Raw genomic sequence first — 72,089 nt, forward strand, 5'->3', positions numbered from 1 at the left:
CGGATAGAATATCCTGTTTCGTCGGGTGGGAAAATAAAAGAAACGAATAATGTTTAATTTTTAAAACTTTCACATAGGTAGCCAAAAAAAGTATTACTGAAAATTATAGATCTGTACGCACCACAGGGATACCACAGGGGTCCAATTTAAGACCTTTATTTTTTTGTACAAATTTCACGCATGTTTCCAAAATTTCCCCAAAGCTTATAATCGTAACAGACAATGCTGATCACGCATGCCACTAATCGCCCAGCCACTAGCGCAAGAAAGGGCAAAAATTTTCATCACACTCGAATTTTTTCAAGGTCAAATTTTTACGAAATTTGAGAGCAAGGCCTTAGGGTCGTTAAACAAAATACAATTCATATTAATAACACTTTAAAGACGGTTAAAATTCAAAGAAAATTCCAGAGTGCCAAGTTTCTAATACCTAAGCGGACTTCGCTACAAGACCCTTGCGGAGCCAGCGCAGACTGTGTTCAGACGTCTACCCAAGTACCATGCAGTTTAACAATATGCTCCATTTCTTTTTATACTTTTGTCTTATATGTAGATGTTTCATTATTCAATTAATTGTAAATTAAGAAAAAAAATTAAGTAAGTTCTTCCTTGTTATACTTTGACATAACGATATTATCTTAAATTATTTCCTCTCTACATATTCTGCAGTTTACTTTATATTTCGAGTTTTCACCACCAAGAACGACGGTGACAGCATTTTTAACATCAAGGCGATGTTTCGCATTGTATTAACTATGTCCTGTTCAGATTTTGTTCGAGCAACTCTCTTGGTTTCGACAATGCAATACTGTTTTCAACCACGAAAATTGAATAATTTTATTACAAAATTTTGTTCATATGACTTGAAAACTGAAGAGTTCAGTTCAGTTGAGAAGGAACCAGCATTCACTATCTATAGCTGTAGTCTAAACCTCGAAGAACCTGTACGACAAAATAAAAATAAATTGGTCAACATGTACCCCAATAACAATTTGAAAACGTCATAAATATAAAAATTTATTACGTCACAAGTACTACGTAAGATAAGAAACATATCTTCTACTCCCAGAAACTTGTTCCAATTATTGATAAAACTCTCATTGTGCCCGTACAAGTCTAGAGAAGCTATTTTGGGGCAAAAAAAAAATAGTTTTCAAGAGATAACGAGAAAGTAGGTCGTCGTGCTTTTATTTTTTTATAGGAAAATTAACTATTTAAATAACCGATATTAACAGTTTATTCACTTAACTCTACGAATGTACCAAGAAATAGTTCTCCAGAAGTAGGTGGGCTCTAACAGAGACCGGTAATTATTTCTATAATCTGGTGCTATGTATGCTAATCATTGTAATTGGGATGCTATAGAAATCGAAGACGTCCAGAATGTTATTAATTTGTCGGGTTTTGATACCTACTCCTATTGGTATTTAAATCTGTGTGCTAGAAAAGAAACCGTATCGACAGACGACCAGAAAAAGTAATATATTGACTAACATTTAATAATTATTGATGGCTATATTGGGTTATTTATTCAAATGTTATTGTTAAATAAAAAATTAATTTAGTGTGATGCCGATTTTATGTTTCTTTGGTCGAATTTGAATATTTATGAGTATCGTGATCAACGGGTTTGTTTTTGGGAGACGAAAATTTTCGTTATACAGTTTTAAGTTAGGTGACAAAACATTAAATACGATTTATTTTTGTTAAAAATCGACACAGCCAAATTTTAAGCTCGTACACTTAAAACAAATATGATTACCACAAATTGCAAGTAAAATTCAATACAAATACATTGAAATTATATAATTGAGAGCAATAGTTTCCTTATAGGCATATCAATCGGGTTTGTGTCTTCATCTGCACCCACCCATCCTACCAAACGTTTAAATTAACTCTGTTCCCGTTAGATAGCCTTTTGAGGTGTTCGATAAAGAACTTTGTCTTAACGCAGGCGTTTCAACCGAAGTACAAGATGCATGCATGTAAGATAATTCCCTACAAGTGCATACATAATAAATAACTAAATTTCGTAACACAAATGGAAGACAAATACCCTAATTTAACGTCTGTAGCGGGAATATTGGATGGCGACTACTTTCACAATTAAATTTAATTTGTTCGTAAAGAGGATTCTTTCTGATACAAGTACAAGGTAGAAGATAAAATTCCCACACTTCGAACTACCGTCGTGGGCGTGCATTGCTGAGTTAACTCTATTCTCTCATGAAATAGTATAACTACTCGATGCTCTGCAATAATTGCTAGCTATAAATGTGAAGGATAGATATTAAAACATTAAGCGGTAAAGCCGCTAGTCAACAAACAAATGTAACTAATAAAATCCGCACTGGTATCAAAATGGAATGAAGTTATAAGAAAATCGCAACGAACGTAATTAGAAAAGAGAATATTGTTTTTGGTTACATGAAAAAGTGTATGCTTCTTTTCCGTAAGATGTAAAATAGAACAGTTTTTCCTTTTATTAAATTAAATAGTAATATATTGCAATCATAATAAATCCATACATGTTTTCAATTAAGGATTATTCAAAACTGATTTTTTAATGCCTTAAGCTTTGCTTTTAATACAACATGACAATATTATATTGAATGTCACTTAAATTTAATTCTGTAAAAAAACAAATGTTAGGTTTGACCTCATACTTGACTTTTGAAACGCCTGTATCTTCATTGGTCCTCACTCAAGTGAAATTTTCATAGTTACGATGTAAAAAATTTTGCAGCTGGGTCAACCGTATTCGTAATATGTTAATAACATGGTCCGTTACAAGTGCAAAAAATTGCAAACGTTTCGTGAGATGGACGTGTTGTCTGTCTAACCAAGTACAATTTCGCCTGTCTTTGTTTCAAATTGTTGTCGGGACACTGAAGAAGATTGACGTGAAGCACCATTTTTGGAACATTCTCAACGTAAGGTATTGTAAATGGGAAACAAAATATCGAAATTGCAGAACAAAAGCTCTTTGGTATTACTGGTATTGAATTCCATAGCTAATTTTTGCTGGAATACATTCAGTACTACTCACATAGTAAAAGTGTAGATCTAGATCTGAGCGATGTCCGGAAGATTTTTAAAATTGCAACAATGTTTAAAAAATTTAAAAAAATACCTATTTTATCTGAGTTTTTCACTTATATCTTGGAACCTATGCACGCCCTGGCCTAAAAAGGAACGAAATGTAAATCACAAAGCAGCAAGTCATCTATATAAAATAATTAAGTTCCACTAACCCAGTTGAGCACATAAATAATGTAACTGACTGATAAAATCGCCCTTGTGTGTTTACCATTAGCATAATTATAATAATTGCAACACTGGGAGTTAGTATTCATGATTCTAGCAAATGCATTCTTTACAACTGCAAGTTTAGCAACACGAACTTCAACTGTAAGAAAGGGAATTTATGTCCGAAGCAGAGGAGGCTGTTAAATGGCTTAATTATTTCTGTTTTGGTTAATAAAGTCCGTTTAACAATTAAATAAATACGGATTAAAATTGCTATGCGTCGTGTCCAGCGAAGAAAATGCATGGAGAATATTTAATTGGCCATAATTTTTTTGCATGCTGATGGTCTATGCATAAAAACAGTTACTTAGTTAAATGTTTGTAAAGTTGGTACCGAGCGATTCAATTTGGTCGGATTTCAATCTGTCATAGATAGAGCAAATCTGATAGAGAGTCCAGAGCTCATTTTTCGAGAAAATAACAATGGCGCAAACCGCATCTCTATCTGCTACTGTTTTCGAGCTACAGGTGTCCTTTTTTTGTTTCCCTTTCAAGATATCTTAAGACGGTTTGAAAATTCTACATACACTTTTTTAATATAGATTCGGTGGCATAAAAAAATGTGACAATATATTTAGTTTTTGCGATATGACCACAACTTTTATTTTTTATATGGAACACCATGTATTTTATTTCAAAAACGGAAAGAGGGCTAAAATACAATCCAATAATATATACCTTACTTTTTATTTTTTGTGTAAATTTGCGGGAAATATAAAATTTTCAAAATACCAACGATATTTAAGTTTCCTTACTGAGAAGGCTTTGAAAACAAACAAGTTTGACATTTAACATTATTAGAAGCGTGTTAACTCAAATCTGAAATGGTTCTTTATTCAAATGAAGACAAATACATTTTAATAAAATGTTTTAATCTATTCATGGCCTGCTTATGAACTCAATAAATCTTCTAGTATTTTTTACATCTTGTAATAAAATATGGGAAAAAATAAACTCGCATTAAGTAGATTGTATTATCTCTTGGTTAATTATTTAATACTAATTTTGGGTCACCTGTATATTATATCTTCGGCCTGTATAATAGTTGAAAATATTTTATTCATTTGAATCCAGAATTATTATCTTAACATTCGATCTTTATTCGAGTCTTGATTAAGTATTTACAAAGGGACTGAATATAATTTAAATTCATCCATTTACGAAGTAAATCCCCAATAGTCCTGGTAATACCGACGATGCTTATTGTGTGGCCAGCAAAATCCTCGATTAAAACTTGATGTCGTACGATCAAACTGCTCGCGTCGCGCATATCGCAGTGTATAGAATTACAATTATTCGAGACTCAAACCGGTTGGCGAATTATAATATAAATTCGCCGCTCTCCCGGCAAGAATGGACGCTATGCGATTCAGCTTTCCTCCAGCTCCAAAGAGCTTACTAAAATATGGTTACGATTTAGGTCTCTCTTAGTCCCAAGTGCGTGAAATTTTATTTGAGGATAGCAATACGAGAGAATTACACAAAATATCGACAAATATTAAATTAAAAATATTTCAGGACGAAACAAAATGCTTCAAATCTTAAAAACCGCTTCATAATAAAACAAAAAGCATCAAAACTTCTACAAAAGATGAAGAAATAGTTAATCTGTGGTACAAAGGGATTCTAATAGCTGGTCGGCCCCCGCACAGCCTACCCCGAGAGCAACAAGGGCAGGTCGAGGATTCCTAGCTAAGGCATCGTCCCGTAAAAATTTCAGGGAGCTGCCGCTTAAGATTAAAAAGGTTTCGCGTTTTTATGAAGTCAAATCGATTTCGTGTCAGTGACGCAACAAACGTTTAATTTTTCGTGATGTACGGGGCAAGCGGACTTGCAATAAACTCCACAAACAATTATAAACAACATGTGGGAAGTAATGAAATTGAAATATAGTCGAAATATCGTGGGACACTAGCCTGCGTAGAAATTTCATTACTAAAGTGCATCTATAAATAAATTATGTATTACGATAACGCCCATGTTGGTGGTTCAGAGGTTAACGCAATAACATCTGATCCTTTTAGTTTCATCTCCATAAGGAATGTTTGTGTGTTCGCATGTATGTACGTGTTGGTAAGATGGATGTTCTCCCAACTCGTATTTTATACATGCTCTTTATCACATTATGAGTCTCGGTATGAATCCTACTTTATGACAATTATGATGAGCGGCAAAAATAGCAACACTTCTATCTTTATGATTTTTTTGATGTTGTACGTAATAAAAATATTTAGGTTTATTAAATTAAGAAAGTCAACTTTTTAATGCACTCACAGAGAATGTGTTCCATTTGTCAAATGTATATGTATTATTTTAAGTCCTTTTTCCAGGATAAATAGAACCTGTCGACATAGGACTTTTAATTTTTATAGTAGTATTTGCCAACACTTGTTAATTTAGTTGAATATTTAAAAACAAGCTTATTCTTACGCAAGGAATAATTTGTATTAATTTACTAAATCGTAGGTGGTAAAAATAATGCATATATCTTTTTTTCTTTAAATGGATGACGGATATAACGTATATTTACGGCCATATTTTGTTTGTTTTTCAAGTATAGCTGGTATTCGTAAATAAATAAATATGATGGCAGTAAAATTTTTTGCAATATCTTAAAAGTCTTTTAAGATATTTCATATCTTCCAACGAATATGCTTTGAAATGTTATAATTTGCCACAATTTATGTAAAATAAGTACCTATGCTAGTTTCGTTATAGCTTGAAAAAAAATATATAAATAGCAACAAGATAATGTACTTCCTTTTCCAAATACTTGTCTGAGATCTTACTGAAATCAGAAATTAAAAATAAATTTCTATAAGTATAGTTTATAGGAGCAACCTTATACGTAAACAAACTTCTTAGAAAATCACAATTAAATAGGATTACAGTTTTTTTCTCTAATAATGCAGACATTTATATTTATTAAAGACTTAAAACATGAATAAAAATTAAATAATCTGAAATGAAATACTGACTATGACCCCCTTTAGGCATGATGGGGATTTACAAGTCTAAGTTTAAAATATAAATAAGATATCTCGAAAGACCTGCAAGATATTACAAAAATATATATCTACCTTTGCCTTTTAATTGCATACACAGGTTGAATCAGAAAGAATGGGTCAATACTAAGCTGGAGATACTAGACACCCAAAATATTATGTTTGATAGCATGAAATTTGGTAGTGTTAGTAGTCATATTCGTAATTCTCACATCAAAAAACCCAATAACCAATTTTCAGAGTCATACTATTAAAACTTTCTTAATTACTGAGAAATTTCAAAATAAAATTTAAACCTTGAACACCCCGTATTTATGTATTTAATATTTTGGTGTCTAGTATCTCCAGCTTATTGTTGACCCATTCTTTCTGACTCGCCCTGTATATCACTACTATTTTTAGAGAAACGTTTACATGTACAAGAATAATAAGGTAAACCCTCATATTTTGATGTATTTACCCATCTTGAAATTATAGAGACAATTTAGGATCACCTGTGTTAAAATAGTTGTTTGCTCATTTTTATGTTTTTTTTAAACAAATTTAACCATGTTATCTTATACATATCCTATCTTATATATATCTTATATATCTCCATGTTTCTTATATTTAGAACACAGTCTGTAATATCTTTCATCATCATCATTTCAGTGTCCAGAATTAGTTTAGAAATCAATGACTTGTGTGGCAGAAGCAGAAACAGTTGTGTTACAATTTGGAATTTTAATTACTTATAAATAATTATCCTATAAATGTATAAATTTATTTCATTAATGACCACTGGTTAAAATTTCGTCAAATACGTGGCTATTTCAAATTACTTCAGTTTTGGTTTTACTAGAAACTTCGTTTGTAATTTCTAAATAATTGTTTCGTTGACGTTATTCTAAAAGATACATTTAAACTATTTGATTTATGAAACTATTTTGAACATAGAAGTGGAGTTTAACATATTACCTCTTGTAACTTGTACTAATTCATGCAATGTTTCCTTTGAACTATACTAAAGAAAAAACACAAAATGGAACATTACTTTGAGCTATATTTATTTCTGTTGTCGCTTTCTCTGCATTTTTAGGTGAACTACTTGTGGAAAAGGTTGGGGGGTGGGGAATAAAATTCGTGGGGTCGCAATTATATTTTTATTTTGTTTTATTACAACACGAACTGTACGCAGGCATTCATCAAACACACGCGCACGCACAACTGGCCCTAGTCCCCTATTTTCAGACAGGATAGCTATCAGAACGCACACAATATTAACAAAACATATAAAATAAAATACATTTACAATTCGAATAAAAAATGCCCAACTTATAGTTGCCCAGGAACTGGGTCTCTTTAAAGATATAATTACAGAAACGCATAACAATATTCGCTAACTACAACGCCGGAAAAGAAGAACCGGCTATTTATAAATAAATTAAAAACAGATCTCAACATTGCACTGCTTGATAGAAAAGTAGTTCATATGTACATTAACTAACAAATCGTTTAGGAAAGCTTATCTTAGATACATACTGGCCTACATCATTCTCGTAAAAAAACGGAGCATTTATCACTAGACAATTTTTACAGTTTAATATAATTTAAATACTATGTACACGGGCGTATTTACAAGAAATTTTAACTAAAACAATCATATTGTCTCGCAGAAAGCTCATTAAAAACTATCTCTTTTTACAATACTAAAAATTTGATGAACAGAGTACCTTTCCGTATTCAGAGAAACAAGTCCTTTTGTTCGAAACAGATCACAAATTTGGGCGATGGTAAATTTGTCATAATATAACAAGAAAAGTTGCATTGGGGTTCATAGAACTCATCTATACTGGTCCAAAGACCTGTAAGAAATTGCGGAGGATTGCCTATGGTTAAATGAAAAACTACATTCTGTATTTTGATGTTGTTTATTACAGGCTGTCTGTGTTGGCAAATGAACTTTTGTTAAGTGACAGATCACAATGGTAGACAGAAATATCACAGACGTAGCAACAACAATAGCTTTCTTTAAATACAAGCACACTTTTGGAGGTGGTGAAGTTCGGTGATTGGACGTGGAACGTGCAACAAAAATTGTTTCGGTTCGTAGTGGTTTGATATTTTCGGGACACCTTGTATCTGACAATCACGAAACGTTGATGGAGGCCCTAAGTCATCCTCGGCCACATCCAGCGGCATTGCTTTTGGACAGAGGTGCAGCTGTCCAACTTCGATCTAGATCAACGTCTCCTAAGACAATACCCAACAATTAACTTTCGCTGCGATCGATCGATCGACAATAAAAATTCCGCGTTGCCGTCGCGCATTCATAGCAAACACCTCGGAATCGTCCCGGACGGCATGATCGGCACGTCTGATGTTATGTGCAAGCTCATTACCCTGCGTGAGACGCGCACAGCCGCCTTTGTGATGTGTAATGCATCTCTGCGAGTCACGACGCACCAGGTACCCCGGAGAACACAGTGGTGGTCAGGCCGCTGCCAGTCACACCTTCGTCGTGAGGTCCAGCGGAGTGGGCCGCAGGATCTTTATCCTTTTCAGCTCCTTCTCGGACTCGCAGTCGCTCTCCTCGTCCGCCTCGCTCCCGTTGCCCCTCTCGGTGACGACGCTTCCGGATCGGTCGCTGTGCGCCGGGGAAGACCCCCTCTCGCTAGCGGTTTTCATGGAAAGGTCGATGGGATCCTCTTGGATGGGAGACACGGCGGGGACCGGCGTCTCTACTTCCTCGGGAGTTGGGGATCGCTGTGACTGCAAAACGGCATCTAGGAACACTCTTTTGTTGAAGGCTTCCACGCCGGGGTTGTGGTTTCTCATCAATCTGTTGTTGTTGTTGGCGGGTTGGAGCAACCCGGGGTATAAGGGAGGGTAACCTGGAGGGAACAACAGACCTGGGGGTGGGAGGAAGGTCGGGGGTAATAGTCCTGGAAACAACGGTAACCTCCTTGCATCACTGACTTCAACAGACGAATCGGAATTGTGGGATTCAGGGGAGCTGACCGAAGGGGAAGCTGAGTTTTTGTATTCATCAAGGCCTAGCAGCATGAGCTCCTCCTTGGTCTTGGGTAAGTGCAGGAGAGGCGGAGGAAAGCCGTTGACTCCGAGCAAACCCATCCCCAGCGGTTGGTGGTGGAGTGGTGGCGTCTTCTGTGGGGGTTTTATGCCCTGTTGCATGTTCAAACCGGCTTGTTGTTGTTGCTGCTGCTGCTCCTGGAGGAGACAGTGGATTTTGAACCAGTTGGAGCGGCGACCATAGCGTGATCCGCTCTTGGACATTCCCACTAGGAGGCACTTGCGGAGGCGGCACGCTTTACAGGCTGTCCGGTTCTTCTTGTTGATGATGCACTCGCCGTTGTTCTTGCACTCGGAGATGGAGCTCAGGTTGTTGTATGATCTTCCAAAGAATGACTGGAAAGAAAGAACGGAATTAGAAAAATGTCACTCGTTTATCGTTATGTATTTATTGTTATGGTTATGTTTGTAATAACGTTTATGATGTAGAGTGTGCCACGTACATCTCCCAATGCAGATATTTCGAAACTTGAAAGAGTTTCCTGTAAGAGTAAAACAAACCAATGTTTAAATGGCATGAACTTTTGAAAGTAGTCTAAGTGAAAAGCATTTGGTCAATTTTTGCAATACACTCCCAATATTCTGCGTATTGTAACCAGCAAAATCATATCTTTCTGTGCAAAAAAAAGGTTTTATATTATATACCTATTTATTATACTAATACGAACATATTATTTGGTCAAGATATGGCTTATTAGACTTTCAGTTCTCTACTTCAAATAGGTACAAGATTGTAAAGTCATTATGGACACGTAAGTGTGTTATTAACTTTGAGTTCATCTTGAAGTTTTGATGTATCTTTCATAAATAAATCGTGCCACTATCGACCTCTTTAAGGTGAATCACAGCACGTACACATTTAAGATCCATTTTCAGCATGTAGAACTGTAAGACATAAAGCAACAATTAGATTCGACATCATTTTAATAATACGGAAAACGAAACCGTATCTCCCACCCGATTTATCCGTTGATTGACTTACAAATAAAAGGTTCCTTAACGTTTACAAACAACAGCTTATTGGGCTAGGCAACAGATAATTAGATATATTAGCTGGCATAATTGCATGTTAGGTTTTATCTGATGGAGGTGTAGCTGTTAAGAGACCGGCGTTTTCCTGTGCCATCGACGCGAACGAGCGGTTTCCTGACGGGGCTTGCGTAACGCCGCAATAAAAGTGAAATTGCGCATAGGGGCATTGTTTAGGGCGGCCGCGCTGGGCCTCGCCGGCCCGCTGCCCATCTAGTTCAGTGGGTCGGAAGCCCAGTGACGTAAGTCGTGCTCGGGTTAGCTCGCCCGCGACGCACTTTAGCACTTTCCCGCCACGCCGCTCCACCGGCCAACTGTGTAATCGGCGACTAATTGTATGCAATTATATTCAAATCGGGGGGCTGCCGTTATGCAAATCGGACACACGACGGAGACACGGACTGTACACTCAAAGAACAGGCTAGGTTTGCGAATCTAATAATAATAATAATAACAGACTTAGAAAATATTAACATATTAACCATAGACCTACAAGAACTTTGCATCAAACAGATGAAATCCTTAAGATTCTATTTCTATTATAAAGGACACCCGGGCTATAGCACAAATAGATAAAATAGGCCAGAAAATATAGAGTTGGACGCGACTTTTTGTTTCGGCAAGCTGAATTTATCACTATAGATGCTAAATATCATGTACAATAACATATTAGTTTCCACAGTCATAAAAATGGGGGGAAGATTGTTTATAGACTGGTTAATTGTATAATTTTTACGTAAATTAAAGTTTTTCGCTTATAACTTTTTTCCGTTCATTTCCACGAGAAAACAGTAACGTACTTTTTTTCGTCTTCAAAAGACCTACAAAACTAGCCTAGAGCTTTAAGTTAAAAAAAAATCGTCAAGATTCGTTGAAAAACAACGGAGTTACAGACTATCAAATATATTATTTTCAAGCGAATTTCGCTTATTTAACGGCAGGAAATAAAATATTTTTATCTGGGAAAGTACTCGGGTTGCCGGTTATGACAGTATTATTTTTTGCCGCTGCCAACCTAATTTGTTTAACAATAGGCCGTCAACTTTGAGAGTCTGTAACTCCGTTGTTTTTCAACGAATCTTGACGATTTTTTTTATAACTTAAATAAGCTCATAAGCTTTCCGAATATGTAATAATATATAACTATATCATTTTGCGATTAATGCTAAAAAATAAAAAAAATCCAGGCGAGTGGTGCAGAAATTTGGTTTTTAAATTAGTTTTGACAACAATGCACAGCCCAATTTTCAATTGCGCATGCTCTGCGATTAAAACGCGCTGTAGTTTGAAGTTATACTAGCTTGTCCAGTAAAGAAAATTACGAAAAAAAGGATACAAAATTTAAGTTTTCACGGTATTTGCAATAAACTATTGATATATGTATCTAAAGGTCAAACTGTATATACAGGGTGATCCATTAACGGTGCGGAGCGGCTGTATATAGAAAACTAGACGTGCTATGATCATGGGGTAAAATATCTATTAACAATTACGACCAAATGAAATTGATTTAAGATATTTTCAAGTGTGTAACTTCACGGCTAGGGGGCGCAACTAGTATAGTATTACAGAATATTGTCGTTTTTTTGAACTATTTTTTGTTATTACCATAGCAACGCCAGTATGAAGGACGTCATCTTGAAATTTTTAATTTGTCATAACTTCTAGATACCTCAATTGATTTCAATAAACGGTTGCTCATTTTGAAGAACTATTAATAAAATTCATTTTTATGACATGGGAATAAAGATTTATTTAACCTCCGATTTGTGTATTTGTTTTGCTTTAGTAAACAGGGACAATTACAAAACTTTTCTGATTAGCGTCGTCTATCGTTGCTCAGGAAAATAATACGTTTATTTCCATATCATAAAAGTAAATTTTATTAATAGTTCTTTTAAAATGAGCCGTCGTTTCTTGAAGTCGGTACAGGCATTTAGAAGTTATGACAATTTAAATATTTCAAAATGGCGTCCTTTAGACTGGCGTTGCTATGGTAATAACAAAAAAAAGTTCACACAAAGCTTATGAAGGGTTTAACAGTGTATCAAAAAAATGTATTTTCAACTTTTGCAAGTGTCTTTTTGATTAATTTTTAATACTTTTGTTATATACAGAGAGACACCAAAATGCTTTGCCCAGTAATAATATTCGAGAACATCCGAATTAGATAAAATAAACTTTTTACAAACATATGCTAGGAAGCGCTATTTTTTCGAGATATAGGGTGTTAAAAAATTAGTGAAACAGCGCTATTACTGCAAAAATAAGACATTTTTTTAGCACTGGTATGACTTTTTCACATGGTGACTTATATTTTAGGAAAATTAGCCTATCTGTTACAACGACATTGAGGAATTCGTTCAGGAAACCGATTAAGACATTTTTTAAATAAAAATCGCAAGTGGTCTGTTTTCTCAGCGTACCCAACGAACGACAGGGCCGCGTTATGCAACTAATCACAAGACAGAGACAATGGCTTGCATTACACCCACAACATTGTGACATTCGCGGTTTTTCTAACGAAATTCACAACCGAGACTTAACCGTGACAATGAAACCGTTGGAAAGCGAGTTGACAGTCCGCTGGCGACTTCGCCTGAGCCTTAACCTCGTCGTTACGGCAGAGAGTTGCCTCAGCGGCTTACCCCTGATTTACATTAGTAATAGAATTAGCATTAAAACCTCGTTTGCTAAATATTTTCGAATCAAATTACCCGTGACTCGGCATTCGGCTCTAATGAGCCTTCTAAAATGCAGGGGGCATCGCGAGGATGAATAAGAAATAATAAGTTGCGTCTCGGCTGTAACAGATTCTAAATAGTTTGATGATTTGGTTTCGAAATTATCGGTTACAGCGCGATGGGATTAGACGGAAAAAAAAGTGGCTAATCTGCAGTTAATAGCGATTAGGAAATGTTCCTTTGTGGCAAAAAAATAACTAGTAATGAAAAAGTAATCCCGCATAACGATGTTTACACACAATTAAACGTATTCAATGGCTATTTTCTACTGTTACCGCGGTACAATTTGTAAATATTTGCAAAGCGTTCGTCAAAAATGACATAAGGAAAGAAATCCTGATGGTGCGAAAACAAACTATTGATATTGATAACGCTGATAATAATTTTTTTTTTTTCGAAAACTGTCATCAAAAGTCGACTTTCTCGTTAAGTTTTCAGTCGACAAAGTGCGTCTTTTTTGTCATCTAGCTGCAAAATACTTTTATGTTCTAGAACGCCAGTCTTTTTGGATCTATGACATAAAACAAAATAATTTAAACAATATACATTTTAAGTAACATGTATAACATTTCAATACAAAACAGTAACTATTACAAACAGAACGATTACAATTTATTTTGCACTACATGTAAATTGGAAGTGCCGATTTTGCGGTGAGTTAAATTTATGCCAGATCCTGAAAGTTATAGTCCAATTTAAATGAGCCTTTAAATCGCAAATTGGTCAACTTGCCTAAATTTTTGGTATAAGTTAGAGGTTTTTCAAGATAACCCAGAAGAAGTAAGAGCTAGAAAAAAATATTTCTTATAAAAGTAGTAGAGCGTAAAATTCTACATAAAAATGGTCTAATGACTTTTCCTTGTACTATTAAAATTAACAGAATTAGGGTAGCTAGAAGTTAAGGGATGATTTTAGAAATTTTAAAAAATCATAGTAAGCAGAAAAATGAATTAATTTTATAATTTTTTTTACGGTCTGCTCTAAAAAATGTAATCTTTCTTTCCAGAGAAATATATATTTTTTAATTTTTAATAAAAAAATATAACAATTTCAATTTTTTAATCGTTAATTTTTATGATTTAACACTAAAAGAATTTTTTTCTATGCCATTCGATAGATTTTTTAAAATAATGAAAAGTTGCTTTAGAAATTTTGTTTTACGACGAAGATAAAAAAGCACGTTAACTTTGTGAAATTGTTATAATTTTTTATTAAAAATTAAAAAATATATCTATTTCTCTGAAAAGATAGTTTGCATTTTTTCGTTTAATGGTGGTAATATCGGCCCCTGCATCGGCTAACAGAGTGGTGGAAGAACGTCTAAAACAGTGTCTTGTATAAGTTTCCGGATGAGGCAAATTGAGATAAGTTGTTATTTCTTTTGTCACATTCCTTATTTTGTTGAAGCCAACACATTTTTCCCTGACATACTTCACAAAAAATCTTCGACTTTGAATCGTTATCATTAGTAGATCATCTCTTCTCAAAGCTCCACAATCCCCAATTATTAAAATGACCTGAAGAGTTGTCCAAAATTAGTTAAATCCAACTGATGTGCTTTTCAAATATGGTATTAGTTTAAGAAATTTTCTAATATTTACATTTTTTTTAGCATTCAGTGTACTTTTAACATAGAATATACTGACCATACCGTCGAAGGTTTAATTTTATTAATTTTATGTTCGAAATATGCCAGTAATACCGCTTCGCACACTTTTTGAATTTTATTCGAACTACACCACCTTTTGAATTCGTTGTAGGCAATCTGGTACTGTCTCGACGATTTTTTGGGGATTAATTGTGAAACAGCACTTTGTGCCGCTTCCAATACTTCCCCTGGTAACTATTTTGAACAAAATGTTTCATTTACAATTCATTGTTAATTTAAAGTGGGTTTTGGTATGTGCAACAGGAAATTTTGAAAGTGATCTATTAAAAAATTTATGTTGTGAAATGTCAGACGAGTGGATTGTTTTTAAATACAAAAAAATATAGTTGCAAAAGTGCAATTTTCAACTAAATTCGTTGCATTCTAAAAATCAAGTTCAGCTTTAAATGTAGTTCACTTTAGTTACAGTTAAGTATTAATTATACACTTAATTTATCAGGTCGCTTGACCAGAGGCGTAACAAGGGGGTCCTTAGAATGTCCAGACTGTGTCAAATCCATTGAACTATGAAGATGTTTAAATTTATTTATTTTTTTCATTCAAAGGTGGTTACCGACAAAAATTTTTGACTTTCACTTCAACTAGAAACTATAAGCTTCAGTTTGTTTTTCTTTTTATTGTTCTACGGCCATTTTTCGCTAAGTTGGGGTCTTTTGAAAATCACCTTAGGATTTAGAACTTTTTTTTGCGACTAGCTTAGTCTTTTGTCTAGCTTTTAGTTGAAAGTTCATCTATTCATTGCGCCAAAATCCGGCTATCCGCGAAACAGTCGAGCGTCCGCCTACGCCACGGCCGCCTCAGATCACCGCGGCTCATCGCGACGGGCGAACTCCGCTCGCTCGTCCCAATCTTGCGTAAGAGCGGCAGTCTGATAGCGGACGGAGTCCCTGGCGGCGCCCCATTAACACGCACGTCCTGTCTCGGGCGGCGCGCGTGACGCCTGCGCCGGTTTACGTCATCCTTTTCGATTTCCGAACCGGCCTACCGTGAAAACTCGGTCGGATTACACGGTGGCTAGCTCGCCCATTGTCAACCGAGTGTGGAACGGTAGAGGGGCGGATACGGGTCGCGGTCCGAGAAATTGGTAATCGTCGTCGCTGTGTATGGTCTTCTTCGCTTGTCTTTGACAGTCGGCGTCCCTGTGGTATACGGGGTGTACACAAATACGCGTGAAAAAAGAGGATTTTCAATTAAAAAAATATTTTCGCTTCCTCCCTGCCTATTTATGGCAAGACAAACGTGAAGAAAAATGTAGTTTTTATTTTTTTTCCATAAACATGAGGAAAGATACAAAAATTAAAATTTTGATGGACTTAATTCAATTTCTGTAACTTCATTATATTTAAAGAAAACACTGAAAACCAATTTTTTTCAAGAAATAAGCGAGGAATCATTCCATTAATTTTTTTCGTTAGTTATGCACATACTTTATAAATTAGCAACTTACGTATTTCTCTGTGCATTTTCAAATAAGTCGCGTGGTTACTGGATTGAAAATAAAAATGGAAAAAATATCCCACACATTTTAATTTGCTTATGTCCGATAGTACTAGAAAAACTAGGAGCTTAATATTTTTCCGGAATATTTACGTTCCTGGAAAATATCTAAAAATATCCACAAATTTAGAGATTGGTTGCTGCAACCAATAAAACAGAAGGTTTTACTTTATAATAGAGATATTAAACTAATTCAGATAAGTTCAAAAAATTGTTTCCTAAAAAATTCTACCAAAGTTAAACAACATAATTTTTTAGGAAAAATGTTATTATTACCTTATTTATCTCTTGTATTTGTTGCTCTCTTATCAGGACAATACGATAATTCAACGCTAGTTGGGACATAAAATGGTTGTTCCCTGCAATATCAACGATTAGGGATTTTGTCTGTGGTGTTAGATATATTTTGCAAACCTAGATTTCTAATATCGAAGAATAGCGATTGACATCAATTTTACAAAAAAAAAAAGAATTTAAACTTATCTGAGTTGGCTTAATAACATAGAAAATCGAGACTGTGCTACTCTTCAGGTTAAAACCATAGGAAGTTTATGCTGCATAAACTTTTGCATAAAATGCAAACTTCGAAGCAGGATTTTGACTCTATATGTTGCATATGAAAATACATAAAATAAATACAATTCTTAGAATAACGGAATATATAGCTGACTATTGTAAAAGCATTATATCTTCAAATATTTCTGCAGAAAAACCAACATTGAACATACAAAATAACAAATAAAGAGAAAGGATATGTTGCTTTCAATTTTTAATAGTTGTTTCTCTACGAAAAATACATGATGTTTGGTAAGTCCATGCATTCTTTACAGGTGGTTATAGTATAAGTGATTTGTGATATATTTCCTTAATATACCATATTAAGAAAATGCTTAGTTTCTGATCTTCAGAATGTTAAAATTTTAATAAAAAAATGCAAATTTATAAATATTGCGGAAACCGCTCAGAATATTTTAATGAAATTTTACAAGCTTTGACAGTTAATAATAATATATGTTTTACGAAAAAATATTGTTTTCAGTTTCACCAGTGGCGTGCACACAGGCACGTCTTTGGATATTTTTAAAGTAAAGAATGGTGTCACTGATTTTTCTTAAAATAAAAATTATTTTTCAATTCCTTCTTCAATTTGGAAGAGAAAAGGTGTCTTGACTGTTTTTCTTCAAGTAAAAAAAAAATTAAAATCGATTTATTGTATGGCGAAATCCGGTTTCAATAATTTGAAAAATAGCAGAAATGATGCACTCAGAAAACAATATTTTTATCGTAAACATGTATTGTTGTTAACTGTCAAAACTTCAAATTTTATTCTGAGCGGTTTCCGCAATATTTATAAATTTGCATTTCTTTATTAAAACTTTAACACCCGGATCGGAAACTAAGCGTTTTCGGAATATGGCATATTAAGGAAATATATCACAAATCCTCCTGCAAGGAATGCACCGACTTACCAAACACCCTGTATACGCACAGTTTGATCACAAAGTATATAAAATTTAATGTTTTTCTAGTACATAACAGATAAAAATTTAAACGCTGACATAAAAACTTAAGTTTTTTTGTATTATTGTATAAACTTTCAAACAAGTAATAAATTAGATGATGTTACGGTAATAAATGTCAGAATAGACAGTGTTTTGATAATTTTATGTTTTTCAGTATTATAAACATTTAATAGCTTTAGAGAGAAGTTTGTTTTCCCATATAACTAAAACGCCATAATTGATTTTTCATAATAACCTGTTTCACATTTATCAATCTCTGACCCAATAAATTAATCAAGATGGCCGAGTTTTATTGCTGCAAGTAATACACAAACTGAGGTATATTTTTTAGCTCCAATAAATTGGCAAAAAAATTGGGACAAATAGGACAGGTTAATTTTAGATACAATTTGCAACCACTTGCTGCAGTTACATTAGTCTTGATTAATTTTTTTGGCTAATTAAAGGGCTAATTCAAAAAAAATTCTAATAAAGTCTATCAAACAACAACAAATATAGGTGCAAAAGATGTTTATCCTCACAGATAAAACTTCTAACTGTTGATACTGCGGGAAGCAACTGCTGTAGATTTTTATTCCAAAAAAAGATAACCTTAAATTTGAATAATAAATTGGTAAATTAATTGTAATGTATTATTGAAAATGTAGGGAAGTGTAGCAATTTCTTGCAAACAAAGACACAGTTTTTTTGAGATTGAAATCATAGACACTATCCTCAAGAAATCTTCTATATTTCATCAAAGATTGAAACAATTAAGATTCTGAACTGCATGAAATCATATTTATTGGAAAATAGAGTGTAGAACAAGAAAACGAAAAATTTCAAGGTTTCCGCTCCTCTACGCCCCATCCTCATTCGCGATTCCGTTCGCGTGGCGCGCGTTGCGTGTCGCTTTGCGTAACCGCGATAGAGGAAAAGCAATCGAAATTTTATACTTATCCTTAATGGATTACTATAGTTACTTTAACATGGTCGATACGTCTTTGCAATAAGTAAAACTAAAACAGGTTAATGAGTGTCATTTAACTATTACAATATCGCCGCGGAGGTTTTGTAAAAATTAATGTAGGTATATTATGTTTCAATAGGCGGCTATTGGACTGGATAATTTCAGAGAAATCTAATGTCTTTTTCTGGTAGGTTATTGATTAATTGAAGGAATTAGATCAGTTGCTCGACGCAAAAAGCTCGGATAAAGGTCAGGCTATCCGAGCGGATCTAGTAGTGTGAAACTGACAATAATTACAGAAGGATTTAAGAAAAGACGCAAGCCCAAACAGACAACTTTTGTTGGAACTTATAAATTTCAAGGTCCTGGCGAGTTTACAGTTACTATTTTTAATATTCATGTGTGCATATCTCACGTCGATTTTTACGCGACAAAAAACGAAAGTTGACAGACGTAGTCAATCGATTCGATACGCATATTTTTGAACAATACTAATTTAACAATGCGTTATTTATAGACGGGCAAATTTACAAGAACTGTTAACAATGTAGGTCTTATGTGTGGAAGAGTAAACAGGACAAAGCCTTGTGCAGGATGTCTGGACCAATATCTGTTCGAGTTAGTTAGAAGGTCTACAGTATCCGCTTGTTTCTTGATTAGATAGTACACAACTTACAAAAACGAAATAGTTGTTCATAAAAGAACGTTTCTTCACAAAAATGTTTAGACCAAAAGCCAAAAAAAACATTATTGGTAAAATGTACACTGAGGAAATATACAAAAGTACTTACGATATTTTTTTTTATTAATTCAGACTGATAATAATAAATAATAAGTTCAAACACTCAGTGAACTTCCGTATATCCTACTCTAGAATCGGTAATGAATTTGTGTATAGGGGAGACAAACTTTCAAAGTTTAATAAATGTTCGGTCACGACCGCTGGGCGCAGGGGTGGTTCGATCGGAGTGATTTTCGTGTCGTTGTGTAGGTTGGACACTACAGTCGACAGAGCTCTTGGATGTTGCCAATTAAAACTTCAGGCAAAGTTTAGATGGCGCTGAAGTCAAAAAACGTTTATTTTGCAGTATCTTTGGCAAGTATTTTATCCTGCGTCACTCTAATTTCTAAGTAAATTGTGTTCTATAAATAAATTTTCATAATTCTGTTGTTTTTGAAATATCACACCAAGTTAAATATTCTCGAAGCAAAGTTTTCAGGACTGAAAAATGAATTTCTAGTATTTCATGCAATAAAACTTCACAGTCTCTGAAGGAATACTCTCATTATAGACTGCTGTGGTGTAGTCGTTGTTGTTGTTGTTTACTTAAAGAACATTTTAAGATTTGGATAATGCAATTTATTAAACCAAAATCATAAATTTTCAATAGCAACAAATACTTGTACTTGAGTTGTATTTTTAGATTTTGTAATAACAAAGATAATAAGTTATGCCAGTCAAGAGTTACAACAATTTTATACACATTTTAAACGTTTGAGTATTTTTGTTTAAGTTTTAATGCCTGAAACTGTAAAATAATTAATTTTAAATCTTTCAGTGTAAATCCTATTAAACTGTCAAGTATAAATAAATAAATTATAAACTTTAATTTCTTTAACAATATGCTTTGTAAATCTGCTTGTTTGTCATCGAGAAGCTCTGTCAACTGATTTTTACAGAATAAAAAAATCTCTTCCCATTAACAAATTACCTGCCCGAGCAGTTTTATATGAATCACCCCGTATACAACTCTACAGGGTGTCCCATAAGCACTTGATCAAAAAGGTACTGCGACATTCTTTGGCTCAGAAGAAGGCGATTTGACCTAACTTTCATTAAGAAAAAATGTCTGGTTCTTCTGCTATTGACTGTCAAAGTTCTTGAAAAAAATATGTTTTTTGTAATACCTGGAGAATGTTACGATGGATTTTAATGAAACTTGCTGTGGACTTGTTCCTAAGTAAAACTAGTAGAGATTGTAGTGAGTATTTGTTGTACTTGAGTAGTAGTGATAATGATTGTTTAAAATTGAAAAAAATTTTTTTGCGTCTTTTTTTACCAAGAGCACGAAAATCTCGAAAAAGGACTAATGCATCAATAAAAATAAAATGAATTAATTCCAGCGACCAAATAAAAAGTTCTGGTGATTCTTGTACCAAGACACTCAAGAATTTACCACTAGCCCAAGGCAGATGGACGCGGTTGCTTCATCAAAACATGAGTTTTACTTAGGAACAAGTCCACAGCAAGTTTCATTAAAATCCATAGTAACATTCTCCAGATATTACAAAAAACACATATTTTTTCAAGAACTTTGACAGTCAAAAGCAGAACCAGACATTTTTTCCTAATGAAAATTAGGTCAAATCGTCTTCTTTTGAGCCAAAGAATATCGCAGTACTTTTTTGATCATGTGCTTATGGGATACCCCATATTGCACATTGCAAGTTTAGGAAACTGAAAGAAATAATAGAATTGAAACCTCTTTTATTTCAGTATATGTACTAAAAACTGTATATTAAAAAGTGTGTCGCATCTTTGTGGAAGAAAAAAAAAAGATTATGGAAATAAAAAAATATAATCACCTTGCATCCTTCACAGGTAAAGGCACCGAAATGAAACCCAGCTGCTGGCTCGCCACATACTTTACACGTTTGATTCATCTGAAACAAAAGCAAAATTATTACTTAAAGGGAAACTTAACTGATAACAAAAGAAACATATTTATTAATTTCTTTTGACAACTGATTTATAGAAAATAAACTAAAATCCTAGTGTTCTAAGTTTATTCATACCGTTTGTTTTAAATTTCTTCATTTATCAATAACTTATTACTTATGAATGAATTTTAGTTTGACTTGTGACATTTTCTTAATTAGCTTTACCTAAATAATGAAAAACAGGAATTTTGAAACATTTTTATTATCCTGTAATAGATACAGCTTGACTAAATACATCTTGTTTGCGAGATTCAATTGCCCAGCAGCAACGTTATACTATTCAGGTCTCTTGTCTTTGTCACTCATAGTGCGGACTCTCTTCTAGACCTGCGCATGTTGCGCACAGGACGAGTTTAGTAAAGCTGTACATATCTCGGGAACCGCGATTTTGCCTGACTCTAAACTTTGATAAAATTGCATGATTCACCTCGGTTATTAAATCTGTGTGTCTTATCTTGCAACACGTAACTCATCGATTACCGCCACTATTATAGTACTTAAATGGTACACTAATTTGGTACTTCACCGTTTTTTGGGTCATGCTCGGCACATGGTTCGTGGTATATTGCGGTCAAGCAAGTTCATGGCACAGATGGAAAATTTCAGATTAGTCTCACACATACACACACAATTAAACGCCGAACAGTTTTCGCTAATGCACTATCTAATTACGTTAGCCAGCAATACGAGAGTGGTAAACAGCTAGATCACAATACAACTGTTAAAATTGTCGCAGGTCGGTTACATATTTCTCGACTCGAAATGGAAGATGGCTTCAGGCAGAAATTTACTTAAGACTAATGCTTTAATTATCAACCAAATAAAAATATTCTACTGCATTTGTGCTGCTATTAATTTTTTTCTAAATATAAAGTAATCTTAATTAATGTCTTCTATATAGTGGTCTGCAGATGTTGATTCTCGATAAAAAACTATGGAAATCGCAATTTTATCAGAATTTGCAGAAATGTAGTTTCAAATTCGAATGTACATTAAGATCTTCAGAAAAAAAGTGTATATTTCGTGGTCTATAAACAATTCCTAGAAATTTATTATTTAAATCATTATTAAAATTGGGTATTTGAGAAATGACTAACACTGTCCTCAAGAATCAGGTATTTCGAAAATTTATTTTACTACAAAACGTAGAACTTAGTAATGCAAAAAAGTGAGGTTGCTGTTTCGTGTAAATGGGGTCACTTAATTTTTATTTTGCCTTCAAATTTTGGGGTTAAATAAAAACCTGATAAATCATCCTGTGTTACACAATACACGTATTGTATTCACTTGATTTAGTAATTTGATGGTTGTGATGATACATATTTCTTTATTCTCCTTCTGCCTATTTATTCCATATGTTTCTTTTCGGAATATGAAATGACACGAATTTAAATGTAATCACGACCGGGTAGAGTTTAAATTATAGTGGGAATGACGAAAATCGTGTAGCAACGCGCGAACTTACGTTATTCTATTTCGTTCGCAGATTAGCAAAAAATTTGATGTCATTTCTGTATGAAATCAAACAATCAACATGACTCTGGGTTTCTTTTGAGTTTCATAACTTATTCTAAATATGGTCAAGGCAATCGCTCCACGAACGCAAAATTATGGATACAATAACGATTACCTTGATTACCAAATAGAACACCGCAAATAGTCTATTTCTATAGGTTTTTTTTCTGTCCATATAATTAACACAATTCACCTAATTAATCAGCAATTATAACGCGGCAACTTTTTTGGGCAACAGGTAATAGTTTCTAAAATTAATAGGTATGTGCTTTGCTAATTAAAAATAGCTGTTGCTAAAAGCATTTTGCGTCGTTGTGTCGAGATGGTTTAATGCCTTTTTACTTGCTTGTAACAATAATTTTAATATTTCTGTAAAAAAAGATTATAATACTAATTTTGATTAGGTGCAGAAATTTTGACGATACTTAAAGCAAACAGTGGTTGATAATAATCATTAGTCGTTGTGGAAATGATTTTAGCAAATGATGATGTGTACAAATGACTTTTTTATGCATTTTATGCATTTTCACCCATGTTTTGAATATAGTTAAAGCCAAAATTTGGGGAAGATTGGGGTGTTGCAAAGAGAACAGCCTTACGTAACTACAAGCGGGCACAAAAGCTGGGATTGCGATCTTACCTAGTTATAAAAAAATCAGACCATACGAAATCCTTGAGTCGAACAATGCAATAAAGAACTCCTAAATCGAACCGATGTTAACTCCGCTTCCGACTATTGTCTCCGGGTTAATGGAGCCGCACATACAAAACTAATAAATCAAACTATCTGGCACCGTTTGAAAATATCAATTGACCATGGTAAGTGTAACACAGAGTTCCTGTGTGTAACATTGTGCAAAACCTGACACGGTAAATGGGCGAGAAATCAAGAGTGCTGAGCCGCTAGCGGAACCGTTAATTGTTGTATTTGTCACTGCCGAGACCTCCAAGTGACTAACGCCGTGCTTATTGGAGCTTTTCGCCAAAATCAAGCATAAAAACGGTCTGCGTTTCTTATGCCGAGTAGGTTTTGGGCAACCGTAAACGAATTCCGTGTTGGTTTAGATATTTATTCAGCGGTGTGAGGCAATGGATTGATTGAAAGGGAACAGTGTCGAGCGCCGTTTTCACGAAATAGCTTTTTCCTTGATAGAAGATTTTAAATAATTAATAACAAAACGCGAACTGACATAGACATTTTTAACTAAAGAAATGAGGAACAACTTCTCTGCGAGCTACAGGCCCTGTCCGGCATTGAATATTACACCTCAAATATCTAGCAAACAGCTAAGTCCATTCATCAGCAGTACTACCGGGTTAGACCGGTGTCAAACTTATTGGTTTGCAAAAATAAGTCAAGCTTTCACAGTATGTACGGATTAGTAAGTCGCTCTTTGCCAGTAGGTACAAAATAACGCTTTATGCCAGTAGGCATTCAATGTGAAGATTGTAAACGCATTATGTGTAATTTTTTTTGGTATAAATTTATTAATATAAATTCTAAATTGAATTATTCTTTTAAATTGCCAGATTTGAAATCACACAATTAGAAATTGATATTCAGATAGTGAACTTAAATTTCCTTCAAAATTAAATTTACGATTATTTGTAGAAAAAGAAAAATCAGCAGTAAAATATGTCAAAAATTAAGAACAATTTTGGTGTCACACATGGTTCCGTTCTTGGGCTATTGCTATTGAAATGTATGTATAGCGTCTGCACAAAACATTCTATCTCCTTTATTTTCCTGTGTAGAAAAATGTGATAAGGACAGAAGTTTTCGGAAATTTTCTTACGCCTTTAAAAAAATACATAAAAAATCAATTGGCTGTTGGATTTCGATAGATATAAAGCAAATCTTCGCTATTTTAAAAGGAACACTCTTAATATTTGTCGTATTTCGGATTTATTTTTTTTTCTTATTACAGTGATGGAAATATATTTGCTTCGACAATTTGTACAATATTTTGCTTTATTTACTGATCTCGCACATAATCAAGACCGCCTTGGAACCACTGCGTGGGTATGTTTCCGCTGTTAAATTTACTAAACAAATCTTTAAATTTTCTATTAAGAAATATCTTATTAATGGTGCTTTATAATACTTCCATCCTGTTCTAGATAAAGGACATATATTACAAGTAAATTTTCTCGGTCAATATTTTCTCTCTTAGGTCACGTAAATTATTAGATCTTCTTTTTTCTACTTTATCTTTCAGAATCCCCCATAGAAAGAACTACATGGATGTCAGATTAGGACACAATGGGGTTATAAAACACCTGTTAAACTATTTTTTTTTTATAATAATGTAGAAACCAAAATATTGTGTTGAATATATATAACACGTATATATCAACTTCCAAAAAGCGACAAATATGGTATGTTCCATTAAAAAAATATACATTTGAAATGCAATAGTCATTTGTTTCTTTAAAACTTTGCTTTTTATAATTTTGTTCATAGATAGAAAAACAAAAAAGAATATTATGTAAATAACCCTGTACCTTTTTAGTTAATAACGTTGACAGTGGGCGTCATTTGGTTATTTTCACGGATTACAATTTGTAATCCTAAGATCAACACGCTCAGAATACTAATAAAGAATATGCTGGCTAATTAAGTTGCTCTGGTATGTCACAAATAGAGCTACATGTACTTATTATTTTTTAAACACGGCAAAGCCAAAAACAGTACAGATAAACGTCAAAAAAATGAGCATGGTCGTATAATCGGTATCTTAAATTGCAGTTATTAAGATCCTTATTAGCAGCTTACAAGTCCATATTAATCTCCTATTAATATTTAATATCCACTTAATTCGACCATGTTCCTCATCTAATCGATGCAAGCGCCTATGATTACGTTATCAATATGAATGTTAACTATCCAATTATCATCATCCAATGAGCCAAGATGCTGAAGCGATTAATACCCGTGATTTTCTCAATGCCATTCCAACCAATCTTGAGGTGTGTGGAATTGATATTGTTACACTTTTTTATATCCGCTGTTAATTTATTGTCAACTTGGGATATAATAGGCTTTTTTTCGCGAGTGAAGTCGTATGTTGTAGTATGTGTAGTATGAGTGAATATTACGTTTTTGCGAGAATAGTCAGTCATTTAAACTACTATGTGACGTCACAAGTTTAGATCAAATGACTGAACTCTTCACCCTTCAGCTGAATATTCTGTTGGTATATTCAACTAGTATTGTCAGCTGGTAACTTAACCTTTTTCTTTTTGACATTTTGTTTGAATGAGTATAAAAATCGTTCAGCAAAATGATGGATTCTGATATGGTTGTGGAAGTGGCCAGTTTAAATTTAAACTCTAGAGGCACAGATGTTTTAGTAAACATAGACGTTGAAACAGCAAATATTTTACTTGATGGTGAGATTAATTTTTTATATGGGACATATTTGCAATCCACTTTGCTTCAGGATTATCCTCTTTTTTTTTGTGACCTAGGCCAGAGATAATATTGGTGGAATCATTTGTAATTCAAGTCTTTTTCGTATGAATTACATAAAAACCGACCTAACCTTCCATTCTCTTACGATAACGATTATGTCGAATATTCGCATATCTTGCAACGTCAGAATCTACATACTTTTCACGCTTTTTAAATTTGCCACTTAAAAATATTCCAAAGAAAGCATTGATATATTCCTTCAGTTTTATTTGAAGCAAATACATATATTATATAGTGAGATATAACACCAATTCCCACAACACTAGATTACTGGAAGCAATAAATGATGACAAATTATGGTTACTGGTTAGAAGTTAAAACCCATATGTCAAAGTCGTCAAAGTACATACTACATATCACTGAATAGTGAATATATACATTTTCGCCATCTGTTCAGGTTAGACAAGGTTAGAAGTAAGATTAAAAGAGATAGAAACAGTAACTACAAGTCAGACGTATTCACCAATATTCACTCGCGAAAAAAAAGCCTATAGACTTCATGGATGTGGTACAGTATTTTCGAATCTATTGTGTGTAGAAATAAAATTGTTGAAAATGTTAGGAATAGTGCTTATCTAACGGAAAAATAAAGAGGCCTAGATGATTGCCTTGAGGTGCTTCAAAAATATTTTGCTTCCTACAACCATGGCTACAGAAATGATTAATAAGAAAGTTAGAAAGTGATACAAATATACTGTCAGGAAACTCATTTTTTCTCCAAAAACTTCTGTTCCTACCTAAATATTATGAAATGCAGTAATGCAGTCGTAGTAATTCTGCCTTGCTTCATGCAAACCTTATTGTTGGGACTACCAATGTTCCGGAATAGTTCTTAATTGATGGATTTTATAAAACGAGGATATTTATTTTTCGTTTAGAGATTTAGAAGACTATTTCCTGTGCCAGTACCAAATCCATTGAAATATTGCTTCGATATTTCACATCTATAAAGTTTTTCTGATCAAATTTAAGATAATAAATTTACTTCATCTCGTACGACTGAAATTATCCGATTTAATAAATTATTCGATGAAGATCGGGGTACACCGTCATTTATATTATGAAACCAATGCATATTTCTTCATCTATCACAGCCTGAGAGCTCTCGGTAGCCACATGACACTCGCTAGGAGATTTCGTAACGTCTTCCGGCTTCCAAATAAATCCTCCGAATGTGACACTGCACCGTAGTATAGTTTTTTGATCTATTATGAGAGTAACATCTTCGTTGCGGTCTAGTGAAAAATATTCGTTAACTGGAGCAAGTGGAAGTTGCTTCATTTTCGTAATTATTCAAATCGGGGCCATCTACATGTTTCGGATCTTTTTATGATGTGTTTAGCAGTTAGGGAGATTTAGAGATAACTGTGGTGAATTTATGAAATGAATCTTGAATTTTTAATTAGGTAGGTTGTTAGGATGAAATAGAAAGTGTCCTTTTGGGGTTATAAAAAAATGCAATAGTACAACTAGACAACTTGTACAACTGAAAATTATATTAGAATGTCAAGAAATTCTTTTGGCACAGTTTTTTATATATAAATGAAGAAAAAAATATTCTATAGGTCTTTGAGAAGTTCATGATAACTTTTTTGTTATTAAAGTTGGTGGTTAACTAAATTGGGACATATTAACCCAAAACAACACAATAAAAAGTTTTTAAAATGATGAGTATAACCAACATAAAAAAGTTATTACTAAAATGAATACCCATTGTGAGATTTAATTTGTATTTAATTATATTCTAAATACTTCAGTGGAATATTTTTACTTTAGCATTCAAAAACAATTCGATTCAGCGTTTGTTTTAAGAATAAGCGTATCCGCTATTACTTTTTGGGTGGCTATTAAAAAATCTATTTCTATTAATTAAATAGTACTAATTGAATATAAAATTCAAGATTTATTCCTTTTTAATGTTTCCTTTATGGAATGCTCTTAATATCTCGATATTTTAAAGGGAAATTACTTAAATAACCAAGTGACATTCTCTTATATATATTAAGTTCGTAATTTAAAAGATAAACCATCGGCTATAAAAAAATTTCAAACATTTCTAACACAGGTACTAATTGCCGCCACATCCGGATTAATCACAGTCCCAATTCTGTCGCTGCTATTTCTATTTGTTGACACAAATCCGTGGACGGAGTTACAGAACAAATTAACACTTTTCGCTCTAAAAATGAAAGTATATTTCCAAACATCTGGCAACTGTTCGGGGAATATTAATTTTTTCGAGGAGATGTAGAAAATTGACCAGACGTTTTAATGGTTAGGCAAACTGTAATTGATTCCTTTTTTCAAACTATTTGCTTATAGAAATTGTGTTTTTATAATTACGTTACGCGTCATAGACTAATGCCAAAATGTTTAATAAATAATGGATTAGAATATTTTTGATTACAAATTTTAATGTTCAATATGACCTAGAATTTACTGACATCGAAGATGATAATCCATCGTTATAAAATAACATATAGTCCTTTTTTGCTAGCTCTTATGGTTTTAAGTGTAATTTCAAGACAGTAAGCTGGGCCCAATTAACAATAAAAAGCATTTTTTATTATCTGTTTGATGAAGACATTATGATTTCTCTGACAGTGAATGTCTAGGTACAGTAAAGACATAACTTTATGGATATACACATTACATTCAAAGTCAACTTTAAAACATATTTTTAATTATCAAAAAATCAGTATCATTTGGTATTAAATAATATATTAGTACTTAGTATCACTTTTAATGCTATTTATGTAATAAATAATAATTACAACGTCTATAAAGTTAGTTCTTTGGCATATTTAGACATTGTATATAAAAGAAGATATAATCTGTAGATTCTTTTTTATTGTCAATTAATTTTGCCATAATTTAGAATAGAGAAATGTTTCTAAATGGGATTTGCATAGTTGTAAAATCGGAGTTTCTTTACAATCCGACACTTTCTATCTAAAAATTCCTGCAAGGACTAAGGAACAACAACTCGTCTTGAACCAAAACGAATGCTAGTTCAGTGTAAAGTTTTTATTAGACATTGTGAAAGCTCTGAGTTTTATATAAGGGCCAGTGATACATCAGATAAACGCGATCGATAACACACATTAGCTGAATTTCACAATGACAATGGTGAATGTATTTCTCACAGCCAGACAATAATTATTGTAAATAACCCAGTGTTAATCACGACTTCTAGTGTCAAATATCCTCCTCGTCCGATCTGCCATCTGTTCAGGTTCTGCCTCACTGAATCCACGATATCTCTCACCCCCCGCACCCTTTTGGCTACGGCAACAATGGCTTATCAGATCCTGAGCTTAGCTCCGTTTTTGGTCAGGTCGAAACGCCGATTTCTTGCATAATTGCAGCCAATAAGGTGTCCGCAATTAAACAAACGCTCGCACAAAAGCCTCTAACGTGTCGTCGATTTTTTTTTAAAGAAATAGCGTTTACGTCGTCACGATTTCCGTAGCGGGGCGTGTCGCTATCCTATTTTAAAAGTGCTTAGGTCACTGAAAAGAATCGCCCAGAGTAAACAATAGTTTTCACTTTCCTTGGTTCTATTTTATGTATCATTTAGCTAAACGTCGATTTCGAAATTGATAAGCTGTTGCACAAGTGCAGCGAAGCATTATCTTTGTGTGCAATACACATTGTTATTAAATTACTGTGTTAACGCAAATAAATGTGTACTAAGTACCTTTTTGGTTCCCGGCCTTGTGAGTTTTCCCAGCCGTGTGATTAGCGGCTGTTTTCAATGTAATTTGATTAATTTGTCCGTCGCAAAAAGGACGCGGTACCAAATTCTATTATTCTAGAGGTAATGCCTAGGATATGTGTGAGATTGTGAGAAGATACTTCTGAAATTCTGGGCCATTCAAGGTGATTATGTAATTATTGTATTTAGTGGGACAAAATTCTACAAAGATTTTATTAATTTGTTTGATTAAGCTTTATGTCTTTATAGTAGAGTAAAAAGGATAAATTATTGTTTCATATTGAAACTTCGTCTTTGAGTATTTTGAAAAGTGGAAGCAAATTTAATATTTGGAGACAGAATGCAGCTAGAATTACAAATAAAAATAATAATAATAAATGTCTTTATTTAAGATAAGAACAATTGTAGTGTTCATATAAACTATATAGGTGAAAACACCACCACCAACACCATAAGCATACATAGTGCATAAAGAACATACAAAAAGTGGAATTAATATAATAGAATGTAATATGACAAATACACATTATAAATTACGAAATAATAGAACGAGATGAAAATAAGAGGCTTTTGATCTGTTTTTTTGAAAGTAAATACGGAGGACGCATTTTTTATATAAGTAGGCAAGAAGTTGTAAATTCTGACAGCATTGTATAGAAAAGAACGATCATATTGCGCAGTACTATGTTTAGGGACTTTATACCAGCCACAATGTCGAGTAGAACGAGAGTGAATATCGGTACACTTTTTCATAAAAAGTTGTCGTAATTGAAATGAGAAAAATCACGGTAAGCGAACAATCTTAGGAACAATTTTGGCTTTTTTAGCTTCATGGTACATTTAACTAAATGATGGTCAGATATACCCTCCATATTTAAAGCGACAGTATCATTTACTATATTAAAATTTGAAGATACGATTAAATCAAGTAGCGTTCTAGAATTATTAGTGATTCTTGTAGCCTGAGTACACAACCGAAACATGCCATATCTATGTATGAATGACGTTCCGTTTTTGCATGCACTGTTTGTTTTCAGTATTTTATATCTGAAATATATTAGCTATCAACTTTTTTTTATTAAATAATAAATTTGGTTGCCTCTTTACTCAGCTTTGTACTGTTTCTTTAACCTTTGTTTTTCCAAAGCACTTAGAATATCCAAAATGTCACAATCAGAAGTAAAATTAGAGTAAATTAAAACCGTATTGGCCATTGGATGAAGACGTTTTTTAGCTTAGAAACAGTACCATCCTCGAGTGCTTCCATTGTCTAGAAGTTGAAGCCTGAACGGTTGACTGTAGAATTTATTACGACAATATGTCGAGTTGACAAAACAATGGACAAGGTGGGATACGCATAAGTAAAGTGATACAGATAACTTTATGAATAATAATTCGGTTGGGGAGCCGTTCTCGCAACGGCCGGCCCCCCTTCAACATACCAAGAAAGCAATTTGATTTCGTTACAAATATATTTAGTGGAAGTCTACCCACCATCGAAACCAGTGTGTGGCCGAGCACCGGGACATACCTCGGCATTTATATTGCATAATGGGAATGCATTATAAATATTTATTAAAATATAAAGCCTTGGTAATTTCTCGTTGAGACATTAATTTCTAGAGCGACTGTACAATGGATGACCAATGAATTTATAATGCGGGTTCATAAAATAACGCCACAACAATGCATCCCAATGAATTCCGAGGGCATTCTTCTGGTTTTATGGCCGGCAGCGGGCTGCGAGCTGGACATTCGCGATTTTGTATGGTTAATGGACGTCGATGCTCCATTACATAACTCCATTTCCAATAAATTTCGCCCGTTAAGTCCGCGCTAATTTACTGGCTCCGATTCGAGATCAGATGTTAATCTGTAATTGTAAATCTCGCTCGAAGATATTTGCTATCAGCGATGAGTCCTTTCTGCTGGAGGTAATTCCAGATATCGTTAAAAGCGTTTACGTCTGCACCGTGGAACGAGGCGATAAATAGGGCAATGTCAAACAGAACAACAAACAGGTGTATTCGACGAACTCACGAAGCGTGATATCGTAACTCACCACCGTTTGACGTCAATTTTTTTCCTACGAACAGGAAAAACAAATTAGACTGCTCTTAAATATTTATTGAGAGAATAAACCGCACTATATTTAAGTAAATTTTTCCGAACTACTTGCTCCGCAGTTGTTTTTTCCAATTTGCGCTGTTACTATCTTGTTATAATGGTAAATATAGTAATTAGAGCAAAAAAATGATGACAATTTTTCCGTTTGATCAATTACTTATCACTTAGCAACATTCTTTATTTCGTTTGCAAATATTTCATGTTTTATATTTAGCATTATTGACTATAACACTTAACTTCAAGAAAAAAAAATTGGGAAGTTCACTCAACTTTTGAATCTGACCTAATAGGCATTATAGCTTTTTTTCGGGAAAAAAATACTATTAGAAGTTTCTCCGCGGAAAATTGTTCAGAAACGTGTTATAAACAAAATATCAAAAAATCAACTCGAGACTAGTTGGGAAACTTTGTTAAAACAATGGTCAAAATTATGGAAAAGTAGTTTTTTCAATTGCTAATAATTAATGCAATTTTCATCGCGGACACTTGTAATTCAGGCTTTTTTAAGCTTTTTGCACCCTTAATAAGAGGTAAAAATTTCAGTCCAAAAACTTCATTAGCTTGGCGTTGGCGGAATTTGTTATCTAAGAAAATGCTATTTTCAATTGATTTTTCCCAAGCTCACAAGCGTTGTAGGGTTTCGATCATTAGTTGTTTTTTGACCTAAATAGTTGTATTGACATATGCATTTACTGATAATTTAATTTTTCAAATTTAATTTGTTTAAAAATGACTGAAAAAATGTTAATATTTATTATATCGTTAAGCGCGCATGCTAAGCCTCGTCTTCCCTACTCGTTCGCTAGACCAAGTAATAGAACGCATCGCCGCTATCTTCTTTTTCGAAATTAAATAGTTGAATTCACCTTAATGTTAATGTAGGACATGAAAATATAGCTCTTCATGTATACTCTCTCCAAATTTCGGCTCTTAATATTAATAATTAAGGTCACTGCGATTAAATAAATAAAAAAAATTATCTCAGCTTCTAATCAACTTACAACAACGATTTTTTTTTAAAATTCGAAGAAAACTAAAGAAAAGAGGGTAATATTTTATTTTATAATAATTATCTTAACAATTCAATAAATATTAACATTTTTTCAGTCATTTTTAAACAAATTAAATTTGAAAAACTAAATTCTCAGTAAATGCCTATGTCAATACAACTATTTAGGTACAAAAACCCTACAACGCCTGTGAGCTTGGGAAAAATGAATTGAAAATAGCATCTTCTTAGATAACAAATTCCGCCAATGCCAAACCAATGAAGCTTTCGAGCTGAAATTTTTACCACTTATTAAAAGCCTCAAAAATCGTGAATTACAAGTGTCTGCGATGAAAATTGCATTAATTATTAGCAATTGAAAAAAACGGCAATTTTCGACCATTTTTGAGCTCTTGTGCATAAATAAATTATCGGAATTTAATCGGACTTTTTTTCATTTTATAGGTTTATTTAATACCTACTTTTTTGTATAAACTTATTTTCGCTATGAATAATAGCTTTTTTACGTGAGTCAAAAAACCACTTTTCCATAACTTTGACCACTGTTAAAACAAAGTTTCCCAACTAGCCTCGAGTTGATTTTTTGATATTTTATTTATAACAGGTTTCCGAACAATATTCCGCAGAGAAACTTCTAATAGTATTTTTTTCCCGAAACAAGCTCTTTCATGTCTATAATGACTGGGCTATAAGGCCCTTTGTAGAGCCATTACCCTCGAGAAACTCAGCTCGAAAGTATTTAGCCAATCATCAATGTGGAGCGTAATCTAAATTACTACTCATGTTTCGAATTCAACCGTCGAAACTGTCCATAGAGCCACAAACCGCACCTAACACCCATCTTACGATGTAAACTGAATAGCAGTCTTTGAGAATCCACGGACCCCAGTAATGTAGACTCTGATTGTGAGATCTTGCAGTTATTTAACCAGAGGTAAGTCTCTGGCCAGTGTGAGTACACGCGCCGAAATCAAGCCTGTTCATTGCTTTTCAATAAATTTTAATAATGCCTCAAAAACAGTAGAACTTCAAGAAAAAGGTTATACAATAAAGTGCCCTTTCAGAGTCTGTGGTCACAAAAATAGTAATGAAGGTAGTGGACGTCAATTTTCAAAATTTTGATGACATGATTGTAGTTACAATTCCAGATTCTAAAAATGTATGTCACGTACGTTACAATTACTTCGTCTGGTTTCTGTTTTTCACCTAGAAATTCTCAAGAAATTTATCAAGATTAGATTGGAAATTAAAACTGAAATTTCACGCTTTTTTATGCGCTATCAAGCGGGTAGATGTTACAACCAACCAGTCGGCAAGAATACATTTTTTTAATTCCTAATATGATTTCACAGTTTTGGAAACTAGAACATCCTGAAACATATACAGGCCATTCATTCCGAAGAACATCGTCAACGTTACTGGCTAATTACAGGAGTTGATGCATTAATAATCAAGAGACATGATGGGTGGAAATCAGCCACAATTGCAGAAAATTATGTTGCCGACAGTTTAAGTAACAAAAATGAAATAGCCAACAGGATTCTTTACAACGACACTTCAACTCCACGTTCTAGTAGTACGTCGCAGCATGCTGTTTTAATGGATCAGTCAGACAATATTGAGCCTCCGATGACTGAAATGGAGCGGTCAAATCATTTTGAGAAGAATGTGATAATTAGTAAACGCGAGGGGAATAATTATCCAGATTTTATAAATGTTACTAAATGTAATAACTGTACAATTGTGTTAATTTTTTTTTGTATCATCATCAAATGTATATCCTTCTAATGGTATGCTTTAAAACATAACGGATAACACCATAACTTCAGCATGCATCGCCTGTACAGTTTTCTAATCAATATTCAATTCGATATGTGTATTAGATATTCCTTTAAAAAATATCGGTGACATCATATCTCCAAGGTAGTTAGAGGTACCGCCAAAATTTGCATGCATTAAAATCGAGTTTAAGTATTGTTTTTAAACTACTGAGCAGTATGTTTTCACTGAATTCGTTTCACTTAGGCAGTGATAAACTTTTATTTTATTCAAACATTTCTTTCACTGAATCCATTAAATTTTCGATACCTGCTATATTTTCCCTTGAAATAAACTTCTAATCCCAGACGTTCTGAGCCTTCTATTCAAATCGGTGTTTATAATCATCGCATTCAACAAAAAACGCGGGAAAGCCCTACCCACAATGATATTTATTGTAAGTTTTTTAACCTAGAATATCATCGCGTCCGCCCACCGGACTGTTACAGTTTAGAAATGGTCTCTTCTCTTTTCTGCTGTCACAGGAGATCCGTTGAAATACATATATTCAACACACCTTTTTCGTGAAACGTTTCCACACAATAGCTTGATTAATGATATCCTCTAAAGCGTTTCTCTGGATTCATATAGAATTTATAGTCGGAATATGAAATGCACAATCTCGCATTATTTGTAATCATTATTAATCGATTTATCAAACTATTTTCATACGAACAAAACGCGCAGAGAACTCTACCTGTTTATATTTTTCGGATCACGCCTATTAGCGTTCTGTGTAAACGTTTCGGCTTAGAAACGCAAGTCACCTCGCCTCGAACCTCGCGACAGCTGCCCTCTTTTTACTGGAAGCTCCGGCGCAATTCCGGTAAATTAAATGAATTATTTATGAGCTAGTTTCGGCTCGAGTTTTGGGAAAAACTGCCCTCGTTCTGTCAGTACTGCCGAATTTACGACAGGAGTTTGTACCAATTGCTATTGTCGGACGCAGTCCGATGAAATCTTCAATAAATAAGAGCGACCGGATTTACAGATTCGTGTCTCGGTTAAATAAATGACTTTAATAACTGATGAAGTGGTTGATGGAGTCTTGGAAGCGTTACTAAAAATGTCAACATTTACCTGATGGTCTGATTCAGGTTTTCAAGACTTGTATGTGTTTATGACAAGAGTGATGTAATTGGCGATTCATTTTGCATGGTCAGAAATATATATTTATAAATTTTACAAAAAACTAGGTTTAATTAGACAAGAGTTCTTTCAAATACTTGGTTGGCAACTGAATTAGAAAATTGAGATCCAGTTTTCTGCGAAACGATGCATTTTTAGGAATATAATGTATACCTTTTTTAAACAACAGTTTTTTTGTTATTAGCTCCCCCGATTTCATTGAAATGTCATAAAAAAAAACAAATAATCCTTTTTGAAACCGCATTTTGAGTAAGTAAAGCTTGAAATCGTCTTAGACTAAACGTTTTTCAGGGAATAAAGAACGCACCGTAAACAATCTATCGGTCGTCCCATGGGGTTACAGTTCCTGTAAGCTAACCATCAACAGTGTTATTACTTGTATAATTTTTTGCTACTCTAGGAAATTCAATATACGTCGTCCTGTGATTGATCATCTTAGGACGCATATGGGGAGCTGTAAACAAAAACAGTTAAATTTAAAACGTGTATTATATTGCGCGCAGTAGTAAATCACGTTGGCAGGGTATAAAAGCTTGGATGCAACAGGTGAAATACATGCATAAGATGGAGGCTGGCCAAGTGCCTGTTTGACATCTCGTTGTTTATCGCGGCCCCTGAACTGATGGCACGTACAGTGTCATTATATGGCATGTTCTGAAATTGTTGCTAACTCAAAGTTAATAGATGGACAGTAATTTAATTAAAAAGTAACTATTTTCTAAAGTGCAACTTTGTCTTCATAAAGGAGGCTGATTGCTAAAAAGTTACTTAAACCTTTGTTGTTCTCGGGCTAGGTTCTGCGGGAGCAGACCCACCAATAGAACCCTTATGCTTGTCCTGATGTTTATTTCGGTTTTTATGAAAATCATGCTACTGTATCACAAAAATAAAAGACAATAAGACAATTTAACCTTACAGGTCAATTATTGATCAATTTTATTGAAAGATCGGCGATAGACGACAACCGACATAAATATTTTGCCGGACCCCTTCCGCTCGAGCGGCGTTACCGCCACACTGAAAAGATCTAGAGCTCAGGTGTCAATTATAATCCATTATGAAGCCTCACGAAGCCTGGCATCGGGTTGATACAATTTTTCGATGGTATCGCGACCAACAATGCATTTATTCGATAAATCACTCTAAATTACCGGTTCGTTGAGGAGCGTTTATCTTTTTGAAATGGTGTTGATGCAATCACAAAGGCTTTTCAACGATGGTCGAGTTGCAGAGTGCATGTGTTGGATGGACTCGAGCTGTTCGATATCGGAACGAGTCTTGCTTTTTGTAAGCAAACGTCATTTTTTAATAATCGTCGCTATTACAACGTTAGTGCAGGTTGCAGCAGTGAATATTTACGCCAATGCTATACGTTAATTTTTAATAAGCAGTGGCGGCTCTGGATTTCCATACCAGGGAAAAATTTATGTACAATGTATTTAAAAAAAATTAAATATAATTGGGCAGTTTTATTTTAATTACATTGAAATATAGGGAATATATAAGAAACCATTATTTTTATAGTGAAAGTCTATTCTTCTGCTTTTGTCCGAAATAAACTTTTCAATTACATTTCCTTAAAGTTTGGTATTTCTCGCACAATCAATTTACAATCAATATAAGCTTTTACAATCTTTTAAAAAACACACAAGAAGCAATACATAAGTAATAAAATTTTAGACCACACCTGAAGAAATTACGTTTAATAAGAAAAAAAGCATTGAATAGCTACTATTTCGTTACGGTAGTAAATATGAGCTACTCCCACTTTGTCTCTCACCGCTGCGTGATGGTAACCATGACCACCGCTGTAAACACTTTACAGATGTAAGTGCTACGTAGGGTTTTTTAAACGAATTTTGCAAGTCGAGTTAAATTGACTGCACATTACATATTTAACATTTCCCTTTTAATGTTTTTCATAATTCTAATCTATTTAACTATGCAGATAACATTGTAAACTAAAATTTAAATTAAATTTTTTTACTATGAATTTTTTTTTTGTAGCAATGAAACAAATGATACAATTTTTACAATAGTTGTAAGTACGTTTACAATTTTGTTAATATTTCACTTTAAAATATGATAAAATTTATTTCTTAAATAAAAAAAAATTAATTAATCGAAACCAAACCGAACTCACGATTAAAAAAAGGTTGTCGCAAGGTAGATAATTTTTTTTGTAACCTATGTAAGTAACAAACACATTGCAATGACATTTTTTTAACTAGTTATGTTGTAACTACAACCCCGTACAAAATTCCGCAATATTTAGAGCATACAAGATCAGTCGACAGCAGAGACCAACTAATTTTTAACTTTAACAATACCGGCATTTTACGAAAAAACAAAAGTTAAAATTTATAATTAAGGGCGTCGTTTCCTTATATATTGCAAAATCGTAACTAAATAAACCAAGTTCAATTTTTACACCAACAGAACATCGATTTAATCTGTTAGTGAAAAAAAAATGTATATTTCTCCAGCAACTTATATGAATTTCTAGCAAAATTTTTTTACAAGATATACTTTTTGAATGGAGGTATATCAGTATTTATACAATACGTATAAAAACTGTTTCGTTAAATAATAAATGTATAATACTTTATTGACAATTTTTTTTTTGTTAAAAACAACAAAATGCCCTCCTTGTGTCATTTAGTTTTATACACAATCTGCAGTATAAAGGTGCCTAAATTTTGGGCTCTAAATATATGTTATTATATATTTCTATACTTATAAAATTTGCATGCAAGTTTCACAAGAATACTGATCGCTAGAGGCAATACCTCTAATTTCTTCAGGACCACAGTAATACCAGGTACGGGTATATATAGCACAATTTCAAGTTAACAATAAATATTTAAATTTGATATTAATATAATACATACATAATTCATATTCATGGCTGGGTTTCTGTCTTGGTATCGGGAATTTGGAAATGACAAAAGCTGAAAATAAAAATTCGTGTCAGAAAATTCAACGCAATGTCATTGAGCTACATAGTTGTTGTTTTAGGACAAATATCTCTCTCATCAGTCATCGCGCGATGCTTTTGTCTTAACAGTTGCCGAGAGGTCAGAAAAGATCCCGATATCTACCATGCAATTAGTCAAAAATATGTTACGCGGCGTGACGTTAGTCCGCAAGTTCTTTTGTTTGGCTAAGTAACGTACATAAAAATCTATTAGAGAAATTCGGCGTTAGCCCAAAACCTCTAATTATCCGTCTGTCTGCCTTCAATCTATTCGATTCAATAACACGTCCGTTGTTTTCTAGACATCGATGGTGATGGAGAGAATGGGATATTAGCGCACGATCAAAGCATGGGCGTACCGAAAAATAATTATTGCAGACGTCTCTATTAACAATATTAATGTCTTATTTAAATTAATTATGTAAATGATCCACAGTAATTATGCGCCTTTCTCCTTCTGGACGAGGCTGTGGAAAAAGCTGCTTGATTAGTGACGTGGAACGTTAATTCTTTAGTTTCAATTTCGGTAGTTAATAAATAAGTACTGCTATTTATAAAAAAATGTAATCCTCTTTATAAAGACGGTATTTTCACATGAACATGTTGGTTTTGATGAACTTCGTTGTCTTTGAAAATATTGGAAATCCCAATTATCACCTATTCCATCTTACAGATTTCAAAAATAAGGTCCTTATTTAAAAAATCATAATCTGTACCGGCTCATTGGTGTAATTTTTCACATTTCATTCAACTAATCAGCGGTCGGATTATCTTGAGTGTAAACCCAATGATTTGTTACTGTTATGATGTTAAATAGACATTTGTGCATTTTTCAGTGGCGTCGATTGTCCGTATCCGTTTGTCAGTTCATCTGCTACCATCGTTGTTTCTTTTGCTTGTTTTCACAGATACTCTTTTGGAATTTCGTCGAATTATTGGTGAGTTATAACAGAACCAAAATTTTGAGATTAATAATATTTTTATTTTAAAGAGTATTATGCCGTTTACTTCAGAACAATATGACTTTATTGTAAAGACGAGTCATGGACATATTCCCTACAATACTGTATTGAACAATTTATGACGAAATTTCCAGACCCAAACATTGACTATGACACTTTCTTAAACCGAAATGTGCTACTGTCAAAAGATTTGAAACCAACCACTGCATTTGCAAAAGAAAATCTACCCCGTCAACCACACCACTGAGGTTTAGGGATTTTTATTTCATCTTACCAACCGAGCAGTGTTGGTTGCATATGCTTGCCAGTCAGGTGGCTTGTGAACATTCTCTCTACAAGAGAACCATTTGATTACATGGCGTGGGCTCTTATTCTCGTTCCGAGACTTTATTCGGACTTGTGCAATCATCAAGCGTACGCGAGCTGTAGAGCAGAGCTAATCCTTTTCCGAGAAGCCCATTGAAAATTTGGCAGCGGTCGTGTCGGCAAGAACAAAGGGACCCAGATCTGAATATCAGGTGTGCTGTGATCGATGGGCAGGGTTGCGGGACCCCGACGACCACTAAACGGTGGATCCTCTCGCATCGTGAAGCCTCAATTCAACACCTCCGTCGGCAGATCGAGCCCAGATACCGTCGCGCTGGTCGGTCTCCATCTACTCATTATGTAGTAGGTGGTAACATTTAGCGTCGTGATCGGGTATCTTTATTACTTCGCATTAAAAAAAAAGAATGGTAAGAATTTCGATAATATAAAAATACGCTGGGATTCGAGGGGGAAGCGGGGCAAAACGGTGGGGATTTATCAAGTCTCTTGCTTTCGCGGGAATAATAACCCAACACAACCATAATATAGAACTAAGTGCCTTGTATTACGACAGGTCACGTGTCGCCATCTCTTGTTGACATACAGAAATAAATCTAGCGGTAAATTTAAATTGTTTAGGCGGAACCTTTACGAAATATATTTGTTTCTTTTCCTTTTGTCTTCTACAAACAGCAGATTTATTGGTACAATTAGTAAAATACGAATTAAATAAAAAAATAAACAAAACTATTTCTTTTTCGAACAACCATGGCAAGACTATGACTGAAATTATGAGTCTATAAAAAGTCTTAGATCTTTTATTTTATTTTATTTTTTGTTTTGAGACAATTACAAATTGTATAACAATAGTCACTTGTGCGAATAGCAGATATTTTAAAGTAAAAACAAATGTAACTTTACTAGAAAGCAAAAAACTCACCCAAGGAATAAAAATAAGTATAATTTTAACTTTACTTTAAATTGATAAAAAGATACTTTATCTTGTCTTAATTCAATAGGTTATTTATTAAAAATTTTAGGCCCCAAATAATTTGGTGACTTATTGGTAATTGACAATTTAGAAAAAGGTACCCGAATATTATTTTTATGCCTTGTATTTACACCATGTATGTCACTACTTCAATAAAATTTTTGCATATTTTTCAAAAAATAAATACACATCAAATATAAATAACGAACTTAAAGTTAAAATTTTGTCCTGTTTAAAAATATCTCTACAGGTATGTTCACTGGTTACACCAGCAATATTGCGCAAAATACGCTTCTGTGAAATAAAAACAGAATGTGAGAGGGTGGAACCACCCCAAAAACAGACATCATAACGAAGACGTGATTCTACTTGAGCATAATATAAATGAATTAACTGATTTTTAAATAAAAAATTTACTGAACTCAAGCTGGAAACGAGATGGTTGCAATGCACTTTCCAATTAAGGGTTTCGTCGGAATAAATTCCCAGAAATTTAACACTGCCTAAAGCGTCATTCTTAATGATACAGTTATTAATTTTTATTGTTAGGTCGTCACATTTTCTCTGTCTGTTATGAAATCTTATCATTTGCGTTTTATTTACATTTGAATATAAATAGTTCTGATTAAGCCATGCACATATATTTCCTATAACATGGAAATTTATTCCAGGTTTCGAGAACTGCCCTTCAATTCTCTGTACGACCATTTTTCACCTAACTACAGTCTGTCAAAAATCACGGAAAAATTTCGGAAATTCTTATGACCCTTTAATTGTTTGCGTTAGTGTGTTAGGATTGAAACTATATACATACTATTATAATTAATCCAAGACTAACTTCTTTCTAATACCATAGAAGACTGCCCCCATCTCCCCCACAGATCCACATGTGCAACCGCATTAGCAGAGATATGTAATTACATGCTACACGGCTATTTTCCGGCGTGAGCTTTGCGTCCTTGGGGAACCCCTCGATCCCTGGACCCCGTCGATCCCCAGATTACCAATTCCCTCGGAATTAAACATTCACATCATTCGGGGGTCGCACCGTTCGACACAGTTACGTCACCGCGATTGCCTCTGCGTTTGCAAACGAACACACAACGCCGGTCCGTTTTGAAATCGCCAGCTCGGGGAATATTAATCAGATGTCAAAATATAAAATTATTTTCAAATGACCCGCGTACGTGGACGGCGTCGGCGATTCGTAATTGTTTCTGTTGCACGATACGTTGAGGGGATTTCTAGGGCGACCGCGATTAAGGAATTCGATTGAACGTAAGCCCGCTGAAAATTATGTAAGGAAGGACATGAAGACAGAGAAGGTAAATTGCAGACGTTACTAAAAATTAGAAAAAATTGTTTAAATCAGAAGTCGAGAACTTGTGCAGGAGAAGGGGCGGAGTATTATTATTTAATAAATCGCATTTATATGCATCTACAACAAAAAAACCCTCAGTTTGTTCACAATAACAATGGTCAGTTCAGTATAATTTTCATTAATTTTGTCTGTCATTTTGTTACGGGAATTTTATGGAATTTTGCAATTTACTGTATTTTGGAGAATGTGTATATAAATTTTCACTCTATTTTTTTACAAATTTTATTGCTTATAGAACCTCAGGACCCTCATAACAGCGAGCTTTATCTTACATGTTTTGTGTTTGTATAAGTGGAGAATTAATTTTTTAGACAAAGATTTGATCAAGCGTCATTGCCAAAACCGGCACGTATTTGCAATCTGCTCCTGCCAATACGTTAAATGGCAATTCCATGTCAGATTAATAGGTACAGCGACCGGCCGGAGGAATGTTAAAACATTATTGATTTACAAACGTGAACAAATAATCTGATTTATGGTGTCATTTATCAATAATTCAGAATAAGTTGGACCATCCTTTCTTTATTAGTTTTAGTTCATTAGTTTTTTTGAACTACCATAAATCTTTGTAGCACAGGTTCGTCGTTAAGTTTTTACTCATTAAAAAAGGGATTAGGAAATAATTGAAGAGGACTTGTCGAAATGCCGCAGAATGTGCCAATAAAAATTGTTTATTGCTTTTTATCGTGGTCATAACGATTATTATACAATAGGGTCGTTCGCCATTTATTAATAACTTTTGTCAGATGATTTATGTACAATGTTTGATATATAGATAGGCATTCGCTTATTCCATATTTCCGGAATAACGTCATCATTTATTTAGGACCTTCAAGCTACAAAAATGCATGATCCTTCAAACTATTTACCCATTTCCGTCAATTCTTATTTAATTTAATTAATTATTATGAGAGAAAATGTTATTGGAGGTATTGATATCTAAAACAGAATCAACTTGTTTTGCTTTCAGTGCAGGGGTGCCTCAGGGATCTGTGCTTGGACCTGTATTATTCTTATTTTATGTTTACGATGTATCCAGCTCAGTAGATAATTCGTTATTATCTATTCCGTTTGCTGACGATACAAACATTAATGGACAAATTCTTGTTTTAAATCAAATGATTGACGAAACCAAATAAAAGGAATCGACGATGTAGGGTTTTTTCTTTCGAAATTAAATTTAAAGTAAATTTAAAACAAAAACTATAATTTTTAGCTTTTCTAACTTCTTTTTAGGAGGATCTTTAAATTTCAAGTTATTCTAGAATCGCCATACAGTTGTTCATATTTGCAATAATGTTTTCTCATTTTCATTTTGCTACAAATATAAACAAGAATCAAAATTCCACCCCTGTATGACTAAACAAGGAATGGGGTGGGATACTAGGGTGTTAAATTTTATATCGCATTAATTAAAAAAAAACAAGTTTTTAAAATTAAGAAGCTTTAAGCATAAAGTCATGTCAATTTGTATAAATAAAGTTTAATATAGCCTAGACGAATTTTTAAATAATAATGCACTTTTTTTGTTTTATGTATTTTGTGGTACATTATTTTATTCACGGGTAACTTTCAATTATTTAACGTACACATTATTGATTTTGCATTATAAATTTTACTTCATTTTATAAGTCTATATACCATAACTTATTTCAGTGCTGAAAAAATGCATTCAGTTGTATTTATGCACTATCAAATACAATTGAAGACAAGGGGAAATCTTCTAACGGACGCTCCTGGATGTCCCTCAAGGATGTTTACCTAAGGCGGTGTTATAAATGATAAACAACGCGAAACACGTTTTTGCGCCTCGCTTACGGTTAATTTTGGTGAATCTTCATTTAAATAGAACACATTCGCTTAATTAAAACGGCTAATATAACAGCGACGGGCAACAGTATGCATAATTAAACGTTTATAATTGTTTTAGATGTTGAGATACAGATTGACATTTCGAAATGTCAGGAATACACCGGCAACACGAAACGTAATCACGATTAGCGATATTTTTTATGCGGATCTACAATAATTATGCCAAATGAGAGATCATAACATTTAAATATGATGCGGAGATTATGTTCGAATGCGCTCTCCAAAGCCGGCCGCGATTCTTGGGAAACTTATTTAATGGATTTGTTTGTTGAGTCGCTCTTGGCTGGATTGCAACGCCCTCTGTGGCTGCTCTTATATTCTTTTGTGTGCGTGCCTTTCTTTGTTTATTTGGCCCTTTTTGCCACCTTCGAACATTTTAGAAACGAATCCAATTAAATGTTGCTCCAAAACGATCAGTTAAGAAGTATTTTTGAAGAATAAAACAAAATTATAGCCATTACTCATGTGTTTTAGGTAAATAAGGTGAAACTTAGAGTTAAAACTGTTAAGCTACTCTTGACATCCTTGTTTCTTTTACGGACTACTATGTAATTATTCATTATTTATTTTTATGATGTACTGAAATCCCAAAGCGTAATTATTTGAAATTAGTGAAATATAAAAAAAGTAATTAAAAAATTACTTTTCTAAGATGCAGTTAATTGTTGTCTGTAAAACTGGAAATGTCCATATAGAATATTAATGATTATTAACAAATTTTGTACGCAATTTAGTTATTTTCCCCATTTTGAAGAAGAAATCTGATCAGTTTTTCTTTATTTTAGAAAATCCCTCACAGAAAAGGGGCAACATTGCCTTTAGATGACTAAATATCTACTACAAATTGAGCAAAATCAAAGTTTTCTACAACGTTTCTTTGTATCAACTAAATAACCAGAGAATACATCAACTAACTTTGACAGTACCGATCTATTACCAACGCAAACAATTAAAATGAAGTTCTACTGGACGCGACGAAGAAAGCTGGTTAGCAATAACTCACGGATTACCTTTGGCTCCGAACGATTTCCCTCTAAGTAGTAAAACGCGAAAAAAATACCTCACCGTTATCCATTTTTCCACTCTGTCGGCACCTAGCGATTGTATGCAACATTGTACGGACATATTAGCCTTAACGCTCTCGACGTGAGCGCGCCAAAGCGCTGGATACCTGTTTAAACACAATAAAAAGCGAGTTACTTCGATTTGAGCTGTTTACATATCTCGACATGTAAATTTTCTCCGAATTCCTTGTCAGACGAGAATTACAGACAACAGAATCGTGAATGGCGTTCGTTTACAGTTATTAGTGCACTCTGCCGGCATTTTTTCGTTACTTATGGGTATCGGTTTTGCATAAAGTGCTCAGATTTCTGTCAGATGACAGTTGTTGTTACCATAAGCCAGTAAAAATACTGGTTTCAAAAGTAAATGTAGCAGTGACGATGGCGACTAAATAAATTATGAAATATTTTTCAAAACCATTTGTAAGGTTTTAATACTGTACTCAAGTTCGTACAGTGCAATTTTTTATTGAATGCAGTAGTTGTCTATTTGTAAAATGTCATGTTTCACTACTTATCGGATTTTCACAAAATAACCGAATTTTAACCAAAATCTGTTCCAGCTTCATAACTTGTCCACAACGACGGTCGTCACAACGAGACAGGAGTTTCTTAAGGAAACTAATTTTCCAATATCAACGCGGAGACCATTGCAGGACTCTTGCGGACCCAGCCTGTACTGTGATCGGACGTCCACCCGATTACTATGCAGTGTAAATGCGTCGAAGGGTACATCCAATCAAAATTCATGACAGTACTCTGTATGTTTAGAGATTTTTTTGGTAAAAATTTCCTCAGACTAATAGAGATCGTCGTTTATTATACCTCTGAGCTACTCCAGAAGAATGGGCCGTAAAATCCGTCAGAAGACATTTGTGTTACTATGTTAATGGCATCAGCAATAAATGAGCGTTTCGTCTTCACGTCTTTCGTCTTTTGTCCCGTCCCTCGCACAGTTAAAATAATTAAGACATTTAAATCCCCTGTTACGAAATTTTAATTACCGGATTTTTTGCGTTCCGTCTAGGAAAAACTACAACGGGAGTCAGAACAATAGGTGCCCATAAACCCACCGCAAAATTAATATTCCATTACATAAACGCAAACAGGCGTTTTACGATTTCAAATTATAGAAATTAGCGATCGTTTAAACGAGACCCTGTTTCCAATTACGATTTTTCCTCTAACACTTCGAACTGTAATTAACCGTACATTGTATGGACTCTTGTGCGTTAAGAGAAAGCGAGCGTAAATCATCTCCACTAAATGTCGCGAAATATTTATTATCATGGGTTCAGGATTTTTTTTATGGAATCTGTTACGCCACTGTTATTGTTCTACGTGTAGAAAATCAACGCACTTTTTGCCGGCCTCTGCCGCAGATGCACGCTGTTGCAACATTTATTAGCTATAAATCCTTTGATACCGCATTAAAAGAATAAATTAAGTAACAATGGTTCGGGCGAGGAGTTCGAGGTGCCTCCGACAGATGGCGCCTGCTGTAGCGTAACTCGGTCCTGATAGCAATGTCTTTCACTGTAATATACAATTCTTCAAAAATATGGATTACTTTCATCACAATTGATATTTGTACCTGTGTTTGTAATAGAATCCTGCTAAATAAATAAATAAAATGTATAATAAATTTTACCATACCTTCGAGATTTTATGTGAAATTATTTAGAGAAAAATGTCTAAACTCACGTTGAGGATATGCACAGCTCTTTGTCATCTATGGCTTTTGCGCTTTTCATATTATTATTCTATTTCTATAAAATTTTTAACCATTTATTTGTATTTTGATAATTATATTCTTCAAGCAAAAGCTACAACACCAAAATTAGAATGCTCTCGGAGCAATTAAAATATTTAAAAAAATTATCCAAAAACTTTCATTATTTTACCTTTTTTTCATCAATTATTGCTATTTTACAACATCGGTAATAAATTTAAACATTTTTAACTTGCAGTATATTGTGCAAATTTAAATTCTAAAACTTTTTTCCATTTCAATATTCTTCCAAAATGCATAGGTTCCAAGATATAAGTAAAAAACTTGGATAAAATAGGTATTTTTAAAAATTTTTTAAACATTTTTGCAATTTTGAAAATGTTCCGGACCTCGCCTAGATCTAGGGATCTACACTTTTATTATGTGAGTTGTACTAAAGGTATTACAGCAAAAATTAGCTTACCCCCTCTTACATCCAATTTCGACAGATCCGCCCTGGTATTCGTTTCGACAATAGCTTAACAATAACTATAAAATTGGCCATTTTTTTCCTAGTTCAATACTTTTTCAACTATTTTTATAAGTAATCCTTACACCTTTGATCCGAAAAAATAACTTGTTCTGAACTAAATTGTCCATTACATAAAAAAAATACAAGAGCGAATTACAAACTTATGTATACATACATACTGTAAACAAGATCAAAGGTGCAGTTTTATTGTTCTTGTAAACAGTTTAAAAGCACAGTTGAAATTTACATAAAGAACGATAAACACTTGGCGTACATCTCTAAAGGCTTTTACACACGTTCAAGTTGCAAATAAATAAAAATTTGGCTAATCATTTGCATAACAGTTATTATAGATATATTTACTAGTAGCAATTTCTGATAAGGCCGTTAGACCTTATGTCCCATAAAATGTTCCCACACCAGTTCTTCCTCTTCCTTTCCGTGTCGCAAATCAGGATCAGTATGGCGGTCATTAATATTCCGCTGAGCAGTAACATTTTAGCATTGAACAAGTTGTTAGTCGTTTTTTTATGACGATTCTGATTGAGTTAACATATAGTCTACACGGACGTATATTGATTTTCGTTTTATGGTGTTTAAATTATGGCAATAAACCAGCTTTATGGCGCCCGAAAAATGTCGAGCATGCGGACTAACAACCTAATCGCATTTAAAAAACCTTTAATAGACACCATAAAATAAAATATCCCCTCGTTTAAATTTGGTTAGTACATGATTTTGTTAAACTGTACGATTTTATGTTTGGGTGTCCAAGTTTTTAGTACGGAATAAATTTCAGTGGTTTTTATTGTATGAAAGATGGGATCAGGAGATGTTTTACGAGATGAGAGCTTAAAGCTCCGTCATAGCTTGCCTGGACTTCGATTAATTATTTTTTTACTGTCGTTGTAAACGAGGACCGCTACGAATTAAGTTATGTGCACTTTATTTTGTTATTGCTGATAAATTTTTACGGCAGCGTGGTTTTCGGGATCTGATAAGAAATTTCTCCATTTTGGGATGGGTTTGGAGGCACGTGTTTCATGAAATAAAAGAGAGAAGCCAGGATCTACAGAGTGTTTTGTTTGACATACTCCAGCCTGATTTTATTTCGGAAAAAGCAGAAGTTTGAAGAAAAGTTACTATCTCTCAAAAGCGAGGAAAAATAATGTTTGAGATGAGGCCCAAAGTAGCTCAGTTGACTTTTATATGAATTGAGGATTGGTCTTCTTCGTATGGAGATTGACCAAGATAAAAGTTTATAAAATAAATGTTTCTGCACGTCGTTATACTAAAACTTTTTACTGTAAAGGAGAACGAATTTATTAGTAAATATGCAAATTGAGAACGCAAATTTATGAACCATTGTTACGACCAACTTTCGCGAAATTTTATCTCTCTGACAATTCGATTCAGACCGCAAGAGGATTTACGTGACAATATGTACTTTTTACTTACACAGTAGGCCGTGGAAGAAATTTATGCATTCCATAAAGCAGGAACCACTTTCCTTATAGAAAATTTCGATCACAGTGCATGTTATTCAATTAACCACCAAATAGTAACGTATTTATACATAACAGAAGTTAGAATTTAGAAGAATTATTATGCTACGAAAGATAAATGCAAAAAATTTGATGTAATTTTTTTATTTTTTTAAAAGAATTAAAAACCATAAATTTCTGTAAGTGCTTTTACATTACTGGATTTTTAAAAGACCATTATTTGAAAATGCAATAATCAAAACGCAGGAAAGGGTTAATTGTTTTATCACAGATGGGTTTCGTGGTGGTTTTTGACCAAAGTGGCATTATATCTATTCGAAACAGGAGATAATTTTGAGGATATACTGTACTGACCATTATTCGAAAAAATAAATGGAAAACGATGATCAAAGAGACATGCAACATTGTGTTGTGGTAAAGCGCTTGTAGTCTTGTAGATATTTACATTGCCAAAAGATATACCATTGCATTCCCGAAAACAATTCGGTACAAAATCCAATTCCTTGCGAGAAACTGACTGCGTAAGAAGCGTATTCCCTCACACACTTATCTTTCGATTATGCAAAACTATTCCAATGGCAACAACATAGCGTCAGGCCGTGATCCGCGATAATGTTCCACATTACCGTCGAAACAAGGCCGAACACAACTGTTTAGAGTACATTGTAACAGAGCATAAAAACTAATGGAATATATTTGTCGGCTAATTATAAACAAACGCGTAAAAAGTAAAGCAAATTATCGGTCGCGATAATTGGGAATCCGTGTTCCAGTAATCGAAATTGCAGTTGCCTCAAATTTTTATGCGAACCGTATGCTCGCGGATTATCTTCGTTGCGCAAACGTTTCGCAATGTTTAGTTGCAAGGCAGGAGGTGTGTTGTACGAGTTATGACGAAATTTTTTACTTAATAGGGTTTTTTTTCGCTTAGGTCTATGAATTAGGATCATCCAAAATGACAAAACTACGATTATATCAACAGTTGATTGGTAAAGCTCTGAGGATTAAATTAAAATTCGCTAATGAAGACCAATATGGTAATTTGTCAGCCGAGTCCACCAGACATATACCGGTTCCGAACTTAGTTCTCATCAGTACGCCATAGCTGGGACAACCAATGAATGATCCAGCTATTTTTGGTGTTAACATAGATACGGAGTGAGTATTGGTAAGATATAACAATGTTTCATTTGTAAATGATCACTGTTACTCAATATTTAGGACTTCGAGCGGCCAAGCTGACAGAGAGTGACCTGATATTCCGTAGGGACTACAAAAGAGAGATCTGTGTCGCCACTGGACGATACAGTTTACGACGAATGATGACTCCAATCATTCATAAGAGAGTGCTCCTTAAAATTTAAGGACCTACTACAATTTTGGTTTGGGCTATTGGCATATTAGATTTTTTTCTTAAAAATTAACTTTTCTACGACCATATTTAGAGGGAAGAATAATTTTGATGGTAGGATCGAAATCCACTGAATTATATATTTCAAATTAATGTATCGATGGTAGAAATAAATTTGATATTTGTGCAGATACATCAAGGACAATAATCTATTTGTATGTTTGTTCTTTCGGAATTGTTCTCTAGGAAAAGTTTATGCGAACAAGTTACTCCTGTCGGTCTATAAAATGTAAATAAAGTTGTTATTCCGACCGAATCGTTTATTGTTAAATAAGTGTCGAAACGATTTGTTAAAATGACAGGTTTTTTTTCTAGGCGTCTGACACAGATAATAATAACACCAAATTACCAATGCAAATACTTTTTAAAATTAAGTAATAAGTATATTAATAGAATCGGTGTTTACCCAAGAATTTCAAGAGCGTCTTAAGTGGCATTTATAAAGCTGTAAATTAAATTTGGTGCGGACTTATTCCCCAAATAAGCGGTATTGGGAAAAGTGTGTTATGAAAATAACATTAATTTGTGCAACACATTAACACGTACCCAGACGTGTTCTTATTCCTCGCGTATATTGGAACAAGCCCCGAGGCCTCCTCAAAACAAACAAACACATGCGTATATCGATAGAAAGTAAAAATTTCAAATTCCCACACTAGATCCTGGATCGGTGCGGTTGGTGACTTACCGCGTTCTCCGAAAGCAGACGCGCTCGAAGAAGAATCAACGTGACGTCACTCGCATGCTGTAATTATCTGCAGTCGTCATCGCTGTGAAGTTTTTTTTATAGGTTTTGAAATAATTCGACCGCGGACTACTTACTTTTTATAACTACTAATTGCTTAATAGTGGAAACTCTACAAATTGCATATTTATGCTAATTGTTCCTATAAATATATATGATACACATTTAAGGTCGATGCTTATGGATACTAAGCGGTTAGCCACTTGCTAATGCGTCCGATTCATATCCAGGTATATTCCGCAGAAGCGTAGCGTCAGAAAATTTTCGAGGAACCCCACGAATGAGGTTGTATAACATTATTTTGTGATCTAAGGGGAATTGGTTGAGATGACGGGAAAATCTGTGGTCTTGCAACAATTTAATTCCTAGAAAAATCACTGGTCGAGATGTATCAACCATTTAACATTGCATCACATGAAAAAAATTATAAATTTTATCTATACATTGCTGCATCTCATCTTCTCAATGAAATGATTACTATTTTTGATATCAGCAGAAGCAGAAGTACTAGAAAATTAGTGTTGAGTGACGAATTGCATGCATCCAAAGTGTCACTGTTGGATTTTCAGTTTCACAACCATGAACAAAAATTTTGTGGAAGGAGATTTTATATGCTCTAGGAATTCCTGATTTGTATTAAAAAATTGTTCGAGGTGTTACGTGAATAGAGCGTTGGAATTTCAATAATGTTCTTTGAAAAAATTATATAAAAATCTTTGCAAACGTACATGGGATTTTATTGGACAGATAGATGCAAAAAATGAGGTGAATTTGTTTAAAAAATAAAATATCTTTATTTTCTTTCTTGTCTTTTCTTATAAACAAATGCCTCTCGGCTGGAGTTTTTCCTTCTGCGTGGAAAGATGCCAACATTATACCTGTCGCAAAAATTCATAACCCCACAAATATCTCTAACTTTCGTCCCATTAGTATCCTTCCTACCCTATCAAAAATCTTGGAAAAAGTAGTTTCTGAATAACTATTGTAAATATACTGCCTGGTACTCAGTCTGGCTTTCGAGCTCAATATAGTACTTGTACTGCTGTTGGACAAATGCTAGAGGGTTACTTTGAACGCTGACGTATCCAGATTTAATCGTATCTCTGCTGGAGTTCCCCAGGGTAGTGTTCTGGGTCCTCTTCTCTTTTCTATTTATACTGCTGATTTTTGTAGTTATCTCCGTTAATGTCAGTCCCATCAGTATGCAGATCAATTATATATTTCTTTTTGTCCTTCTGACATCTCTTCAGCTGTGGCCTTGATCAATATTGATCTAAACTTTATATCTGAATGAATCTAAAACTGTGTCTAATGTGCTACAGTATACCGAAAGTAAGCAATACAGTATAGTAGCGCCTCTGGTGGTAGAAATTATATAGTCAAAAATACATTTCGAGGTTAGGTTTTTGAAATTTCTCCTTAGGTCGAAAGATGGCGCTGTTTTATAGAGATTGCCGTCAAAATATCAACAATTGCAGTTGCTGCCTCTGGAATATTAACTTCCTGTTCTGTCGAACTTGCATCTTTTCGAGAAAATTCGTCGCTTATCTGTTTGGAATTGTTGCACACGAAAAACTCCTTATTCTTCCGGGTCTCTCGTGTCTGTGTAACCGTAATTCTTACGTTACAAAACGACCATGCGGAGTGAAATGAAAAACGAGTGATGTAAAATTAATAGCAGCGCTAACGGTTGGTACAAATTAGTGACGGTCGAAATTGCTTCAAACATATGTTCTAATGGGTCTAATCAAATATTATTTAGGTGTTTAGGTTCGTATTTGTAAAACCAAGACCTGCTGTGATTTATTATGCGGAGATGATTTGTAAATTACACCGAGAAAACTCAGATGTTTGATGCGGAAATGTTTATAAACATAAATGTACCGGATGGACTCAGAGACGTACCATTATAAAATTGTTGAAAAATGATTCAAAAATAATTCTTCGTCCATCAATATTTATTTACTTCATTGAACAAAATTTCGCAATTAATTATCTAAAATAAACTATTAAGCTGCGTTTAGTCTGAGCAAACTGTAATTCTGAACTAAGTAAAATAGCTGTACTTAAATTTATAAGAACAAATACTAGAAATGTAGTCTTGAATCAAGGTAATACTTTTTTCTTTGTTTATAGACAATAAAAGACATTGTTTGGAAGTGTTTTTTAGTTTATGAGTTTGTTTGCTTATTAATACCCTTAGAAAAATTATCTATGATGGAGAAAATGATATCTTGAGTATCTTGAATTAACAATACATTTATTTGTGTACTTATACCGGTATATATCAAGTTTGAGTCTCTTTTGCCAAGAAAACTATATTTAAATGAATAAATTTTACTTGGTTGGAGATTATGGTGTACCTACTGTACTTATGTAAATAAACGCATTCTCAATTCAAATTAATATCTTTCTCTGTGTATTTTGCTTTACAGCCCAGACTATACTAAAAGCCAAGTGGATTTCTCTTTTTTTTTACGTCAAATTTTAAATCAACATTGCTGTTCTTCGTAGTGTAGAGTAGTTTCATTTAGGTACCAAATCATGGCAGAGTTGATTTAGAAAGGTGATTTATTCGCGTTAAATAAATATTTACGGAACAGTTTGTCTTTCGTATTAAGAACAAGAGCAAAGATTCCAGTTGCTTTCCCCGCTTTCGGCGTCCCTGTTTGCTTCGATTATTGTCTTTAAAATATCTAATTAACCAAAGCGGAGGGCAGCTAAATATTTCCCGCAATTTTAATTAGATCTCCAGAAAACATTCAAAATAATTGGATTGGCGATATCCAACCGACTAAATCGCCCAGATCTGGTATATCGGACTCGGGATTCCTGAAAATAACAATTTGCTCGGCTATTTCAGCATAACTAGGATACGGACGGTGTTAATATAAAATAATTGACTCTTTATAAGGTCCTTGTTGCTAGCCTCGGCTCTTGGGCTGGTAATGACAAGGTAATTCCTGCTATCGGACTGTTCTGATCTCGATTACCGCTAATTTTCTTGGCTGGTGGAGCTCGTTCTTATAGGGGCAGGATAATTACGATAAAACTGAATTGATTCAATAAAATTTTTGAGGAAATAATGCCCAGCGACAGTGCAGTACGTTTTTGCTTGAACCACAAAAGAAATTTGAGGAAAAACATTTCATTCATACACCAATCTCTTTCAGGGAATAAAAGTGAGTCACAGGTTCCTCCTTGAGGGACAACTTCAAACTTAAGACCCTGTTAATTCAAGATGATTATCTGGGCAACAAATTTCTGTCGAGATGGCTATCTCTAAGTGTTCCCGGTATTATCCTTTACAAATTGCCTGTAAAATCACGGAAAGGACGATTGACTTCGACACATTGTATTGTGGTTAGCTGGCTGACCGCATTTACGGCCTGATTTCGGATGGATTAACCCCACGGTTGGCAACCCTGGGCGTGTAATACTCCGTGAAATCGCCATGCTACCGGATTTACAGCTCCCAAATAATTTCTCTCATAATGAGGCTTTGGACGAGGTAATAGAGAGATTAGATCTTCCTCGAAACAAGCGGGTTTTCTACGACTTTTGCACGGAAGGGGTTGGGCGTTGTTCTCAAATTTTACCTACTTCAAGGTCTTTACGAATATAAACAAAAGCTTCCTGTGTCAACATTTTTATACTCTTTAATCCGGCAGCTAATATGCTGAAGCTAAGATTAAGTAGCAAAATAAATCTGACATCATAGCTATTTTAGTACATTTGGGAATAAGGCCGCAAACGAATAATTTTTATATTGTGGAAAGCATAAGATATTTTTTGTGTTATAAACCGGTTTTAGAATATCAATATGGGTACCTGAAAAGTAACAAAATAGAGGAAGACGTTCGTATGTAAATTATTGGAAGCTTCTGTTTGTTGAGGGAATAAAAATTATATATTTTCAGAATCGTTAGCACATCTGGTGGCTTACAATTAGTCTCACCAGATGTCATTTGGAAATATGACAAATATATTATTTCTTAATGAAGACGTAACTCGTAGTATGGTTTCACTGATCTTAATTTTGATAAAAATATAATATTTAAATGTCTTCGCTAGAAACAAAGTTTATTATTTTTATAATGACTGTAGTGTTTTTGTTACGAAAAGTTAGTGTTGATTTTGTACTCACAAATATGACGTAGACAGACAATTTCAGTAAAGTCATGGTTTCTATTGACGGTAAGAGATTCAGTGAATCAAAGTAATATTAACTTAAGCTTTCAGGATAATATTTCCAGTTTTTTAAATATTTCATAGATGATTTTATCAAAATTTCTTGTTTTCTAAAATTTTACTAGATCTAACCAGTTTGTTGTTAGTTATATATAATTTCTATTAATAACATATTTTTATAGGTACGTAACACACATTTTAACCTATTTTTTAGTTGTGGTTTCTCATTTTTTTTGACCATTTTGTGTGTCTATTATAGGTATTAGGTACTTAGAGTGATTACTTAAACTTATTTTAAAATATAATTTAAAACACCTGAAATAAGTAAATTCTGTTGCAAATAAGTGAAATTTTTCATAGTTATGTACACTGTAGTTCTATAAAATTTTGACTATTACACTGTATATTTTATTATGTACAAGAAACGGCAAACAAATTGGTCCATTTATTCGTTTTTCTAAGTTTGTACACTTTGCCTACACAGTTTTAGCCCTGAAGAAGGAAGGAATTTTTTCGAAACGTTTAGCAAAGCATACAAATCTGCAAGCACAAATAGATGTTTTTTACTTGTTATTTTCCATAATTATTATTTGTTTGGTGATAAATTACACCTTCATACCTGAAGAAGGAAGTTATTCCGCCGAACTGGGTTTTAAAATGTAAAAATGCATAAAAATAAATAGTTGGTTCGATTTACCTGTTACTTTTGTTGTTTTTTTGTTCTTATTAGGTACTTAGTATAGTGATTGTCTTATTAGCTATAGCGATGGTCTTATTGCTTATCTTTGTATATAAGAGTATCACTATAGTTAATAAGACAATCACTACAGCTACTCCCCCTTCAAAATTAATAAATTCAAGATATTTTTGGCCAAAAATGAATGCAGAGATCACTCTATGGACAAAAGCTTGCATAGATTGTCAAAAACCTAAAATTACAAGACATACTAAATCTCCAATTAGCTCATTAATATACAGTGGTTGAAAGATTCACTAGATGGACTGAAGCTTATCGTCTGTTTAATATTAATACAGAAACTATAGTAAAAAAACTGTTTAGTGAATATTTTTGTCGTTTTAGTATACCCAATACTATAACAACAGATCAAGGATCAGTTTTTGAGTCAAAACTTTTTCAAGATATTTAGGTTCTCATCGGATTCATACTACTACATATCATCCGCAAAGTAATGGACTAGTATAGTAGAAAGATTCCATAGAACACTTAAAGCTGCTCTGATAGCAAAATGCGAAACCAATAATTGGGTCAAAGAACTACCTATAGTTCTTTTAGGAATAAGAGCATCTATTAAAACTGATCTAGACTGCTCTTCAGCAGAACTACTTTATGGTCAACCTTTAAGACTACCAGGTGAATTCTTTATAAAGATTTATTTATTTTTATCAGATCAGCTAAGGTTTGTGGTAACTAAGAAAAATTATTGACAATATATTATTTATGTTGCGATAAAAGTACATCGTCAACATAAAATTGATTATCTTTGTATATAAGATTATCACTACAGCTAATAAGACAATCACTACACTTAGTTTAATTAGATTTATCTTGAAAAGATAATTTGTCACATTATGCCTTTCTGCAAATTAGTAAAAAAAATATATTATATACTTCTTGATTGTCGTGTAGGAAAAATAACGATTGGACTATCATTTCTATAAATTTTTGGACTTTGGCGCCATTTTAGTCCTGAAGAAGGCAGAAATTCTGACAAAACGTTTGGCAAAGTATCAAAATAAATTCGCAGAAATAAATAGATGGTTTAATTTTGTTATTTGTTTGTTTTTTCTGTTCTTATTACTTAGCTCAATTACGCTTATTTTAAAAGATATTTTTTCACGTTTGTTTGTATTTTTACACAGTTTTTTCTTAGCTTCATAAAATTTTGTCTCTTTCACTGCATATAGTAAGACCGTTTATGTATTTCTGTCATTTTCACGCTTTGCCGACGTTTCGACACCAATTTTAGCCCTGGAGAAGGCACACATTCTGCCGAAATGTTTGTCAGAGTATACAAATAAATTCGTAGAAATAAATAGATGGTTTAATTTGTTATTTGTTTGTTTTTTTTTCTGTTCGTATTATTTAGTTTAATTTAAAAGATAATTTTTCACATTTCTTGTATTTTTACAGTTTTTTCTTAACTATGAATCTATGTACATCTTGATTTTATAAAATGGTGTCTCTTTCACTGTGTATAGTAAGACCATTTATTTATTTCTGTCATTTTCACATTTTGCAAACGTTTCGGCACGATTTTAGCCATGAGGGAGGTAGGAATTTTATCGAAACGATAGCAAAGAGCAAAAATTTTATCCAATCACATGAAATGGGACGTATTTGATAACAAGCTTCGTAAAATTAATATGTCATATAACTAGAACGGTTATTTATTGTTATTTGAATATATTTGGGCTCAACAAATGTTGTTTTAATGGTATTCTCAACCTACAGCTAAAACCCATATATCACCGCGTTGCTCGCCTAACCGCTCGCTGCGGTCTCCGGCGGCAGGTTTCGCGCCTTATTGCCCGCCGAGATCTCCGCGCCGCTTCCGCCGTTCCGCCCAAGCCAAACAAGCAAAATAGCACCTACCTTCAAGCAAATCGGGCCGCGACGCCGGACGCACCAAACGAGCTCTCCCAGGGTCCCTCACACCAAACACTACCAGCACATCCAGTCCAGTTTGACAATTCGGCACTAATCACTTGGTAATCCGGCGAACAATCACACTTTCACTGGTGCTAATTTCGAAATCGCACGTTGTTTGCGCCGTCACTTCACACCGTCAGCGGAATGAGTCCAAGAGATGTGCCCTGTGGGGTCTATCAGCTGATGCGGCGGCAGGTATCGGAATCTGTCAGAGTCATCTGTGATACCACAGCGAGGATCTGGCGAGGAATGAGTAAGGAACACCTCCGACTCGGGATGCTTACTCGGGAGGGGACTTTAGATATAATTCTACCTGTTGAAGACATCGGCCGGCCGTGGTGGGGCCGTGGGGAGGGGTAAATTATTGATATTTGAATTAGTGTCGTTCGGATACTATCTCGGTTTTTATGTTATAACTCCAAGTCATTGGTGTGAATCTAGGGGTGGGGTGACTGCTTAGAGAGGTCTACGGCGATTTTTATAAACGTCCAGTTCAGTTCACTTCTCGAGAGCTCGGATGCGTTGCCGCGGAACTGCTAAAAATTACGTCGTGAGGTCCTTGCTGAACTATGAACGCAACCAACTTCCAAATTTGGAAAGATTTCCATGTATAAAAAAATAAAATAAATCAACTTTAATATCACTTTAATGACACAAGTGAGGGTTGAGAAATAAACATAGCTGTAATAATTTTAGCTGTAATTTACTTCCTTTCCTAAATATAATTCGAAACATTAGTAAAAATTTATTTTGTAATTATTTATTCGTGGCATTTTTTGTTACTATTATTATACAATTGGCTTTTCTGCAGCATAAAGGATTTTTTTTTAATGAAATAGCCCTTGCGACAAAGGGATTAGTCAAAGGGTTGATTTCATAATGTTAGTTTTGCCCAACCAGAGGTATCCTCATGGGTTGAGAAAATCGTTAAAATAACGTTATTTTGGTCAATGTAACTCTTAAGGTTGAAAACATAACATTTCAATTTTCCACCGAACTTTATAACTTATTATAAGAAGCATAGATTACGTAAACGTTACAATTGAACTTTATAAAAGTAGGGAAAATTTGTCAAAGCTAAATTACTGGTCTAAAGACAAAGGAAGAAACTTTAGATTGTAGTGCCGAAAAAACGTAAAATAATATCAAAATTCTATTTAAAAGATTCGTGGATTGGCGGGACATTTAAATGGTTATTCAACTGAAGGTTAATGTATCAATAGTTGTTATTTTAACGTTCTTGTTCTTACTGGGTCTCCCACTAAAAAAATGTACAATTTTCAATACACTACAACACAAGACACAGTTCACGTTTCGAAAACTCTCTGTTTTTGTTTCATTCGCTTGTTTGTTGTTGTCTTTCAGAATTATTTTTATTTACAATATTTTAAGTGTTCTGTCAACAGATTTTTCCACATGTCCTATTTCATTTTTGAAAATAATCAGTAATCAATTTTGCCCTATTATAAAACCATTCTACTACAACGCTATTTATATATATGCGCTGATTTAGAAACTTCAGAGTTTTCTGTAATATTTTTTGTTACCTAGGACGGCGGTATTCTAATCTAATTAAAATTTTTTAGTAAATTTGCAACGAAATTAGCTTTTTTTTTATTTAGACCACCTTCCTGTCACTCATAACTCATGTGAATTTAATTTTGCGGTACTAGATTCAAAAGAATCTAAGTAGGCTTGAAAAAGTTAAATAAAAAAAATTTTCTTTGCAAGTCCGTAACTTTTTAAGAAAACAAAATTGCATTAGGTGCTATATAAAACCTTGTGGTGCGGCTCTTTCGTCTCTACTCACTCTGTATACAACTTGTATGTCACTGCGATTTTTATTTTATTGGTTTAGTTGGTTCTACTTAAAAAACGTTTCAAATTGTTTGAGATTTTTAATTTTATTAAAAAAAAACAACAAGAAATTAAACATAAAAACACAGTACGTTGAAAAAAGATAATGAAAAAACAATAGAATTAAATATAAAGAAAAAATGATTCAAAGTTTGAATGTCTCTTTGCATGAAAACGGTATTTTTATAATTTTCGATACATCTTAATAACGATTTCATCTTAAAAGGTTTATTTTGAGAACTTTTCTGTCAAAATTTTGACTTTCAATAAAGGAGCATTTTATTTAGTTTCTTATTCAAAATAGATCAACAGCTGATATAAATTAGTGTAATTGTAGCCAAATAATATTTACTCAAAAATTATAAATGTAAATTCCGACAATGAAATTTTTAATATGTTCATAATATTGTAAAATTCTAGACCGAGTATTTATCAGCAAACTACTTTCAAAATAATTTTCTATTATCATTTTTATTAAATTCATATTGTTTTAAAAAATAGCTAAATTATCGTAAGTCTTTTTCGTGAATTTGAAGTAACTTTTGTAAATAAACCAAAACGATAACAATATTACTGTACCTTTAACTTCTACAATTTTTAACCTACTGCAAAATATCATGATATGGCATGACAGAAACGTTTTTTTAGACAGTGTATATTTTTATGCTTGTGAGTAAAAATCGTGGACGATAGAGTAACAAAACAATTTATCAAAGTATTTTAAAGTTATAATACTGACAAACTTTTAGAAACAAATCACTTAGCATGTTGTTTTGAATTCAAATTTGTTTTATTTCTTTATCGAAATTCTGAAAAAAATATTCAATGCAAAAGCTGTAGGTTTCAACAATTTTTAAGCAAATATGTTAAATCTGTCGTTTATTAAAACTGTGATATTTTGAGGTCGACCGACCCTACAAAGTAACTAGTACTGTAAATGGAAACTATTTCACGATTTTTGTCTATTACGAATGGCATATAAAACATAAATTTCATTAGTAACTAATTTCTTCATATTTGATTTGATTAAATTATGTCACGTGGCGAGAATTATTATCAAACACTATTTACCGAAATGAATGGCGAGTTGTCTGTTAATTTGTATGAATATTTTAAATATGATATTGAAACGTCAATTTTGTCTAAATTAGGAGAATGTTGTCGTCCTTATTAAAATGCAAATGTGATATTAAACAAAACGAATCCTATAAAGAAATATTGCTTAAAAATATATCATCAACGTTTCCTGTTCCCAAATATTTCAATTTTAAAAATAAATTTGGAACTATAAAGTTTTTTCTTATCTTTATTAAGATACCCATTCCTAAATTATTAACACTTATTTATAAACGATTTAATTATACATATTTATTGTGTTCCTCACAACATTAACATATATTTCAGAAATGTTAAATGTATTCAGTAATTTGGATGCGTCTTTACAGTTGGTATATCAAATAGGAAAAAATATTGTAAAGTAAAGTTTACAGTCGTTCATTTAAACCAAAACCATGCAGATGACTATATTCATGTTCAGAGTCCTTAACAATGTAATTTTTTAATAATTTTACTACTAATGATGTCGCTATTTAAAATTTCATGAATCACGTTATAAATATTATCACCAGATCCCTTTTGCTGTAAAGAATTCTCAAATATGAAAATAAATATTTAACTTGGTCTAGTTTCACCTTTGGACATCACAGCATTGTAGTAATAAAGGGAATACACTCATAGTGTAAAAAGTTTATTGATTCTAGTTCAAAAATTAGTAATAAACCAATATACAGTAATATACAGGTTATCTCTGGATACTGTTGACACTAGTAACAAAGTTATTTTTAAAATAATGTGTTTCTGCACAGGAAACAAATTGTATTAAAAAAATGTATTATTATAGCACTGTTAACTACAATTAAAATGGAAAAAAACAGTAAACTACAATTTGCGTCTCACATTTTTAAAGATTTCTTTAAAATTTAACTTATAATTTTACAATCTTTAATCAACGTTACAAAAAAAAACACTCATATAGATATAAAAATAGTGGTGTAGAAATAAAAAACGTATAGTATTCAAATGCAGTCTAGTGGTTATATATTAATATTTTACATCAAACAGATCCAAAAAATAAGAAATTTAAACATTGCATTGTATATACTTTATTTTTCAAGCAAATCGATATCTGTGAAATGGGTCTAAATCATACTGATACAGAATAAAAAAAAATAATAACTTTGTCAACGTAAAAAATATCTTCACTTCAATGCACTTCAAAAAGTTGTTGACGTTTCGAAATTCAATCTGTAGGAAAAAATATTTTTAGAAAAAGAATCCTTGAGTGATCCTTTTGCCCCAAAGGTTTATTTTATTTTCTAAGTGTCAAAATCCAATAAATATAAAAAAACTAAAACTGTATCACAACTAAGTAACTTTAGACAATATACAATTTTTTATAAGGTATTTGTTGTATTTTCATAAAACATTGTATCTGCGTGGAGGTGAACTAAAACATCTCGATACATTTATTGGCCTTTTTCATTCTTGATTTTCTGAGCACTTGATTATACTTGCCGGTACGAACTCTTGAATCACCAGTTTGCTTCGACGTAATGAAGTCTCCGCAGACGCGACATAAGACAAAGCGCTGGAGCTGTCCAGCGCAAAAAGTGTAACAAATCACTTTATGGCTTACTGGCAAAATGGTGGTAAAATGAAAATAACGATTATTATATTATCCTTTACTGTTACCACGGCGCCAGTTAGAGCCATTTGATGTTTCGACGGAATGGCGGCTGAGCCGCTGTTTCGTCCTGAAATTTAATAAGCCACTATAAATTTAGCAATGAAATTTACATATTAATCATATACTCGTATATTAGTTTTTAAAGGCCTTAATTAGATATTTTCTGGCTTTGTCTCTGCCGACGCTTCTACTCTCGGCAGGAGTATATAGTTTCGTCAGCAGATACCAGTCTCGGGAGGAAAAAATTAACGATGAGCGTTCTGTAAAATATTGTGAAATCCGTGTAACTATATACCAACTAAAGTCACTGACAGCGCGTGAAAAACTTGGCGGTTAGGGGCATAAAATGCCAGAGGTATATTTGAATTCAGAAAATTAATCAATTGGTAAAGCGCGAGGAAGAGAATGGGAGATGGAAGTTAAGTTTCATTGTTGCAGAGAAAATACGAAAAAGAATTGCGGTTTGTTGCAAGAACTGGTTGAAGCCATTTCTGAAACTTATGGAATTGGGGAAAAAATTGTATAGTAGTAGTTAGTATAGTTAAAAATTAAAAAGTTAACATTTATTTTCTTTCACATCAGCATTTAGGCAAAAAAGGTAAATCAGCAAAAACTGTTTAGTATATTAAACATTTAAAAATTAACATTTAGTTTCTTTCACATCAACATTTATGGGCCAGGAAAATAAGTTGGGAAATGACTATTTCGCGAATATTTGTCAGTCTGTAATTGTTTTTCAATGAATCTTGACGATTTCTTTTTTAACTTAAAGCTCTTTTCATAAGCTTTCCGAATATGTAATAATATATAACTATATTACGTTCGTGCGTCGTATATTTCATTTTGCAACTAAGGCTAAAAAATAAAAAAAAAATCAGGTTGCAAATTTGAAATTAAAAAAAATTATAGATTTCAATCTATTATGAAATCTACCATGACAAAAATCAGTGCGATTGTGGAAGATCCTCGGGATCGTCCAGACTAATAATTNTGCGCGAAGAAGGAAGATTAAACAAACTATTTGATCTGGCATTTATTCTAGGAACACGTAATTTATTTGTGTTGTAAGCTCAATGCAATCAATATCGTGGTTGACAATTTTGTACAAGAACATTATCGAGTACATAACCTCTTAATCCTCTTAATTAAGCTATGCATTTCAAACCTATCCAATAACAACTCCTGAGGCTATCCCAGAGCTGGATAGACTCCATCTAAGATAAAACTGGCCGATTTAAGAAACCTCCTAATTCTAATCTAACTAAAATTTTTTAGTAAATTTGCAACGAAATTAGATTTTTTTTTATTTAGACCACCTTCCTGTCACTCATAACTCATGTGAATTTAATTTTGCGGTACTAGATTCAAAAGAATCTAAGTAGGCTTGAAAAAGTTAAATAAAAAAAATTTTCTTTGCAAGTCCGTAACTTTTTAAGAAAACAAAATTGCATTAGGTGCTATATAAAACCTTGTGGTGCGGCTCTTTCGTCTCTACTCACTCTGTATACAACTTGTATGTCACTGCGATTTTTATTTTATTGGTTTAGTTGGTTCTACTTAAAAAACGTTTCAAATTGTTTGAGATTTTTAATTTTATTAAAAAAAAACAACAAGAAATTAAACATAAAAACACAGTACGTTGAAAAAAGATAATGAAAAAACAATAGAATTAAATATAAAGAAAAAATGATTCAAAGTTTGAATGTCTCTTTGCATGAAAACGGTATTTTTATAATTTTCGATACATCTTAATAACGATTTCATCTTAAAAGGTTTATTTTGAGAACTTTTCTGTCAAAATTTTGACTTTCAATAAAGGAGCATTTTATTTAGTTTCTTATTCAAAATAGATCAACAGCTGATATAAATTAGTGTAATTGTAGCCAAATAATATTTACTCAAAAATTATAAATGTAAATTCCGACAATGAAATTTTTAATATGTTCATAATATTGTAAAATTCTAGACCGAGTATTTATCAGCAAACTACTTTCAAAATAATTTTCTATTATCATTTTTATTAAATTCATATTGTTTTAAAAAATAGCTAAATTATCGTAAGTCTTTTTCGTGAATTTGAAGTAACTTTTGTAAATAAACCAAAACGATAACAATATTACTGTACCTTTAACTTCTACAATTTTTAACCTACTGCAAAATATCATGATATGGCATGACAGAAACGTTTTTTTAGACAGTGTATATTTTTATGCTTGTGAGTAAAAATCGTGGACGATAGAGTAACAAAACAATTTATCAAAGTATTTTAAAGTTATAATACTGACAAACTTTTAGAAACAAATCACTTAGCATGTTGTTTTGAATTCAAATTTGTTTTATTTCTTTATCGAAATTCTGAAAAAAATATTCAATGCAAAAGCTGTAGGTTTCAACAATTTTTAAGCAAATATGTTAAATCTGTCGTTTATTAAAACTGTGATATTTTGAGGTCGACCGACCCTACAAAGTAACTAGTACTGTAAATGGAAACTATTTCACGATTTTTGTCTATTACGAATGGCATATAAAACATAAATTTCATTAGTAACTAATTTCTTCATATTTGATTTGATTAAATTATGTCACGTGGCGAGAATTATTATCAAACACTATTTACCGAAATGAATGGCGAGTTGTCTGTTAATTTGTATGAATATTTTAAATATGATATTGAAACGTCAATTTTGTCTAAATTAGGAGAATGTTGTCGTCCTTATTAAAATGCAAATGTGATATTAAACAAAACGAATCCTATAAAGAAATGTTGCTTAAAAATATATCATCAACGTTTCCTGTTCCCAAATATTTCAATTTTAAAAATAAATTTGGAACTATAAAGTTTTTTCTTATCTTTATTAAGATACCCATTCCTAAATTATTAACACTTATTTATAAACGATTTAATTATACATATTTATTGTGTTCCTCACAACATTAACATATATTTCAGAAATGTTAAATGTATTCAGTAATTTGGATGCGTCTTTACAGTTGGTATATCAAATAGGAAAAAATATTGTAAAGTAAAGTTTACAGTCGTTCATTTAAACCAAAACCATGCAGATGACTATATTCATGTTCAGAGTCCTTAACAATGTAATTTTTTAATAATTTTACTACTAATGATGTCGCTATTTAAAATTTCATGAATCACGTTATAAATATTATCACCAGATCCCTTTTGCTGTAAAGAATTCTCAAATATGAAAATAAATATTTAACTTGGTCTAGTTTCACCTTTGGACATCACAGCATTGCAGTAATAAAGGGAATACACTCATAGTGTAAAAAGTTTATTGATTCTAGTTCAAAAATTAGTAATAAACCAATATACAGTAATATACAGGTTATCTCTGGATACTGTTGACACTAGTAACAAAGTTATTTTTAAAATAATGTGTTTCTGCACAGGAAACAAATTGTATTAAAAAAATGTATTATTATAGCACTGTTAACTACAATTAAAATGGAAAAAAACAGTAAACTACAATTTGCGTCTCACATTTTTAAAGATTTCTTTAAAATTTAACTTATAATTTTACAATCTTTAATCAACGTTACAAAAAAAAACACTCATATAGATATAAAAATAGTGGTGTAGAAATAAAAAACGTATAGTATTCAAATGCAGTCTAGTGGTTATATATTAATATTTTACATCAAACAGATCCAAAAAATAAGAAATTTAAACATTGCATTGTATATACTTTATTTTTCAAGCAAATCGATATCTGTGAAATGGGTCTAAATCATACTGATACAGAATAAAAAAAAATAATAACTTTGTCAACGTAAAAAATATCTTCACTTCAATGCACTTCAAAAAGTTGTTGACGTTTCGAAATTCAATCTGTAGGAAAAAATATTTTTAGAAAAAGAATCCTTGAGTGATCCTTTTGCCCCAAAGGTTTATTTTATTTTCTAAGTGTCAAAATCCAATAAATATAAAAAAACTAAAACTGTATCACAACTAAGTAACTTTAGACAATATACAATTTTTTATAAGGTATTTGTTGTATTTTCATAAAACATTGTATCTGCGTGGAGGTGAACTAAAACATCTCGATACATTTATTGGCCTTTTTCATTCTTGATTTTCTGAGCACTTGATTATACTTGCCGGTACGAACTCTTGAATCACCAGTTTGCTTCGACGTAATGAAGTCTCCGCAGACGCGACATAAGACAAAGCGCTGGAGCTGTCCAGCGCAAAAAGTGTAACAAATCACTTTATGGCTTACTGGCAAAATGGTGGTAAAATGAAAATAACGATTATTATATTATCCTTTACTGTTACCACGGCGCCAGTTAGAGCCATTTGATGTTTCGACGGAATGGCGGCTGAGCCGCTGTTTCGTCCTGAAATTTAATAAGCCACTATAAATTTAGCAATGAAATTTACATATTAATCATATACTCGTATATTAGTTTTTAAAGGCCTTAATTAGATATTTTCTGGCTTTGTCTCTGCCGACGCTTCTACTCTCGGCAGGAGTATATAGTTTCGTCAGCAGATACCAGTCTCGGGAGGAAAAAATTAACGATGAGCGTTCTGTAAAATATTGTGAAATCCGTGTAACTATATACCAACTAAAGTCACTGACAGCGCGTGAAAAACTTGGCGGTTAGGGGCATAAAATGCCAGAGGTATATTTGAATTCAGAAAATTAATCAATTGGTAAAGCGCGAGGAAGAGAATGGGAGATGGAAGTTAAGTTTCATTGTTGCAGAGAAAATACGAAAAAGAATTGCGGTTTGTTGCAAGAACTGGTTGAAGCCATTTCTGAAACTTATGGAATTGGGGAAAAAATTGTATAGTAGTAGTTAGTATAGTTAAAAATTAAAAAGTTAACATTTATTTTCTTTCACATCAGCATTTAGGCAAAAAAGGTAAATCAGCAAAAACTGTTTAGTATATTAAACATTTAAAAATTAACATTTAGTTTCTTTCACATCAACATTTATGGGCCAGGAAAATAAGTTGGGAAATGACTATTTCGCGAATATTTGTCAGTCTGTAATTGTTTTTCAATGAATCTTGACGATTTCTTTTTTAACTTAAAGCTCTTTTCATAAGCTTTCCGAATATGTAATAATATATAACTATATTACGTTCGTGCGTCGTATATTTCATTTTGCAACTAAGGCTAAAAAATAAAAAAAAAATCAGGTTGCAAATTTGAAATTAAAAAAAATTATAGATTTCAATCTATTATGAAATCTACCATGACAAAAATCAGTGCGATTGTGGAAGATCCTCGGGATCGTCCAGACTAATAATTAGTTAATTTGTTTATAAGGCCATAACTTGTAAACTATTCAACTTACCGATTCCAGATTTCGTGTGAGTTATTAGACAGTGATAAGGAATGAGAGTATGCGATACCCAAACGTCCTAGTAATAATAACGCAGTTTATAAATATTTAATTCAAATATCATAAATAAACTTCTTCTATTTATAACTTTTGATCTAATCAATATTTTTTGACGCTCGAGGGCTAGTTTTGTAGGTCCTTTGAAAACGAAACCTTTACTGTTTTCTTGTGGAAATGAACGGAAAAAAGTTATAAGCAAAAAACGTGAATTTACGTAAAAATTATACAATTAACCACCCTGTAAACAATCTTCCCCCCATTTTTATGACTGTGGAAATTAATATGTTTTCAACATAATATTTAGCATTCAGCTTGCCGAAACAGAAAGTCGCGTCCAACTCTATATTTCCTGACCTATTAGGCAAAAAAGACAAATCAGTGTATTAGAATTGGTTAAGCAAAAATAAAAGTAATGTCGCATTTTTGACACAGTCTCAAAATTCAATTTTTGTTTAAAATACTTAGATTTGATTTGAATTAATTCAATATCTCTTAAAGTAAAGGTACAAAAACTAATATTAAAAATGTCTTATTAAAATGAATAAATGAGCAATTTTATTCAAATTTTATTTCCTTACAATTTTGTTCTTCCTCATATTGTTCATATCCATAATTACTTAAAATAATAATAATAATAATAATTATAATTTAATCCTTAAAATCGTAAAGTATGAAATAAAAGTAAATTAATTTACAAAATTACAGTCCAAAAAAGTAAAAAATAAAAATGCTGGTAAAATATTAGAGTAACAAATAATACAGAATATTTATTAAGTACTTGTACAAACTTTAAATGGTGAATCTTTGACTAATTTTAAGATAAAAAGTTTATATGAACATGGGTACGCAACACCTTGGTTCTTGATAATATTTTTGTTCAATAACATGGCAATTTGACAAAATTTGGGAAACTGGGAGTATTGATGATGAGAAACTCAAATATTTACTTAGTTTTTTGTTTAATGTTACATGGCGCCAGACACGGTGTTGTACTTATATTTAAAAAACCATATTTTTTTTGTATCGCACTGTAAATATGTCATTTTAAACTAACCATTCTCTCCCTTCAATTTTACGTACAAAAGGAATAGTATTTGTCGCTGAAAGCAACCGTTTTGTAAAAACACGTGTTTAAAGATAAACTTGTGTTGGAATTTTGTAAATTGAATCATAAGATTTGAAAAATGTGTCTTAGTGATTGTATTGCGATGTGACAAAATTAGATCGTTTACAAGACTAAGACCAAGTTCGTAAGAACTTTTTATCTTAAAATTAGTCAAAGATTCATCATTTAAAGTTTGTACAAGTACTTAATAAATACCCTGTGTATTGAAGTGATATTTTCAGTGTGAGATTTTTGGTTACGAAAAACTAGTTTCTTAATAAATAACCCTTGATTCATTCTTTTAGCGTAAAGGTTTATTATATATACATTTTTTAAAGAAAAATGTTTATTTTTTTCACAATATTTTTTCTTCATTAGAAATTACATTTCTGAAACTTTTGTTAGAAGCGAAAAATCAGCGAAAAATCGCCTTCAATGCAGTAAAGTCTTTCTTTTTCAATACCTCTTTTCCATTCGCTGTCGCTAAAACAATTTTCGTCCTGAGCTTACTGACGTTTAATTACTTTGAACTAATCAATGTAATCTTTGTACTTTTGACTACCTGATTATTGACACAAGATCCGACTTAAACCACCAGTTTGATCTTACATTTATAGTTCTTAGAAAGGGTATTTACAGCCCATTCTAAATAGTTTAATACCGCCGACCGCAATAACTGTTTTATTATTTGGACACAATAAGATATATAATTCTTTTTATTTTATGGATGCCAATCAGGCAAGTCCCATTCACTTCGTAAGCTGAATTTTCTACAGGGTGGATAGACTTACAGAGAATTACCAGAGAAGAGGAACTGGCATTGGTTACTCTTTGGGGATTGGTAGATCTGTTATTAACAAAGCCTTTTTTCAGAAATCATCAAGTTCAAATGAAAAACAACATGTTAGGTGCAGTAAGTCAAGAGCTAGACCTGAAGACACAGCTATGAGATATTAAATACTAGTAAGAAATCAATGATTTTAGTTTAGGGATAATAAGAATCCAATATTGAGCACTAAGGACTTGCTATTCCCTCTCAACTTCAGTAGTTTCCAATAAGTTTTCACTGTTTGTTACGTAGATTTAGTATTTACGCATTTTTTTTACTTTTTCTAGCGTTGTACGGTTTAATATTATAAGTTTGAGTTGCCCTGGGAAAATATTATTCTAAATTTGTTGGTTCTGTTGAAGGTAAATATTAGAGACCAGTCCGGCCCTGGAAAAGTGGCATCTCGCGGTACCACGCAATCTCCAACATAAATATTGGGTATTTGCACAACAAATTAGTCTAAAGTAATTCTTATAATTAACATAAAGTTATTAACTGAAATTAAAATTTTTAATTACCCCGCTAATTAAGTTAAAATACTACTGGTGTACCACATGCGACCTTTTGTTTCACGCCGCCATTGTTAGCGAACCTACTTTTGGAAGAACGAGTCGGAATTTGCATAAAATTCATGGCGGCATTGTCGTTTTAACTAATTTAATATGTCTTATTAATCATAACATTGAGTTTACACGAGCTGTCCATTATTGACTTGGAGGAATTATATATGCGTGTCAATGAGTGAATAAATATAAGGATTTTGTAATTTTATAATGTCGAAAATATCAACGGTTTCGAACGGAATTTGAAATTTAAAATAGATACCTGATATTATCTCTGTAATTTGTTGTGTTGGAGCTTTCTCACATATTAATCGATTCCGATAAAAGTTGTTTCGCCATTGGATTTTGTTTTGTTTATCTTTTGACATTATGCCGAACGCTCGGTGTCACGATACCGGTGTATTGCAGTATATAACATTTCTTTACTACAACGTTTTATATTTTGAATTTCTGTGAATCCTATTTGGTATTTGTATTCTTATTAAGGAATTTTAACTTTATTCTTCATTAAGAATGATCCACTACTTTTACATTTTCAATAAAATAAATATTCAAAACTGAAAATGTATCATTATGGAAAACTAACATATAATAAAAATTTTTCCAAATTTTAATACCTGGATTTAGATTATAAATTAACAAAAATGTTCTCGGCACCGGCTTGTTTTTCAGTTGTATGCTTTTATCTTTTGTTTTTATTGAAACGGCTATATTGATTTTACTCACAAGATAAGTTTCGAAGACATAATTCAATTATTTTTTCTATTTTAAACGTTACTAAGGCAAACGCACTTGAAAGATTTCTCTTTTTTACTTGGATACAAACAAACGTCATAACAATAAACTGAAGATTATAATGCAAAACTAATTCAGAAAACTGGTGATAAGTAATCGAAACGGACGACTTTCTTCTTTAACGATTATAAACACAAACATCTTAACATCTTTTCTGTAATATTGTAACT

At 32.9% G+C, this 72,089-nt stretch overlaps 1 protein-coding gene across 2 annotated transcripts; it reads right to left on the reverse strand.

Annotated features, from left to right (window-relative positions):
• Positions 1-7,412: 7,412 nt before the first annotated feature.
• Positions 7,413-58,911, reverse strand: LOC108909408 (knirps-related protein-like). 2 transcript variants are annotated; one of them, XM_018713742.1, is made up of 4 exons: positions 58,592-58,911; positions 39,221-39,280; positions 21,384-21,461; positions 7,413-9,722 (listed from the first exon to the last, which is right to left on the reverse strand). In XM_018713742.1, the coding sequence occupies exons 2-4, from the start codon at positions 39,233-39,235 to the stop codon at positions 8,802-8,804; spliced, it is 1,014 nt and encodes a 337-aa protein (XP_018569258.1). In that variant the 5' UTR covers positions 39,236-39,280; positions 58,592-58,911; the 3' UTR covers positions 7,413-8,801. The 2 variants fall into 2 exon arrangements, with proteins under 2 accessions (XP_018569258.1, XP_018569260.1); XM_018713744.1 differs by lacking the exon at positions 39,221-39,280.
• Between the last annotated feature and the right edge of the window lie 13,178 nt (positions 58,912-72,089).

This window comes from Anoplophora glabripennis, unplaced genomic scaffold, assembly GCF_000390285.2.
Source record: "Anoplophora glabripennis isolate ALB-LARVAE unplaced genomic scaffold, Agla_2.0 scaffold143, whole genome shotgun sequence".
Classification (NCBI taxonomy): Eukaryota; Metazoa; Arthropoda; class Insecta; order Coleoptera; family Cerambycidae; genus Anoplophora; species Anoplophora glabripennis.

Bases quoted from the DNA above. Each gene is read 5' to 3' on its own strand.
- LOC108909408 (XM_018713742.1), bottom strand. The intron at 9,723-21,383 runs GTGATTATATTT...CTTTCTTTCCAG, and splicing joins TTACCTGTGAAGGATGCAAG to TCATTCTTTGGAAGATCATA.